Source organism: Episyrphus balteatus, chromosome 1, assembly GCF_945859705.1.
Source record: "Episyrphus balteatus chromosome 1, idEpiBalt1.1, whole genome shotgun sequence".
In the NCBI taxonomy this organism is placed as follows: domain Eukaryota; kingdom Metazoa; phylum Arthropoda; class Insecta; order Diptera; family Syrphidae; genus Episyrphus; species Episyrphus balteatus.
In genome coordinates, this window is record NC_079134.1 from 109,606,904 (window position 1) to 109,678,992 (window position 72,089).

Below are 72,089 nucleotides of genomic sequence, written 5' to 3' on the forward strand. Positions count from 1 at the left end.
AGTTTATTTGGTTCCTTGCAGCTGTGGTTCATCATACGTCGGAGAAACAAAAAGAGCGATCAAAACAAGATTAAATGAACACGTAAAAGCTATTCAAAACAATGCAGTCACAAAATCTGCAATATGTGAACACATTGCTTATAACGATGAACATTTTATTAGGTTTGATAAAGCCAAATCGATTGCCGCAGAAAGGTTTTATGTACCCAGGATAGTAAGAGAAGCTATAGAAATAAAAAAGCACAAGAATTTCAACCGCGATTCTAGCTTCAAACTATCGACAACATGGGACCCACTGATAAGCAAGCTTAAACCAACAAAAATGAACATAGAAGCAGCTGACGTCGTGAGCGTTGTGTGTACACAAGACCACACAAGTTCTATTCAAGAAGAACCAAACCCGTCATCACCCACTGCAATAGAAAATGCACCAACAACTACGCACAGGTACAACTTGCGTGCGCGATCGAGAACAAACAACAACATTTAACAATATCCATCAAACCCATTGTAATCCCGTGACCACGAAGTTTGAAAGTTCTTCGAAACGTCAGGAGAAGAAATAAAATTTAATATTTCTTATAATTACGCGGTGAGTTTCGTAAAATTTAATTAAACTTAAAAAGTTCGACGAATATTAAAAATGAACTATTTATTGCCTACACCCCCACATTTTGCATTGATTTATTTTTTCTATGGAGAATTTTTTTAATTTGCAATAGGTACAATTTGTTTTAAGGCAAAATATTTTGCCTTAAAGATGGTGCCAATAAATATGGTGCTTAAGGGGTTATATCTAGTTGTAAGTGCAAAAAAAAACTTCTTTTTTGTGGATTTTTTGTGAAGAGGCATTTAATTATATAAACCTAAAGAATACATATCCATATAGCAAATTTAACGTATTAAAAGAATTCGCAATGTATTTAAAAAAATATTGGGTTCCGTTATTTTTGTAGTAGATCTCCTAGACGACCTCCAAAAAAAAGGTGTCTGGCGGTGAGCAAGATGTCTCCGAAACGGCTGGAGTAATCGGCTTGAAATTTTTACACAATTTTCTTAGATACTTTTGTCAGGTAATGAACGAAGGAATAGTCAAAATTTTGATTTTTGACAAAATGGCGGCTTCCCAAAGAATAAAATCGTTTTTGTCACGAAAATTTACACTTTAAAGTGGCTTAAAAAATCGAAATATTGTCAAAAACCTTTTTCCTTCGTTCATTACCTGACAAAAGTATCTAAAAAAATTGTGTAAAAATTTCAAGCCGATTACTCCAGCCGTTTCGGAGATATCTTGCTCACCGCCAGACACCTTTTTTTTGGAGGTCGTCTAGGAGATCTACTACAAAAATAACGGACCCCAATATTTTTTTAAATACACAGCGAATTCTTTTAATACGTTAAATTTGCTATATGGATATGTATTCTTTAGGTTTATATAATTAAATGCCTCTTCACAAAAAATCCACAAAAAAGAAGGTTTTTTTGCACTTACAACTAGATATAACCCCTTAAAAAAGATTTTTTACAACCCTGCTTTTTTTTTCTTGCTTCCATCAAAAAAATAAAGTTCATCTAATAACTTGCTTACCTACCTATCCATCTACCAAAATTTTCACAAATTTAAGCGACGCATACACACCAGACACCACACTTGTGTGCACACCGGAGCTAACACACAAGTATCTTGTCTATGGGCCGGCCGCCTTATCCACGCAGACGTCATGTCGCCCAACGACATCGGCTTAATGTATAAGCAGATACGCACACTATGCTCATGTTCATATTTCACCAACACTCTGCACCTCAAATGTATGTCTATATATCTACACACAATTGAACAATCTGATCGGTGCCCAGTGCCCATGAAATCTCAAAATCAGCCGACACTCTCTTATAAAATATTTTCAATTACATACAGTTTATGTACATATCGTCGGCGTAAAGCAAAATTGTTCTTAGTCCTTAAGAAATCCTATGTACTTAGAACAATTTTGCTTTACGCCGACGATATATACCTATTTGAAATATTTCACAGCAGCTGATTGCTTAGAAAGTCAAAGACGAATTGAAATCACGTCTATCTACCCACTTGCACTCCTTTTTTATTTTCGCGGGAGAGTGAGTAAGGTCATGGTCATAAACAAAAAATACCAAGACTGGAAACTCGGCGGTCAACTGACGTTTGCCTACAATCTGCTTGGTGTGGCGAATGTCGTGAACCTATCGTTGTGTTCGTGTCCGATGTGTGGTGAATGTCGTGAATCTATAAATGTGTGCGTGTTAACGTCATTTACGAACGTGGTCGCTTTCACATATATTCACAGACAGCAATGTACACTAAAGGGTTTTGGGGGGAAAGACGTACGAAAGTTTCCAGTCTTGGTATTTTTTGTTTATGGTCATTAGAGTGACCGCAACTCCCATAGAAAAATTTTTTTGTCGAATTTTTTTTCGGGGGAACCCCATAAAATGTTCCGCCTTTGCAGATTTTTAGATAGCCAAAATTTCAGCTCGATTGCATAAGTCTAAATGGTGCCGACACTCGCTCAAAGTATCAAAAATCTCTGTTTTTTCACTGTTTTTCGCAGAAAATTAGCTCTAGCTTCCAAACAGAGGGGGTTATTTTCACTTTTTATATATTAAATTAAAGGTAGTGTTGTTACACATAACTCAGATGCTAAATTTGTTTAGTTTTACTAATAAAAAAAAATATTGTCATCAATTTAAATTTTCAGTACTCACCTCAAAAAGAGCTGAATGCAAACTCGATTTAAAATGAAACTTTATATGTTTATAGAAAGGTATCTAATCGAAATGCTTCTCGTATAATATATAATAATACATAATAATTTTATCAACAATAATATTATATAATAATAGGGTCAATGTGGGTAAATGTAAACAGGGGTAAATGAAAACGTGGCTCATAACAAGCTTCAGTTAAATCTCTTTGACGCATACATAAGTACAAATCGCGGACGCATGTTTCTTTTAACTTATACGTAAAGCTCATTGCTGTCAAGAGAGAATTCATTCGACGAGCGTATTTTCCGTAAAAGATAATTTTTTACAGTGCCCAACAAGTCGTTGGTCTTTCAGAAAAATTATATATTTTTGCAGATTCAATTAAGTCAGTATAATTTGCAAATACTTTTTGGTTTTTAATTTTGATGTAGATTCTATGCGAAACAAACAAATTTTAAAATACGGGACATTTATGTCGATTTGCATGTGTTTACATCTACCCCAGAATATTTTTCATAATGGGTAAATGTAAACAACGTATTCTGGGGGTAAATGTAAATATATATTTTTGCTGAAATTATTGGTTTTAATAAAAATAAAGTATTTTTAGTCAATTACTATTACTAAAGTGCCGCGGAGTCATATTTTAAAGTAGCCAACACCATCAGTTTCAGTGGATGATGCAAAATCGGTCTTTGACGTAAAAAAACAAAAAAATATGATGTTCAGTGCTGCTCAGGATGCATATTGGGTGCCTATATAAAGAATCAAAGGAAGAAAACAAAAACTTTTATTGGAATTTGAAAAAAGTTTTTGTCAAATACCTTCTTGAACGTTTTTCAAGTCGTTATCCATTTGATAAAGAGGAAATTCTAAATTTTAAACCACCGTTTACATTTACCCCGAATTTGTAAAAAAACACAAACATGGTGGGGTATTTGTAAACATGCCATATTTGACAGTAATTTAAACAATTTGGGAAATATTTGTTTATATTTATAAAGAAGAATTGCCATCATTTCATATTTGCACTTGAAGATACCTGTCAAGTTGTTCCGTGAAAATATATTAAAATCTAAAGTCAAGAGAAAAAAAAGACATGAAATTGTTTACATTTACCCACATTGACCCTATATAATAATTTTATCAACAATAGAGGCACAGAATAAAATTGACTGAAAAAAAAACAAAAAGGGCACCCATTGGGGATTGAACCTGCTATATTTTTTTTTTATAGAAAAAAAAAATAAAATGCAGTTGTAAAATACATATTTGTTGTTTTTTTTATGAAGTTTAAGCTTCACGAGTCGTTTCGTTGGTAGTTCAATAATTTTATTAAAATAAACTCGCGCTTTTTGCTAATTTTACTTTGTATGTAAAATAAATTAAATTAAAATAAAATGTGAGTATTAATTCTGTTGCGTTTTTGTTTTAATATTAAAAGAAGTTTTAACAATTTTAAGTGTTTTCAGCCGATTGAAAATAGACACAAGTTTTCTCAAAGCACCTCCAAATCTTTTGCCCGGAAACCCGCATTTTAAAGAAGGCTTTAAAAAAGTGCAATCACTTAAAGTCGTAAATGACATGGCAGAAAAAGGAGTCAAATTAATAACCAATTTTAATAACCTTTTAACTACAGATGAGGAACAAAAACAATATGTACTTCAAGTAGTCAGTGAGTGCGGAAAATTGTATCCTGATGCTTCCAAAACAACTTTAAGTAAATCTCTTGACGCATTTTTTTTTAGTTATTACTTCATTAGTTATGTATTAGAAATGTAATGGGGACTTTTCACGAGTCGATTTTTGCCGTTCGGCGAAGCTTTTCGACTCGTGTGAACGTAATTCGCAGGCGACTAAAGTGACAATCCCTATAGAAAAATCCTAGTCGAACGACATATCGTGCGGCTAAAATCGACTGGTGAAAAGTAGGCATTAGACGATATTAAGTATTTTGTTTTTTTTTTTAGAAATCTGTTAAATGTTTCGTTTTTTTGTTAAAACAGTTTAAAAAAAAGTTTCATTTTAAATCGAGTTTGCACTTCAGCTCTTTTTGAGGTGAGTACTGAATATTTAAATTGATGACAATATTTTGTTTTTTTAGTAAAACTAAACAAATTTAGCATCTGAGTTATGTGTAACAACACTACCTTTAATTTAATAAATAAATTAAACAAAAAAGCTTTTTTGTCGGCTGAAAAATTCTCTTCTCCTTTTTGATTCCAATTTAAAAAGCTCTTGTCGGCTGAAACGTGTCGGCTGGAAAAAATTTTGATGACAATTTTTTTCTATGGGATGCGATATCTGTATATAATTGTCTGTGATGATAACTTTGTCGATGAAATATGTAGGGGAAAGGTGTTTTTTCTTTCGTTTTTTTTGGGCTTTTTCTTACAGTTTTTGAAAAAAATGGGTTAAAGTAACATAAATTAATTAATTATATACTTGTCAATTACCTAATTATTTGACGTTTTCGTTAATTTTTTTTCACCTAAGAATGTCTCACTGATCGCACCCTTTGCAAACAGTGAGACGTTTTGACTTTTTTTTACATTTTAGTCCAATGTGATGCTCTAATTCATTCTTTAACTACAAGTTTTTTTGCAACATTAAGATAAAATATGTCTTAAACTGACTTCAAAGTTTCGTTAAATTATCTTGAAAATATTCTAAGATATACAAATTTAAAAAAAGGTGTGTCACTGTCCGCACCTCTCCCCTACCTATTTGTTTTTTTCTTTCTTTAAAACAATGTAAAATATTAGTAATGAGGCTTGAGGCCTCATTAAATAAGCTCATGTAAATCTTTTACCAAGTAGTTTGGCCTAACTGGAAATGGTGATAGTAGGTTCCATAAATTAATTCTTTCTTTACTAACATTTGTTGGAAGGCATGCCCTTTTCCGAAAACACGATGGAAACCTTAGTTGTTACCTAGACTCGTAAAAACGCGTTCCCTATTGACAGTGAATTCAATTTTTGAGAATGTTACTTGTTGTAGTTTCAAATGAAAATGCTATTTGGCTTTATTATTTATTTTTCTTTTTCCAAAGGTTATCGATTTAGAATGGTTTACAGTTGTAAGAACCCTGAGTCTGAAGCCTATAGCTATAGACAAAAAGTATAAATAAAAGAAGACAAGTGTTTGCTATCAAATGAGACCGAGTGTACATTAGGGTGTGTCACTTTTGTATGGCCGATAAAAAGTACTCTAATTTTGCAATGTAATAGTGGTCAAAAGTTTTATTAGGGTCTAAGGTTTAATATTATGTAAAAAAAAATTATAATATCGTTCGTCTTTGGCTCGCTCAAATCGGTTGAACTTGTTAGGAAAAACACGATTTTATATGAAAAATTGATTTTTTTTCTTCGCATAATATTTCGCAGCTTCTTTACTAAGTGTTCATTTGGAACAAATATAAGCTTAAAAGTTTTTTCTTACTTATATATATACACTTAGGAGCAAAAAAACGGAATCAAATAAATCATTTTTATTAAAAACAAAAATTGCAATGGATAAAATAATGTTTCTTCAGGTCTTATGGTCACATCTAAAAGCTTAAATTTTTTACTTTGAATTGTTGGTAAAAACATAAAAATGCGTACGATAAAATCATCGCTATCGGTCGATAAATTGCACTTAATTTTTTTTTTAATGTTAAATTTTCTTGACACTCTCTGCTTCAATTTCAGTCTTTTTTTCCTTATGTTACTATTGACGTTATCTGTCAATAAATTGCATTTCATTTTTTTAAAATGGTAAATTTTTCAAATACTCTCTGTTTCAATTTCAGTTTTTTTTTTCCTTACATACTTCATTTATGTTGATTAGATCTTTATAAAGTGAACGGGTTTTTAAGTTCCTAGCATTGATTTAAGGCTTTTGTTTTAAGCTGTTTAATGGTGCAATTAACATCCACGTGTGTCATTTGCATCCTCACCAATTTTTCGTTTTTACAGAACGCAAAGTTTGATTCCATTTTTTTGCTCCTAAGTGTATTTAATATACCTATTTGTTTTTGTATTCAAATGGCGCAGTTAAAAAAAAAACATAATATTTCAAAAATATCTAAAAATCCAAATTTCTTCGATTTCTTCCTATATTTTGAGCGAGCCAAAGATACTAATTAAAATGAAAATTGTAAACGCAGGATTTATTTTTGATAAGTAATGCAACTTTTAAAAGCTATTACATTTGAAAATTCCATACTTTAGCATTTTGACACACCCTAATGATCTTTTCAAAATTATTCAAATGTGTGAGAATATATATGCACAATGCACAGTCTCATAAGCCAAAAAGAACTTTTTATCCGTTAGCCAAAAAAACTATTTCAATTTTTTTTTATGTCACCTGTATTTCCGTTTGACACTCCAATGTAATTTTCATAACTTTCGAACCCAATAAAGTGTCTATATTCTAGGCATTCCTTAAAGTATGTGCACCACGTACGAAAAGTCCTCAGACAGTTAGTACATGGGTGGTGATACCAATTTCCCGCCGGTTTCTTGTATCCGCAGAAATCCATTAGGAAACATAGTACTAGTCTTGGGAAGAGGTTCCACCTTGAACGGCAAAATCATCAAAGATCCACTGAATATTGAAAAAAAATCAGTAAAATAGAGGAAAGTACGACGGAAAATACGATTTGACAGTGTAAGAAATAGCATTCATGTTTTAAGAAGTGAAACTTTAATGCATATTCAATTGACACCTCAAAGAACTCAAAGCCTTTCACATCATACAGCAATATGTACTGTCTGCAGTGGGGGAATGCGTGCGGCACAGAGAAGTTGTGTTGAACGTATTTTTTGTTTGGCATTACAATGTACATTTCAATTTCATTTCAATACAAATATATTTTCGATATAGCCACCTTTGTTGTTATAATAAAGTTGGTGACTATAAAATAAGCTAACCTGTTACCATCAAGAGCTGAAGGAATTGAGTAGATAAAATCTATTCGTTGACATAATAAACATCTACTAAATCAAAAAGATTTATAAAATTGAAATCATCAACAGCTGGAGTATGCCTTCAGTAATCTTGTAAGTAAACTGTCTATTTTAAAAAATCGAAAGAAACTCATAACGATGGTGGGTAAGGTATCTTTAGTTAGGTACATATATGAAGGGTCCAGAGCAGGGCTGCCGCACAGTGTGTCTAGCCCATACAAAAGTTTATCATAAATACTTGCAGCTAAGTTTTTGGAGTTTTAATATCTTTTTTTGTGTTTTTATGGCAGGAATAGAAAAAAAAATTACAAGTTAACAAATTAAACAACCTATTACTTTTTTTTTAGTATAATTTATGAAATTAACATTTATTGAAGAAGCCACTTGTGAGCAAAATTAATTTTTTTTTTATATATAAACAAAAATATACTTTTCGTAAGGTTTTTGGTGTGCTGATCTCGAATCCGAACTCAGAAAAATTCTATCATATCACGTTTTTGAAATATTCCCGTTAGAAAATCTGAAATGTCGTTTTTTAACAGTTTTTGAGGTTATGTTCTTGAACGTGGTGATTTATTTTAAATAAATTTGTGACAGTTTCTAAAAGAACTAAATGTTTTCTTTTAAAGCCCGTTTAAATCTTTTCAATATCTTTTTTCTACCTTGAGAAATCTTAAGTTGAAGTCAACTTGTTTTGTTTATATTCTCTATACAAAAAAATCGTATGTTTATTTGCGTTTCATAGCAAATCTCGAATAGTTTTTTGTCAATCGCTTTCAAATTTTGAAATAACGTTTTATTTGCATTTTCGTAAATTCTTATATCGGCGAGGTTGGTAAATACGCTATAATACACAGTAGAGCGTGGCCGGGTCAAGTAATTATATTAAAAATCTAGTATGCAGAAAAATATAATTTTTTTCTTGTTGAAAACAATATTTAAAATATTTTTAATTACATAAACAGCTTTTTGTTACTTGTGTATAGCTAAAAATTATTAAAAACATCGATTTTTTCATTTTTGTGATCCCCTTGAAGATGTTTCTCAAAAAATGAATTATTTTGAGTACTTGACTCGTAGCACATAAATGTGAATATCTCTGGTAATCGCAAACAGAAGCAGACCAAACTTTGCCAATATTAAGTATAAGCCTATGGCAAAATAATATAAAAAAATTATCGATATGATTTAATAAATATTTTTTTAAATTAAGTTTAAAAATTAAATTTTTTTTTTTGGCCATTTATCAAAGAAATTTTAATAACTCATATATAATTTTATAAATTTAATTTTTTTTTGTTATACGTTTTACAACAACACTCAAATAAACAAAATAACATTAACAAAATTTTTCAAACAATTACCAAATGTGAAATATATACTCTCAAAGATTCCCATAAATTCCTCAAAATATTTTCGATTTCCGAGGTACTCATGTTTCGGAGCTTATTTTGAATACATAACCTGGGTTATTTTGTAAGATAAATATGTTTTCATATGAGTTGACACTTCTAAATTATATTTTAATAGCAAAAATATTAATTTTTAACAAAAAAAAAAGTGATTTATCATAAGGGGACGACACACTGTGTGCCGTTTCGAATTTGCGTTGAGGAGTACTTTAAATGTTTTGAGGGGAGTATTTCACGCTCAAGAGGAGTATGCAAAGTAAAAGAATTGATTTTTTATTATTTACATAAAAATATTTGCAAATTGTGCTAAATTCACAATTAATTTTAATAAAAGATTTATTCTTAAAAAACTCGAATTAACAAAAATGATTTCTTAATCATTCTATGTGAATGTGCTTATATGAGTCTCATTTTTATAAATTAGGTACTCAAAACAAACAAGTTAACAAGAGGTTCTCATAAAACCAACAATTCCGATCCTTAATGATCAGCTTAATTTTTATACAATTATTAATCCAGTCAAATAAGGGTTTAACCTCGGAATGAATGTTAGTAGAAATTTTTTTTGCTCAATATCTTCCTTTTGCCATTCTATAACATATCTCAAAAGTCTAGAAAAATCTTATGTCCGCTTGTCGCGATTGCAAGGTCAAATCGCGAAATGGAGATTTTCAAAATTAGCAAAAATAGGCTATGGTATTATATACACATATGATACATGATTTCAAGGTATTTTTTAATGCTGATTCCAAAAAATCTAAAATCAAGACAATCTGACAATCTGTCTCTGGAAAAAGTTATACCTGTTTTTCATCTGTCAACTCATATTATTATAACAGTTGCAAACTTACAGCCGAAAAACCCTTTAAAGTTATGGTAGATGAACCAAATTTTGCATGAAGATTTTAGAATCCATCATTATTAAAAATCAAAACAATCCATTACAAAAAATATATGTACCTACGAAATAATGGTATTTTTTTATGGAGGGGCAAATTTTAGGATATGCACTAAAGAAGATTCTTGTTCATCTTAGGAATTTTAATCTTTGTTTGGATATTCTTTAACTACCCTCAAAAATCTAAAAAAATCTCATGTCCGCAAGTCCTAATTTTCTTGGTTTGAAGATAAGGTGCAGATTTTAAAAAATTAATAAGAAAAGTTTAAATTTTTATATGTATACCAACATAAGCGACATGATTTAAAGGTACACTTATTCCAACAAAACTCACAAACAAGTCAACCTGACCATGACCATCCCTGAAAAGTAAAGCACCTTATTCATGTTGATCTGACACAAATATCTGAAGTGAAGTTTTTCAATTTTTTAAAATCTGCACCTTATTTTCAAACCAAGAAAATTAGGACTTGCGGAAATGAGATTTTTTTAGATTTTTGAGGGTAGTTAAAGAATATCCAAACAAAGATTAAAATTCCTAAGATGAACAAGAATCTTCTTTAGTGCATATCCTAAAATTTGCCCCTCCATAAAAAAATGCCATTATTTCGTAGGTACATATATTTTTTGTAATGGATTGTTTTGATTTTTAATAATGATGGATTCTAAAATCTTCATGCAAAATTTGGTTCATCTACCATAACTTTTAAGGGTTTTTCGGCAGTAAGTTTGCAACTGTTATAATAATATGAGTTGACAGATGAAAAACAGGTATAACTTTTTCCAGAGACGTCAGATTGTCTTGATTTTAGATTTTTTGGAATCAGCATTAAAAAATACCTTGGAATCATGTATCATATGTGTATATAATACCATAGCCTATTTTTGCTAATTTTGAAAATCTCCATTTCGCGATTTGACCTTGAAATCGCGACAAGCGAATATGAGATTTTTCTAGACTTTTGAGATATGTTATAGAATGGCAAAAGGAAGATATTGAGCAAAAAAAATTTCTACTAACACTCATTCCGAGATTTACCCCTTTTTTCTCCTTATTTGACTGTATTATATCTCCTATATAATTTTTCCTTCAGCAATCTGAAAAGGAAACGATTTCCAGGTATAGGGTCAATGTGGGTAAATGTTAACAATTTCATGTCTTTTTTTTCTTTTGACTTTAGATTTTAATATGATTTTACGGAACAACTTGACAGGTATCTTCAAATCTAAATATGAAATGATGGCAATTCTTTTTTATAAATATAAACAAATATTAACCAAATTGTTTAAATTGCTGTAAACAGTGGTTTAAAATTTAGAATTTCTTCTTTATCATATGGATAACGACTTGAAAAACGTTCAAGAAGGCATTTGAAAAAAAACTTTTTCAAATTCCAATAAAAGTTTTTGTTTTCTTCCTTTGATTCTTTATATAGGCACCCAATATGCAGCCTGAGCAGCTGTGAACGTCATATTTTTTATTTTTTTACGTCAATGACCGATTTTGCAAAATCATTCACTGAAAACGATGTGTTGGCTACTTTAAAGTGTGACTCCGTGGCACTTTAGCAATAGTAATTTACTAAAACTACTTTATTTTTATTAAAACCAATAATTTCAGCAAAAATATATGTTTACATTTACCCCCAGAATACGTTGTTTACATTTTCCCATCATGAAAAATATTCTGGGGTAAATGTAAACACATGCACATCGACATAAATGTCCTGTATTTTAAAATTTGTTTGTTTCACATAGAATCTACATCAAAATTCGAAAGTAAAAAGTATTTGCAAATAGTACTGACTTAATTGAATCTGCAAAAATTTTTAATATTTCTGAAAGACTAAAGACTTGTTTGACACTTTAAAAAATTATCTTTCACGGAAAATACGCTCGTCGAATGAATTCTCTCTTGACAGCAATGAGTTTGACGTATAAGTTAAAAGATACATGCGTCCGCGATTTGTACTTATGTATGCGTCAAAGAGATTTAACTGAAGCTTGTTATGAGCCATATTCTCATTTACCCCTGTTTACATTTACCCACATTGACCCTATGTTCCTAGACGAGTAATTTTTAAGTTTTAATTCAAAAGTTGAAATAATAAATTCATTAATGTGAAAAAAAAATACTTTAAAAAAGATAAAGGTTATGATATTCTTTAAAAAAAAAATTTCAAAAGCAGACGGAAGGGGTTAGTCAAACGTTTATTTAAATATGCGTTTTAAGCCGAGCATTGCAAATATGTTAAAAACATATTTGCATAGGATAACCTACCCTCATCGTTACACCAGTTGATTGTTTTTTTTCCGAAAGGTAATGTCTAAGCAACAAGTTTGCACATGGGTGCCTAGCGATATCCTGTCAAGGCATAGGGTTGCAAAGCTTTAAAGTTCATTTCTTGATTTTTTTTACTACGCCACCCTGCTTATATGGAAAGTCTTAGAGGTGTAAACAAAATATTATGTCAGCGAAAATTAAATTTAAAAATTTGAATATTCAGGAATTTTAGAAATTTGATGTATTACCTAGTACCTATAGCCTAGGAAAAATAGATTTTTTCAAGGAAAAAAATCGTAACAGTCTGATTTTCGGTATACATGTTGGTATGTATTGAGGTGGTTTACAATAGTGTAAAATAGTGGATCAAAGGTCACAAGAATGGGTTTTTCGTTTATATCTGGAAAAGAAAAAAATTGTTCTACAAACTTGTAGCTGAGCTGATTTCACATAAAATTGTCCTTAGAAGTTTGTTGTTATCACCAGGGTTGCAAAAAGCTCACATTTCAGCTCAGCTCAAATTTGAGCAAGCTCACTTTTGAGCTAGGTACCAAAGCTCAGCTCATTTGAGCTCAACTTTTTTTTTGTACGAATACATAACTTGATATTGTATAGTAAGTAAGTACAACTATATCGCGAGTAAACATTCTCTTATGTTGTTTCAAAAATCACCGATTCAGTTTTTATTCAAATAGGTATAGGTTTGTATATACATAAATTGTATACACAAAAATGGTAAACCAGTTTATAAAAAGAAATGTGCTAATTACAGATCCATAAAAACAACATTTGAAAGCTACCCTTTTTAACACCTTTTCCCCATTTACTCAATGACAAATAAAACAACTACCGCTCACCTTTACATTTAATACTTTTATACCCATAGTACCGAAAGCTAAGCGACCTATATGCTATGTCGTATAGGTACATTAGATATTCGGCCTAATGTGTCTTACTTAATAATAATCAAATTTATATGCATCGTTATGTCCTGCCATATCTGAACTTGGGTTCTTAAAATATTCTCTTACTTAAAGCTAATGTACGTACCTAATACGAGCACACACTGAAAAGCAACAACATGTACCTAAGTATATAATGTGGACATATTAAAAAGCCAGAAAGGTCAATCTCAAGGGAACAAACCTCCTCTGTACGTTGTAACGAAACAATCCTTCTTTTTACCCTAAATTAATTATAAATAGTGTCTGGCAGTAAGAGTACGGTGGAAGTTGAAACTGAGATGGTAATCGTTGTTAAAGATTCAGTTGAAGTTGTTTACATTAGGGGTTCGTCATTTTTTAAGTGTTGATGATTCTCATCCTTATCCAAATCTATATTTTTTACATATAAGTATGGCAAGAATTAATAGGTATAGGTTATATTGCATAGTAGCCGTAGTACTCCAGTCAAAGCGTCATTTGACCTTGCGCTGAGAGGCACTGTCTGTTTTTATTTCATGGATCGATAGGGGTATATTTAAAAGGCTTTAACCCAATTTCTCACCACCTGATCATTCTTTTTAGCGGAGTTATTCACAAAAATCCATTTTTTGGGATATTTCACTTCTAAGCTAATATCTTTGCTCCAGATTGTCGTAGACCAAAAAATAAACATACATTCTCTTCCTTATAATATTTTCTATCGTTGTATGTATTTTCATTGTATTTGAATGAGTAAATATAAAATGGCAGCCATTTAAAATCAAATTCTTGTTGTTAAAAAACACATTTTTGTCATTATTTCGAAAAAAGCTTCTATCATGATTGACATTTTTCTAACCTATTTTGTAGCCCTGTTCATGTACTGCATTTTAAAGAAAAAATGAGCTCTTTATCACCAAAGATGGCCGAGCTATTGATAAATGAACGCATGCAAAACCGGTGCGAAAACACCCAAAAATATCGTTTTTTTGGGAATAACTCGACTTCAGAATGTCCTACGGCAAAAAATAAAGCAATGAATTGTTCGTTACAACATTTTCTATCAATTTAGTGCACATTTTTTTTTTGTTGAAACAAATAAAAAATAAGTAATATTAAGTCAGAGTCGTTTTTTTGTTTAGCAAACTCTTGCCTTATTATTTTGCAAACGGTGCAAATATTGGCTATTAAAATAAAATTTTATTGTAGTCCTTTAAATTATCTACAATTCGAAAAAAAAATTAGCTTTCTACGACCCACGGGAGCCGAGTTATTATAATTTTAAGAAAGCATTAATAAGTACGAAAATTCAAAAAAATTTCCCTTGTTTATGATTCGAATACTAGTTCTCAGTGAGAGGGGTTGTTTTCATTGTTTCTTGTTATAAGAGAATTTGTCAGGTCCGTCAAGCTGGGTACGCCACAACCGAAAATCCAAAATCTGAGTATGCAGGAATTTGTTGCTAATTTGTTACCCCAATCTCGAATTTGTTGCTCCCCCCTTTACCCCTTAAATCTGTGGCGTACCCAGCTTGACGTCAAGCTGGGTACGCCACAAATTTAAATTCAAAATTTCAAAAATGTAAGTATGCAGGAATTTGTTGCTATTTTGTTGCTAATTTGTTACCCTAATCTCGAATTTGTTGCTCCACGTTTTCCTCTACAAATGCACATTAACAGATTATGCAAAAAAGCTAAATCGCCTAAAAATTATCGCACAGTCAAAAAAGTGGTATCAGTAGAAAGAGGTCCTTGAAACCTTTTCAAAAAGGTCCATATCAAGTTTTTATTCCAATCCCTTCATGTCCAAAATGCCTTGTGGAGCTTGAATGCATTTGTGGAACATATGTGGATGAAACGAAAAAACGCAAAAACACGTAATACTCAAAATTTCAAAAAAATAAGTATGCAGTAATTTGTTGCTAATTTGTTGCTAATTTGTTACCCCAATCCCGAATTTGTTGCTACCCCCCTTACCCCTTCAATCTGTGGCGTACTTAGCTTGACGGACCTGAATTTGTCTTATGTTTTTTCGTTGGTCATTTGGACCATTTTTAAAAAATTAATTTCTCGGCTCGTGTGGGTCGTAGAGAGCAAATTTTTTTAAATTGTAGATAATTTAAAGGACTACAATAATATTTTATTTTAATAGCCAATACTTGCACCGTTTGCAAAATAATAATGCAAGAGTTTGCTAAACAAAAAAACGACTTTGACTTAATATTACTTATTTTTTTTATTTGTTTTTTATGTTGAACTTTATAATTATTTTATTTATTACCTTCTTTGTTTTGCTTCTTTTAGTTCAGATTAATTTAAAAACGCATCTTTTTATTTTAGAAAACTATTTATTTTTGGCCTATATATTTCGAGGTCTTACTTGCCTCATCTTCAGGGTCTAAAAATTACAATATGCGTTTTAATAAATTATATTAACAAATAATTTGAAACAAAAATAAATTACCATTGAAATATTTTTGAAAAAATATGAACAATTTTCTAAAAAGATTTTTCTACATTTAAAACAATTGAAAAATCAAACATTAATTTTAATAAAAATTAAAAATTTTTTTTAAAGTATAATAATAGATACATTTATTCTTCTAAACAATATATTCCTAAATTAAGTGAGTCAATATCTAAAGTTTGCCAATATTTTGTACCGGAAGTTAAATTAGCAATGAAACCAACAAACCAAAACTCAAAATTTTTCGTTAATACTAAAAAGAAAATTAAAAAAATTGATAATAGTGGATTAGTTTACTCTATCAAATGCAATGATTGCACTAAATTATATGTTGGAGAGACTATCCAGAAATTAGGCTCGAGAATTGACCAACACAAAAATGAATGCAAAAAAGTTATAGAGGGCTCAAATACAAAAAATTGGCTGAACATGTGAAACAATATGGACATTCGTTTGATTTTGATGGGGCAAAAATTCTAAAGTTTGAAAGAAATAAATTAAAATTACAAATTCAAGAAGTAAACCAAATTATTAAAAATGAACAAATCGTATGTAACTACAAAACCGATAAAAAGGATTATACAAACACTTATTATAACCTTATAGTTAATAGAAATGTTCAAAGTAACTAAATTTTAAACTTTCTAAAATATTTTTGAACAATACTTTAAAAAAAATTTTTAATTTTTATTAAAATTAATGTTTGATTTTTCAATTGTTTTAAATGTCGAAAAATCTTTTTAGAAAATTGTTCATATTTTTTCAAAAATATTTCAATGGTAATTTATTTTTATTTCAAATTATTTGTTAATATAATTTATTAAAACGCATATTGTAATTTTTAGACCCTGAAGATGAGGCAAGTAAGACCTCGAAATATATAGGCCAAAAATAAATAGTTTTCTAAAATAAAAAGATGAGTTTTTAAATTAATCTGAACTAAAAGAAGCAAAACAAAGAAGGTAATAAATAAAATACTTATTTTTTATTTGTTTCAACAAAAATAATGTCCACTAAGTTGATAGAAAATGTTGAAACGAACAATTCATTGCTTTATTTTTTGCCGTAGGACATTCTGAAGTCGAGTTATTCCCAAAAAACGATATTTTTGGGTGTTTTCGCACCGGTTTTGCATGCGTTCATTTATCAATATCTTGGCCATCTTTGGTGATAAAGAGCTCATTTTTGCTTTACAATGCAGTACATGAACAGGGCTACAAAATAGGTTAGAAAAATGTCAATCATGATAGAAGCTTTTTTCGAAATAATGACAAAAATGTGTTTTTTAACAACAAGAATTTGACTTTAAATGGCTGCCATTTTATATTTACTCATTCAAATACAATGAAATTACATATAACGATAGAAAATATTATAAGGAAGAGAATGTTTGTTTATTTTTTGGTCTACGACAATCTGGAGCAAAGATATTAGCTTAGAAGTAAAATATCCCAAAAAATGCATTTTTGTGAATAATTCCGCTAAAAAGAATGATCAGGTGGTGAGAAATTGGGTTTAAGCCTTTTAAATATACCTCTATCGATCCATGAAATAAAAACTGACAGTGCCTCTCTGCGCAAGGTGAGGCCCTTTTTTCCGACACTTTGACTGGAGTATAGAGGCGACCGTCGCACATAGAGGTATTTCAACAATCTAAGCAGCCAAAATTATTTTTTATTTATTTTATAACAAATAACTAAAATCAGTTGTTTTGTTACAAAAAAAAAATGTTTACAAAATAAAAATAATAAAAATAAAAATGTTTTGGAAACATTTTTTTTTTTTAAATAGTAGGCGGAGAGGAGAGAAAAATTTTTAAAATTTTTAAAATTTTTAAATGCGCAATATACTTAAGAACTTGTTAGGTAAAGCCATAAACAAAAATACCAAGACTGGAAACTCGTGAACCTATCGTTGTGTTCGTGTCCGATGTGTGGTGAATGTCGTGAATCTATAAATATGTGCGTGTTAACGTCATTAACCAACGTGGTGGCTTTCACATATATTCACAGACAACACTGTTCACAAAAGGGTTTTGGGGGGAAAGACGTACGAAAGTTTCCAGTCGTGGTATTTTTTGTTTATGGGTAAAGCGTTCAAGTTTTCATACAAATAACAATAATTGTTGGATCTAGCAGGATCAGGATACACAAATAAATTTCTTTTCATACATAAAATTTTTTAAAAAAATATCATTATTTTGGCCCCTTTTTGCCCACCACTAAAAAAATATTATACTATATTACGCTAAATCTGAGATTTAGCTAAGTAGATTTAGAATAAATCTCGAGATTTATTTTAAATCTACTTCGCTAAATCTCAGATTTGGGTTCGGCTACCCTAAATCTAAGATTTTCAACTACTTTCCATCCGAGATTTAGAATAAAACTCGAGATTTATGCTAAATCTACTTAGCTAAATCTCCGATTTAGGGTAGGTGGAAGCATAGTATTGAGGTAAAACAAATCTCATAAAATAAATTGTATTTGAAATACCTGTTGTATCCGTATCCATGCAATGCACTGCTATTTTAATAAATAGCTAACACTGTCCGAAGACCACGCAAATCAGTACCTACTGTATGACAAATTTTCAATGATTAAGTTCCAACTAATTTTTTTTCGTTTCTCGCAATTGGAGAAGAGTGGGGTTTTAAGGGCCCAACCCTTAGAATCCGTTGCGTCCGTTGCGTCGAAGTTTTAAAATAAAATACACACGTTCTTATGGGAAGCGACCCATAAGCGACGGATCGGACGGAGACGGACTTCCCATAAGAACGTGTGTATTTTATCGAGCTGTCAGTCAAAAACTTCGACGCAACGGACGCAACGGATTCTATGGGTTGGGCCCTTTAGCCTGTTGTTTGTTGGAGTGTCCCCTACTTGTGGAGTGCAATAGTAAATGGGTATTTGTTAACTTTGATATTTTGACTTTTGGCCGCTTAGATCATGCAAATACCTCTATGTGCGTCGCGTCGGTCGTCGGCGTTCGGATCACTTAGCTCAGTGGTTTTCAAACTTTTTGAGTTCGCGACCCCCTTGAAAGGAGAAATATTTTTATGATCCTCGCATTATAATGTGCCAGTAGCTTTTTTTCAAGTCTTTATAACAAACTGTACCCGTTCAAAACTCGATCTAATTACATACGATTTTACTTGTTCGCGAAGAAATTTTTTCCCGTGCTGCACCCTGCACATTTTATTTTGTTAAGCTCTTCCTGTTAACAGTAATGCTCAGTGTTTGTCCCACATATTTCAAGAAAGCTCTCGCAAGTCACGACTACGAAATGGATTGGACAAAATGTTTTGCTTTTTGTAGCGATGGTGATAAAGCTTTGACGAGCAATAAAAGTGAAACTCATAATCAGGGCCGCCACTGGGTGTTTTGGCGCCTACCAGAGCCCAAAATTCCGTCCTCCGTTTTGTGAGGAAGGGAAAAAACCATCGGTTAACACCTCCCGTAAAGAGCAACGCCTTATTTTCTGTCGATCTTTCTTATAACATGAAAAAAAGCATCTTTTCTCCGATGAGAAAAAAATTAGTTTTTAGGGTCCCGTTGGCTTTAACTTTTATTTTCGTGCTATGCGAAAGAAGAGCCATGCATTGTATCATAAAAACAATAGTTTTAAACTAACGGGACCATCCAAACAAATATTTTTCTCATCGGAGAAAAGATGCTTTTTTTTCATGTCATAAAATCGACAAAAACTAAGGCGTTGTTCTTTACGGGAGGTGTTAACCGATGGTTTTTCTTAAGCTTTAATGCCTTCAAGGGTTAAGTCGTCGAAATCAGCCACTTCATACCATGGAAACTCTTAGATACTTTTACATCACTTTTTCCCTTAATGTTGGCGGGAGAGTCATGGGAATTTGACGCGAGTCGTACAATCGCTCTTCTGTCAGCTGCAGTAACAGCACTAACTATTCACCCTTTCATATTTTTTTCACGGTTGGACTTATTGCGATAAAAAAAATTGGAAACATTTTCCGGATTTGTTGCATTTTTTACCTTTTGGGCGAATACAAAAGTTATGAGGTAAAACATAAAAAAAAATTCAGACGAATTGAATACCTCCTCCTTTTTGGAAGTCGGTAAAAAGAAGCGGGTGTGCTATTCAAGTGAGCCAGAATAGGAGCACTTTTTCGGAGTTGTTCCGCAAAAATTGCAAAATTTAACTAACGGGTCATTGAAAATGAATGATCTCGCTCACAGAGAGAGTGCATAAAGGGACATACCAAATAGTAAAATATTGAACAGTTTCGTAATATGAGACAGGAATTATATGCTCTTATATCTACAAAAAAACAAGGTGTGCTATTCATGTGAGCGGCACTGTATTATTTTTTTTTTTTGATTTATAAGGCAATGTATTTCTTATAAAAAAAAACTAAAGCTATGATTACACAGTCAACGAAATCGGTCAACGCGTTGACTTGCTGACGTAAAAATGACGTCACAATCTGTCCCAAGAGTGTCACGTCGTGTGATCGTCAAAGAAAAGTGCTATCATTGCGTTGACGGGTACGATGACACTCGCGTTGACACACATTTTTGGGTCAACGCATTGACTATTTTCGATGACCGTGTAATCTCTCTGTCAATGCCATTGGGACTCGTTGACGGAGTTTTAGGACTGAGTGTCATTGCAATGACCCTGTCCCAGCGTTGACGGGGCAGAATTTAATACCGTATCATCGTATCAGTTTGACAGGGTTTTTTTTTTGAAATTTTAAAGCCAACTGTAGGAAACCTGTTAGCTAAATCATCAACTCTTATGATAATAAACACTGAATCTGTAAGTTGGTTCTATTTAAGATTATGTTTATGTAAAATTATGTATGTGGGTATGTTATACAGCGTTTTAAGGACTTTCCAAAAAAAAAAAATTTTTTTTGAAAAAAAAAAACTTATCTATAAGAAAAAAAACAGAAATAATACAGTAAAATAGGGAGAAAAAAGGGGTAAATCTCGGAATGAATGTTAGTAGAAATTTTTTTTGCTCAATATCTTCCTTTTGCCATACTATAACATATCTCAAAAGTCTAGAAAAATCTCATGTTCGCTTGTCGCGATTTCAAGGTCAAATCGCGAAATGGAGATTTTCAAAATTAGCGAAAATAGGCTATGGTATTATATTCACATATGATACATGATTTCCAGGTATTTTTTAATGCTGATTCCAAAAAATCTAAAATCAAGACAATCTGACGTCTCTGGAAAAAGTTACACCGGTTTTTCATCTGTCAACTCATATTATTATAACAGTTGCAAACTTACTGCCGAAAAACCCTTAAAAGTTATGGTAGATGAACCAAATTTTGCATGAAGATTTTAGAATTCATCATTATTAAAAATCAAAACAATCCATTACAAAAAATATATATACCTACGAAATAATGGTATTTTTTGATGGAGGGGCAAATTTTAGGATATGCACTAAAGAAGATTCTTGTTCATCTTTGGAATAAGTGCTAACAGGCTAATTTTTTCATTTTAATCTTTGTTTGGATATTCTTTAACTACCCTCAAAAATCTAAAAAAATCTCATGTCCGCAAGTCTTAATTTTCTTGGTTTAAAAATAAGGTGCAGATTTTAAAAAATTAATAAGAAAAGTTTAAATTTTTATATGTATACCAACATAAGCGACATGATTTAAAGGTATTTTTTAACACTTATTCCAACAAAACTCACAAACAAGTCAACCTGACCATCCCTGAAAAGTAATGCACCTTATTCATGTTGATCTGACACAAATATCTGAAGTGTAGTTTTTCAATTTTTTAAAATCTGCACCTTATCTTCAAACCAAGAAAATTAGGACTTGCGGACATGAGATTTTTTTAGATTTTTGAGGGTAGTTAAAGAATATCCAAACAAAGATTAAAATGAAAAAATTAGCCTATTACCACTTATTCCTAAGATGAACAAGAATCTTCTTTAGTGCATATCCTAAAATTTGCCCCTCCATCAAAAAATACCATTATTTCGTAGGTATATATATTTTTTGTAATGGATTGTTTTGATTTTTAATAATGATGGATTCTAAAATCTTCATGCAAAATTTGGTTCATCTACCATAACTTTTAAGGGTTTTTCGGCAGTAAGTTTGCAACTGTTATAATAATATGAGTTGACAGATGAAAAACAGGTATAACTTTTTCCAGAGACGTCAGATTGTCTTGATTTTAGATTTTTTGGAATCAGCATTAAAAAATACCTGGAAATCATGTATCATATGTGTATATAATACCATAGCCTATTTCTGCTAATTTTGAAAATCTCCATTTCGCGATTTGACCTTGAAATCGCGACAAGCGGACATGAGATTTTTCTAGACTTTTGAGATATGTTATAGAATGGCAAAAGGAAGATATTGTCCAAAAAAAAATTCTACTAACATTCATTCCGAGGTTAAACCCTTATTTGACTGGATTAAAATAAAATAAAATAAAATAAAATAAAAGAAAAAGAAAAATAAAGTTAAAAAAAAAAGAAATAATATCAAAAATAAAAAAAAATGTAATTAAAATAAAAAAAACAAACATCGGTGCTCGAACCTGGGCTCGAACCAGGTACGTCGAGTGCACGAACGATGTCTCTACCCATCGCACTACGAGAGGCTGGAGATTTTCGTTGCGAAATTACAGTGGATTGGTTTGCACAGTAGGCAAAGCCAAGACAAAAATTTAAATATGAAAAACAATTTCAAGGACATACTCTTATTTAAGAGAAAATTTGGAATTCGAATTTTTGCGGCGAAAATTTACATATTCATGCAAAATAAAAAAAAAATAATTTTTCAAAAATTATGTATTTAAACCAAAATATTTTAAAAATATTACACTTATTTTTCAAAAATTTAGAAATAAATTTTGATGTGTAATTTATATTTTTTTGGTTAAAATTCATTAAAAAAATTATAAATCGGAAACCGCAAATGTTCGTCCATGATGGTTTCGAAGATGTATTTATGTGTGTTTTAGTGAAGGAATCATCGTAAAGTATCAAGAACCAAAAGTATCGAAAGAACCAAAAATCTTTCTCTTTGGTGTTTTTTTTTGAGTGTTAAAGTTAATAATTATTGCGAGTGCAAGAAAAAAAAAATTAAAATTAAAATCAAAATCTTAAGTTTTTTTTACAAGTTTTTTTTAAATAAAAGTTTTTTTTAGTTTTTTTTTATTAAAATCTACAAGAAAAAAAAATAAAAACTAAATTATTTGTGTTTATGACATAAAATTAAAAAGGTGAGATTTTTAATATTTATTAATTTGGCCTTTTCCCTTTAACTTTCCTGTCATATTTCACCAGGTGTTCCACGTAGTAAAAATTAAACAGAAAATCCGGCAGAATAAACTTATATAAATTCAACAAAAATTCAATTTTGCATTTTATGTGCCCCAAGGTATTTTATTTTTATTAAATTCTCGCTCCTTACGTGCGCATATTTATGAAATACATATTTGTTTAAGGTGCTCCAAGGTGAAGAATCTCCAAAAAGAATCGCCAAATCAAAAGGCAATTTAATTGATCATTTAAACAATCAGACTTTTTAAAGTCTCAACAAAAATCTATAAAAATCTATACCTATAGTAAGTGTATGTGAAGGTGCTTCTTTGGTCTCGACGCCAACGACCCAGCGACACCATGACATTCCATACGCTTAAAGGTCAAGCACACTTTAACGCGCTACAAAAAAAAAACTTGCTCGCAAAACACCAGACAAAAAGCCTCGCAACATATCTTCATCTTGGCATCTTTCTTCACTTCATCTTCATTTTAATTTATTTTTTTTTTCTTCAACGTCAAAAGAAGAAAATATCAATTTTCACCTTAACCTAAATTACACCTATCAAAAATCCACTAAATATCCATTCAAACATACAAAAACATCACCAAAAGATCATCAATACATCATAAAACATCAATCAAATCCATACAAAATCCACGCATCCAGAAAACATACAAACGAATCAGCAAAATCACACGCCCAGCAAATTCACCTGCTGCAACACCAACAAACAGGAGGAATGGACCAGCGAATTATATAAAACAAGGTGTAAAAATACACGTAATTACAAATCTATTTTGCATTGTATTCGGTAAGTGATCTTTACATTAATTTCTTAATTCTTAATTGGAACGAAATATATATTTAGTGATTTTAAAAATTCAAACTAAATTCAAACATAAAAAGTAAATAATACATAAATATTACATTTACAAAACACACACAAAATTAAAGGTGTAATTAAACAAAAAAAGGAAAGTGAAAGAAAGAAAAGGCTACATACCTACATTATAAAGAAAAACGATAATAGAAAAAAAAAACATCAAGAACGTAGTTAAACTCATTGCTAGTGTTTATTTCATTGTTGATTGACGATATAGAAATTCATTATTTTTATTTGAGTTTTGATATCTATTTTGTTAGATACTTTATAATATTATTTTTTTTTAAATCTGTTAATAAACCAATACATACATAATTTTGCAACAAATATTTTTAAAGTTCGAACCTACTTCGTAGATTATTGTTTTAATTCATAGTTTTTTTTTTGTTGAGTTCAATTTTACAAATAAGGGTTTCGAAAAAGAAGCTACACGATTATATTTATTTTTTTTTTATAACTTCATATTTCAATTTATATTACTTTTTAATTATTATATTATTTTTAAAAGTGAAACAAAGAATTTATCTTTTTATTGATTTTGGGAAATTTTCCATGGGAATCAAATTTTCCTATTTCTACTTTTGGTCTTTTTCTTGGGATTTAAAATCAACCTGATGATTTTTTTTGTTTTCGAATTTTATTTTTGAACTTTCGTTTTAGAAACCATGGTTATGGTTTAAGGAATTAATTTTTAGGTGGATGTGGCTCGACACAAGGGCATTGGCGATGATGGGGACGGAGCGATAAAACTATAATTATTTGTTTTTATTTGCGTTTGGGGTTGGCATGTAATTTTGAGGTCTTGATTACCAGGTTGGTCGCATGGTCTTGCTCATAGTGAGATTGTGTGACAATAGGGTGGGATATCCTCTGAGGGCATTACAGCTAGCTCTCCTTACAAACACAAGGACACAAAATTATCTTCAACAACAGAGACAAGTCAGCTTCGCGAATTTTTTGTACATTTTTGAAACGGCATGAGAAACGTAACGGCCGTCCAAGTTTCCTAACCAAAAGAACCCCGACAAACCGAAGAGCTATCCTTTGGCCATGCAAGCATGCCGCGCGTTAGTGAAACTGGACACCCATCCACTTTGCTTCAGGACAGTTTTAGAGTCCCTGTAAGCTCTAAAACCTACTGTTAGCGAACGGAGTGGGTGGTTTTAGGGGTAGATATCTTTGATTGTCCGCCCTTACTCGATGTCATCTCGAGGTACACGTTACAGGTGGCGCCCAACGTTCGGCCGATGATTTTGTCTTGTTTTGAAAAACTTAAAAAATTTTTTTTATAATTTTTTTTTTTTGATTTAGATTAGGTATCGATTATTTCCTGGTTGATTTCATTAATATTTTTTTTGTTTTCTTAAAAAAAATTTGAAAATATAATTTTTTTTCGGTTACAGAGTTTGAGTAAGGATAAGATATCCAGTAGATGGGTGTGATCCTCGTCTAGTCTGTTGCTTCGGACCTTTTCTCTCTCTGTTCCTTAAATACTTATATTTTTTTTTAAACTTTCAAATTAGATGCATTTTTGTTTTTTTCCTTTTTTTTTGTTTTATCTTTTGACCGATAGTGTGGCTGGGAGCCTACTAGTTCGTTGCAAAAGATTAACTCATTTATTTATTTTTTTTTCTCTTTAAAATTTCATTTTTTCCAATTTTAACTTAAAAGCACTACAATTTTCAAACTGTCCACGTCTTCTCAGATTTTGTCTTTTTGAAAAATAAAAGAAAAAAAAAAAAACATTTTTACTTTTGAGATGCATGTCTTTGCGATTAAAAATTTTGGTGCTTTATTTTATCTTTTTTTTTCAAATTAATAATTAATTGTTATATTGTATAACGAGATTTATGAGAACTGGACCAGTAATTGGGTGATATCCTCAATTAGTCTGAAGCTGGTATACATTAAATCCTTGTTAATTAAAAGAAAATTTTTTTGCAGAAATATAACTTTTGTTTTTTTTTTTTCTCTCTCAAATTGAGATTGGAAAAGATGTCCGGTAAATGGGTGACACATCCTCATTTAGTCCGCTGCTTCGGACCTTTCTTTTTTTGCAAGCTTAAAGCATTTTCATCTTTTTAATAGTTTCAGTTTAATTTCAAAAATTCTAAATTTTGGTTTGGAAAATTTTTGGTACCATCTTTTGGTCGATAGTAGGGCTAAGAGCCTGTCTAGTTCTCTGCAGAAGTGGAACAAACTTTTTTCTAATTTTTTTTATTTCAATTTTTTCTACTTTTTTTCTTTTCAATACAACTACTAGTTTCAACAAAAATAATTTTTAATTTCAATACTACAACTTATAAGCACTAAAGATTTTTAATTCGTCCATGAATAGTCAATGAAGATACAGTATCTTTGTGTGCGTAAGTACATTATTCGTCTTCGTCGTTCAGTTTTGGGTGTATTTTAAGTGAAGAGTCACATCCACCTACATCATGAATATTGAGTACAAAATACATTATTTATTTTGTTTTGTTTCAACTAAGATTTTTAGTTGAAAGTACCATTTTGAAAATATTTCAAAATTTATTTTTTTTTCTTTACATTTTTCTTTGGTATTTACAAATAATTTTTTTTTTAATTATTTTGATAATTTTTTTTTGACATTTTTTTTTCTGCTTTGATTTATTTTTTTTTTTAAATTTTTCTATTGATTTCTTTTTTTTGGATTTTAGATTTTTTCATTAAAATTTTTTTTTTCGGTAAAAATCGTTTTCCTTTTTGATTGATTTTTTTTATTTTCGAATCGTTTTGAAAATCGTAAAAAAAAGAACAATATTTTGAAACTATTTTTGATTTATTTTTTTATTCTTCTTTTTCATTTATTTTGTTTTCTGAATTTATTTTTTTTTAAATTTTTTTTTTAAACTCTTACAACTAAAAAACTGAAATTATGCAAAACCACTATAAAAATCACCTTCCACCTATAAATCTAAAAGTCAGCCGAGATAACGATGGAAAGTCAATGACATTTATGGATATCTAGTTGACGGGAACAAATATCGAAATACTTCTAAAAAAGATTGATAGACTAAAATTTTATATGCAGTGTTCAAATGTGCTTCGTGTTCAAAACTGCCCCACTCTATCCTACTACACTCTCTGAAATAAAAGGATAAGATGTCGATTCGAGTTCAGCAACCCTTTAAAAAAGTATAGTTTAGTCTCGACACCAAAAACCTTGTAGAAATACTTGTGTTATTTAAAGGGTTCTTAAAAGATCATTTTAAGGTGTTTACATAGTGCTTTAGGAAATGATCAAAAGGTAAAAACTAGTTTTTTGAAAAATCTCTTACCAAACGTTTTAATGGACCACAAAATTGTTTTTTTTTCCTTATAAAATCTTCATCGTCAGCTTAGGGAGATTTTCAGATAGGTAATTAAATTACTAAAATACACAAACAAACCATTTAGTATTGCACATACTAGACTTGTATTTGTTTATACTATACCTTTTAATTTCTGAAAAAAAATTTCGAGGGGGGCACAGTGGTGCCATTGGTCGTTTTTGGCGTCAAAATTCATTTGCACGACCATTTCTGGACGAAAAGTTATGATAAGAAAAAGCTGCCAATTTTTTTTTATTCAAAATGTCGGCTCCAAAATGGCGGAAAGAATGGGCGTTAAAAAAGAATTTTAATTTTCAAAACAGTATATAAGCAAGAAATTGGGCTATATTCATAACAAAAATGTGTCAGATCTTAGATTTAGGATTCATAGATTCATATTCTTTGAAAAAAAATCAAAAATTTAAAAAACAAAGTCCAAAAAATGCCAAATTAGTAAAACACACTTTAAGACCACTTATTACTCTATTTCATGTTGTTTTTTTTTAAATTAGCACAATTTTGAGATCTCTTCTATTTATGTTTCATAAGAAAATTGAAAATATTGCGGTTATATGGTTGCCAACTATGTTTTAAAGTAAATATTAGAAAACATGATATAATGAAAAGTTTTAATGTTCAATTAAACTGAGAATTTATTTTTTCTGTGAATGACGTCATAGATTTTTTTAGACTACAGATTTGAATTTAGAACATTTAAATCTATTAGAAAAGTATATTTTTGTTCACAGAAAAAATAAATTCTCAGTTTTATTGAACATTAAATCTCTTCATTATATCATGTTTTCTAATATTTATTTAAAAACATAGTTGGCAACCATATAACCGCAATATTTTCAATTTTCTTATAAAAAATAAATAGAAGAGATCTCAAAATTGTGCTAATTTAAAAAAAAAATAAATGAAATAGCGTAATAAGTGGTCTTAAAGTGTGTTTTACTAATTTGGCATTTTTTGGACTTTGTTTTTAAAATTTTTGATTTTTTTTTCAAAGAATATGAATCTATGAATCCTAAATCTAAGATCTGGCACCTTTTTGTTATGAACTTAGCCCAATTTCTAGCTTATATACTGTTTTGAAAATGAAAATTCTATTTTAACGCCCATTCTTTCCGCCATTTTGGAGCCGCCATTTTGAATAAAAAAAAAGTTGGCAGCTTTTTCTTATTCTCCATACTATTACACTGGTTAACAAAATTAAACTTTTTTTTTTGTTGCCAAAACAAAAATATACTTTTCTGAAGGTTTCCGGTGTGCTGAACTCGAATCCGAAGTCAAAAAAAATTAATCAGCTCCCGTTTTTGAAACATTACTGTAAAAAATGCAGTACTTCGGACCTTATTCTTTTAATTTTTGTACTTATGTAGAAGGGCTTGGAAAAAAAAAACAATGATGGAGTCTTTTGACGTCCAGTATTTTGAAACGAAATAATTACCCATAAGATATAACTTTCCGACCCCCATTGAAATTTCAAACCACACAAAAGTGCTACTACACCTGAACACATTTTTGCTGTCTAAACGTTTTGTTTCCTTAGTAGAAGTTCCTGCATAGTTGCGCATTGAGATTATTCAAAACCATACCAACATTGTTTTAGAGAAGCAACTATATTTTTAAAAGACCGCAGTTTTCAGTTCTATCAACTCGTTATCTCATACCCACATTGTTAGGGCCGATGATAAGGACTGACTATGGCCTCCATGGAGTTTTGTAGTTATTGCGTCGCGTCAACCAGTAAAGCCGCATAATGACTGCCCGCTGAATGCTGATGTCTTTGGTGCGCTATTTGGACGGTGAGGTTGAAACTATGTATAAAGTAGAAAGAGATTAGCCTAAGTGTTAATCTATTTGTACTATATCTACACATCTCCTAACCGAAATGCGTGGAGCAAATTGAGAAATTCAAATTATCACATACCGACCTCAAACCCGATCCAAGGCACACCAGATTTCATTCTATTTTTAAGAATCAACCACTGTTACAAGCCTTTTATGACTACGACATCCTATTCAATTTTTGTGTTTATATTCGCCCTCATGATGTTATTGAAGTCACGGATAAACACATTCTGTTTACTAGAGTGTAGAAGCTGAGGTTTATGGTGCCCGAGGGAGATTGTATTTTCAAACTCCTAGGACATGGAAATTTTTAGTATTCTGGAGCGAAGATGAGTTTGAATCGGAATTTAAAATGATAATTTCATGGCTTGTAACTTAATCAATAAGAATAAGTATGAGTATGATGTGTAATTCTTCGTTTCTATGAATGCATATAATATGCAAACCACTTTATAAGAGTGTAGCATCAGAAATTCCTTAAACATTATTGTGTTTGTATTTAGGCGCGGAAGAATTCATATGTATATAAGTATTTTATATTATTGGTATTATAATAGTGTAGGGTAGAGTGGCGAAAGAATCCTGTTTTTCAACACTTGGTATCCATAAATAAGCGAAAGAAGGAGAATCTAGTTTATGTTTTACATCCGGTAGTTTTTTTAGTGTTGTACAGGATTGATGCTTATAAATAATTTAATCCGTTGATTTTAAGGTTAACCTACTTTAAGGTTGAATTGCATCTATTGTATATGATTCGTTTTATTTGAAAGTGAAATAATTTTACATTCTTTTCAAACATAAAGATAAATTAAATGAAAAACAGCTATTTCAAATATTGTGTCGAATAATAAGCCCAGGCTCAGTCAAAAAATCGCATTTTTGCAGGACAACATTTTTTTCCTGGAATGTTTCTGAGTGAATGTCCTTACCATCTTCGAAAGAGGTTGGTACCGTTTTTATTTTATAGCTCCATTTAAGGTCATGAATTAAATAACGTTAGTTTTCTAATTAATATAAATCATATTAATTGACACTATTTTAAATTTAAAGTACAGTGCTGTGCAAAACATATGCAACTGTTGCAACTTACTATTTCGTTTTCATTTTCTGCATGTTTCTGCTCATAAAAGAAATATCCAATTTATGAGGGGAACGCCTTAGGGGTATACTTTGTATCTCTCAACATTTTATAAAATAAAATATAATTCTTCAATGGGTTTTAAAAATAAAATAAAAAAAAATCATTTAATTTTTCTACATATGCAACTTTGTATGTCAAAATACATGTTGGACCAACGGACAAAAACGCACCTTTATAGGAAAACAACGGTTATTTAGTTCAAACGAAAGTGTAAAGTTATTAAAACTCAATAAGGATACAACCACAGTTTGAAGTCATGCATTTGACAATCATCTAAAAAAATTACAGGCCATAGAACACCTTCCATACAAAAACAGTTGAAATATGTTTTGAAACAGTACTGTATATGAACTGATGCTCTATCATCTAACCTTAATCTGAACACCTCAATCTCGGGGATGCGATTAGTGGAAATCAAGATATAAACTGTTTAAGTCCTTATATTTTTGAGACTTGTGTTTTGTTAATTTGAATTATTAAAATCCCCGATATGCTTAGTAATACAGTCAAATAAGGAGAAAAAAGGGGTAAATCTCGGAATGAATGTTAGTAGAAATTTTTTTTGCTCAATATCTTCCTTTTGCCATTCTATAACATATCTCAAAAGTCTAGAAAAATCTCATGTCCGCTTGTCGCGATTTCAAGGTCAAATCGCGAAATGGAGATTTTCAAAATTAGCAAAAATAGACTATGGTATTATATACACATATGATACATGATTTCAAGGTATACTTTAATGCTGATTCCAAAAAATCTAAAATTAAGACAATCCGACGTCTCTGGAAAAAGTTATACCTGTTTTTCATCTGTCAACTCATATTATTATAACAGTTGCAAACTTACTGCCTAAAAACCCTTAAAAAATATGGTAGACGAACCAAATTTTGCATGAAGATTTTAGAATCCATCATTATTAAAAATCAAAACAATCCCTTACAAAAAATATATACACCTACGAAATAATGGTATTTTTTGATGGAGGGGCAAATTTTAGAATATGCACTAAAGAAGATTCTTGTTCATCTTAGGAATAAGTGCAAATAGGCTAATTTTTTCATTTTAATCTTTGTTTGGATATTCTTTAATTACCCTCAAAAATCTAAAAAAATCTCATGTCCGCAAGACCTAATTTTCTTGGTTTGAAAAGAAGGTGCAGATTTTAAAAAATTAATAAGAAAAGTTTAAATTTTTATATGTATACCAACATAAGCGACATGATTTAAAGGTATTTTTTAACACTAATTCCAACAAAACTCACAAACAAGTCAACCTGACCATCCCTGAAAAGTAATGCACCTTATTCATGTTGATCTGACACAAATATATGAAGTGTATAGTTTTCCAATTTTTTAAAATCTGCACCTTATTTTCAAACCAAGAAAATTAGGTCTTGCGGACATGAGATTTTTTTAGATTTTTGAGGGTAATTAAAGAATATCCAAACAAAGATTAAAATGAAAAAATTAGCCTATTTGCACTTATTCCTAAGATGAACAAGAATCTTCTTTAGTGCATATTCTAAAATTTGCCCCTCCATCAAAAAATACCATTATTTCGTAGGTATATATATTTTTGTAATGGATTGTTTTGATTTTTAATAATGATGGATTCAAAAATCTTTATGCAAAATTTAGTTCATCTACCATAACTTTTAAGGGTTTTTAGGCAGTAAGTTTGCAACTGTTATAATAATATGAGTTGACAGATGAAAAACAGGTATAACTTTTTCCAGAGACGTCGGATTGTCTTAATTTTAGATTTTTTGGAATCAGCATTAAAATATACCTTGAAATCATGTATCATATGTGTATATAATACCATAGCCTATTTTTGCTAATTTTGAAAATCTCCATTTCGCGATTTGACCTTGAAATCGCGACAAGCGGACATGAGATTTTTCTAGACTTTTGAGATATGTTATAGAATGGCAAAAGGAAGATATTGAGCAAAAAAAATTTCTACTAACATTCATTCCGAGGTTAAACCCTTATTTGACTGGATTATAGTCAAAATATCGATTGTGTGATTAACCCCCCAGTTTTTGCAATTGTTATTTTTGAAAGTTCTTCCAGATTTGTTCCGGAATGTTCCAAATATTTTTTGATAAATTTTCAAAATGGGGTTTTCCGAGCCAAAAACCGTTAGTTCCCTAACAATGTTCGTAGTTTTTGGATCTCTATGTTCAATATTTCCAACGTTAGTGGCCAAAAAAAAATTCTAGCTACCTTTTTTTAACATTTTAATGTTCCAAAAAATTGTATGCCGTCAAATTTGTATTTTTAAAGATACCGCTTTCGAAACTTTTTTTCAAAAAACTCAAAAAACTACTTTCCCAATTTGTATTTTCTAAATTTATATTTCGAAATCGAATATGCAACCAAATATCCATATTCTAAGAGTTTAAGTATTTTACTCCAGTCAAAGTGTCGGAAAAAAGTGCGCGCAGATGCACTGCCACTTTTTATTTCATGCATCGATAGAGGTATATTTAAAAGGCTTAAGTCCAATTTCTCAACGCTTGATCATTCTTTTTGGCGGAGTTATTCGCAAAAATGCATTTTTAGGAATATTTTGCTTCTAAGCAAATATCTTAGCTCCAGTATGTCGTAGACCAAAAAATTAAGATACTAGGTATATCTTCCTTACAAAATTTTCTATCGTTTAAATGTAGTTTCATTGTATTAAAAGGAGTAAATACAAAATGGCAGCCAGTTAAAGTCAAATTCAAGTTGTTAAAAACACATTTTCGTTATTATGTTATGATTAACATTTTTCTAGTATATCTTGTAGCCCTCTTCATTCCCCGCATTCTACAGAAAAAATGAACTTTTTATCACCAAAAATGGGCTAGGAATTGATAAATTAACACAAGTAAAACTGGTGCGATTTTCGTTTTTTGAGAATATCTGGGCTTCAGGATGTCCTACGGCAAAAAATAAAGAAATTAATTGTTTGTTACAACATTTTCTATCGATCTGGCGCACATTATTCTTGTTTAAAAAATAAATAAATGATATTCAGTCGAAATCGTTTTTATGTTTAGCAAATTCTTGCTTTATGCTTTTGCAAACGGTACCTACATGTAATGGTTATCAAAATAAAATATTATTGTAGTCCTCTAAATTATCAACAAAATAAACAAAAAAATTGCTCTCTACGACCAACATGAGCCGAAAAACTAATTAAAAAAAAAAGTTTAATATCTAACCGAAAGTAAGTTGTATGACATTTTTTTGTATCACATTTCTCGAACAATATTCCTAAAAGTGTCAGCACAAAAGTCAGAACATATTTCTTTGAAAAACACCCTGACATACAACTTTAAATGTCGAAATTTCGAAATTTTCGACAAAAAATCCAGTTTTTGTTTCTTGTTTAAGAAAACCAGTCATGTAAAAAATGTTGGAACGCATACCAGTAGAAAAGGTCTTGATGTGTAGCATAAGAATAAATTTGTGTGGCAGCCTTTTGGTGTGACCAACATGGGTTAAATTAGACTCAGAAAATTCATCTCAGACTTGTGCTTGAGAAAAAATTTTACTTCAGTGACGACTCTGAATTCCGCTCTTTACTCCTTCCTACCCGAGTCGAAAATCTGCACTATCACTATTTAACTCCTGAATATCAGCTATATTTTCTCCTTTTAGATTCAATATTCCTTAAATATCACTTAATTTGTAAAGGAAATAACCTGTACTAAACACCTAAAATAGTCGGTTATCGGAAAAAATCACATTTTAAGTCCTATGTACCTATTCTACTTATTTCCAAAAATTGTATAGCCCTTTTTGTTCTTCCTAGGGTCTAGATATTTTAACTAGGTTCTACAAATTCGTATAAAGCTATGCATAATATATGAAGGTATAATTAATGTTCAGGTCAAATAAAATAGATATTTTAGATGCATCAATATATAATTATGAAAATCTGAAAAAAATAATTTTTTAAAGAGTCCATTTTTTAATATCAAATGCTGACTTAATAATTTTTCAATTATTTATTTTTTGTCATTAAAAAAATCCAGCGGCGACTGGCGCCACACACATACTAAGAAAAATTCACATGTCAGCTTTCAGACGTTGCCCAAGAAAAATTCACAGGTCAGCTTTCAGACGTTGCCTTGCCAATGAATAAAAGGATTAATTCAGGTTAATCCAACACTGAGCCAAAAAACAACGTAAAATCAATCTAAACCACTTTGAATCAATGGAAAATCACTACATTTTTAGCCTAAAGTGGAAAATGATTGAATCAAAGTAGCACACTTTAAATCAAAGTTGTTCACACATTAAATCAAAGTTGTTCACACATTAAAAAAATAAAAAAAGTAAAACTGGCATCCGCTGGGGATCGAACCTGCTATACCTGGGTTGACAAGCTTGTGCTTTACCACTGTGCCATCTCACTTATAAAAATTGATGTGACAAACTGTAAGTTAAGCATAGGACGACTTTTTAGAAAATTAATGAATATATTTTTCACCATTGATTCAATGTAGAACGGATTAAAACTTACTATACGTTTTTTCTCTGGGTGAATACTGTGTCACTGTATTGTATCCTCATCCTCAAACTCTCTCTGAATGTTTGCAAAGTAATATTGTAGAAATATTGACTTTTTTAGATAAATTTACCAACAAATCCATCAGTCATGTAACCTAACCTATATTTTGTATAATTGTATAATTACAAGGACAATTTTATTTAATTCGTCTTAAGATATGTAATAGATATTATTTTTTATTTCTTTTAACAAGAAGTAAATGGGGGATTGTTTCCCTACATTTGTTTTTATTTAATTCATTAGAATACAATAATACAGTTAATTTTTCCGGATCTGGAGCGAAATAATTATAAGGACACATCTGATTTTCGCACTAAAAGTGAGATTTAGCGTGATAATATGTAACTAACCTTCCGATAACAACACACTTTTTGGTTGTCCTAGGATTAAATTAAAAAAAAATACTTTTAGGTCTAATAAAAACTATTTATTTAAACATAAATCAGTTTTCACGAGAATTTGACAGAAAGAGAAGTTTTTGAGAAAATGGACTTGGAAGTGGGGCATCGCAGCCCCATATAGTGTGATGATATAAAGGTTATTTTTTAAACTAAAGCTATGGGAAAAAAAGATCAGGAGTTCTTAACTTAACAGTAAAATTGATAAGATGTTTAAAGTTTATTCGTTAAATACTAACGTTATACATAGGTACATTTTCTTAAAATTAAAATTACATATATAGGTATTATATTATTACAAAACTAAAAGAAAAACTTACATCTAATGTACATTATGGGTTATTTTGAATAAAGAAAATCTTTTTAAAGTTAAGTGATTTTATATTGTCAATGCTGGAGTTATTTATATTTGAATTTTTATTGTAAATATTAATTAAAAGATTTAAAGGGCTATTAGCACCGTAGTTTGATCTACTGTAAATGTTAGAAATTGGCAACTGCCTTCTCAAACTATACTGACTAGCAATGAAATTTAATCGCGGAGGATCGATGGAGCTGAAATCGATCCATTGATTATCCCGACAATAAAACAAAATTGTAGATACGCTCTGTGACTAGTTAGAAATGGAAGATTTATAAGTTTTATACGTTGAGCATAAGGTGGCAAGTTAATTCGATTTGACCATGGTAGAAATCTTAAGCAAAATCTCATAAATCTTCTTTGAACGGACTCCAATCTATTTATATGAACCGCATAATATGGCGCCCATATAACGCAACCATATTCTAAAATGGATCTTACGAATGAGACATAAAGAGTTTTTAAAACGTAAGATCACGAAATTCCCGAGCAAATCTTTTAATAAAACCAAGAGTCATGTTAGCTTTTTTAATAATGTAGTCAAAATAGTCAGAAAAGTTAATTTTGAGTCCAATACTATCCCAAGGTCAGTGAAACTAGACAAATTAGTTAGTGGTGATAGATTAATCGCATAATTATAGACAATCAATTTTTTTTTGCGTGTAAAACACATTGTTTTACACTTGTCAATATTTAAAACTAAACCATTAATATTGCACCATTCCCAGAAACGTTGAAGATCTCTTTGTAAAAGATCAAAGTCATTTGCAGAGTTGATTGTACGAAAAATTTTTACATCATCAGCAAGATGAGCATATTTGTTTTGTTCAAAGTCTTTAATTTATGTTTATTCATGCGGTTGAAGTTGAAAGTTTTAGAGAAAAAAAATCAGTTTTTCATAAGTAATAAAAAAGGTGTTCTTTTGTTTTTTTGTTAAAATTCAAAATTACTTGAGAAAAAAAAAAATACAAATTTCTCGCATAGATAAAAATATGTCAATTACTATTCTTCTGAAAAAATTTTTTTAAATTTCTTACATTTAAAAATTGAATGAGAAAATAATGAATTTTTTGAAACGCATCTTAAAGTTTTTTCTCAAAATCTTCTGTTTAGGCAAATATTTAGCAAGTCTAAAAATGGAGAAAGCATGATAAGTAATTACTCTATAAGCCCATACAAACACTTTTGCTAAATATTTGCCTAAAATATTTTTAATGAAATTTTGAACTTCAAAAAACCGTTTTTTTAAAGAAAGTGCTTTTTTGTTTTTATTAAAATATATTACAAAATCATTCTTTTTTGACAATCATGCACTGATTACTTATAAACAATATTTTTTTTTTCTTTTTAAAAGTTTTTTTTTTCTTTTATTAGAAGAAGTATCGTGAAACAAGGTGATGTGTTATATAAAGTTAGTGCTTTTGTTTTTTAATTTTTTTTATTAAATTTTTTGTTAATTTAATTTATTATTAGTATTTTTCCAATTAAAATTGATGCGGCTATAAAGTTTTTTAAAAAAAAGTCCCACCTTACGAAGCAAATTTGAAAAGAAAAATAACTTGAACATCAAATTTGACAATTTTTTTCAAAGTTTTGACTTTGAATTTTATTTCACAAAAAGTTTAGACGAAAGCTACTTTAATCGAAGAACATTTGAAAGAATGCAAAATAAGCTTTCAAAAAAGCTATTACACAGTATTCTAGGTCTTTTTGTTGAATTTATGTATTTTTTTTTTTAATTTAAGGTTCAATTTTCAGAAAATTACCCCTCCCACCGGAACGAGGGGTAATACAGCCCCCTTCCCATACAATTTTTTTCTTAGATCAAACTAAAGAACTATTTCTTAAAATAAAGTTCACTTTTTATACAAAAAAACATACCTAATTCAAAAATATAAGTTTATTAATATTTTGTCCCCTTACTTAATTTCCTGGAGAAAAATAAATATTTTAATGGAAAAAAGTTCATAAATTTCAAGGAGACTGCTAACTTTAGTTACAAAACCAAATAAAAGTGACAAAAAATGTCTTAGTATTAGTAGAAGTAGTTAATATCACAAATCGACCTATTCTGCCCCACTGTGCGACGGTTGCACTAAGTAATGCAGGTGAATTTAGGTCATTCCTACCAAGGCAAATGTTGAAAATCAGCGCTCTTGCCAAGACATAAACTTGCTCGCCTTCGCTTTAGTAAAAAGCATAGATTTGGCGATTATTATTACTTGTCGGTAGTAAGTTAGCAACTTTTATAATAATATGGGTTGACAGATGAAAAACAGGTATAACTTTTTTCAGAGACGTCAGATTGCCTTGATTATAGATTTTTTGGCATCAGCATGAAAAAATACCTCGAATTCATGTATCATATGTGTATATAGTACCATTGTCTATTACTGCTAAGTTTGAAAATCTCCATTTCGCGCTTTGACCTTGAAAATCGCGTCTTGCGGACATGAGATTTTTCTAGACTTTTGAGGTATGTTATAGAATGCCAAAACGAAGATGTTGAGCAAAAAAATTCCTATCAGCATTCATTCCGAGGTGAAACCCTTATTTGACTGGATTATTTGTGCTTCTTTTTACCGGTCAAAGCTTTGGCTTTGGCACCATCGCTACAAAAAGTAAAACATTTTATCCAATCCATTTCGTAGTCTTGACTCGCGACAGCTTTCTAAAAACATGTGGTACAAACACTGGCCATTAGTGTAAGAGCTTTACGAAATAAAATGTGCAACAATTGTGATGTATATGTATAGTATATTTAGTTTCAATGTTAATATATGTATATTTTATTGTGATTAATTGACAACTATTACTAATATATTGAGTTTAAGTTTAATAATTTCATTGTTAGTATGTAAGTTTATCTCTAATGTTAGAATTTAACATATTAAATAAATAAATAAACACGCGGGAAAAAATTTCTTCGCTAATAAGTAAAATCTTATGTAATTGAATTGAGTTTTTGAACCTACAGTTTTTTAAAAATACTGACGCATTATAGTGTGAAGGGGTCGACAAAACATTTTTCCTCTCAAGGGGGTCGCGAGAAACACTGATCTAAACAACAGGCTCTAGCATGCATCATACATTTCACTGCGTTTTTGGCTCTAGTATGCGTACAAAACCGAGGAAGGCACTTTGAAAACTTGGTATAACTGCACTTAAAATAAAAAAATATCTTTAACAAAAAAATATTTTAATTCATAGCATTTTAAGAACAAAGCATAGATAAAAAAGACTTGTGGCACTCGAGGACTACCGCGGTAAAGCTATTGCATTGCATTTTTTATCAACTTAAGCCAGAACTATAATTGTCGGATGCGTCGTCGGATGAAACGGAGGGGAACAGCGCTCGCAACCGCACTCGACGGATGAAAACTTATCGAAAATACAAAGAAAATAAGGGCATTCACGAACCTAGTGACTACGTAGTCGACTCGTTCTGATTGGCTGAAAACATCTAAAAACATCTACGACGTAGTGTAAAAATTTTCGACTTCAAAGTTAGTTGACATTTCTCAGTCCGCTGTTTGATGAAAACAACTCTATTCGAATTTTAATTTTTTGGTGCCATTGATGAAAAAATCATATAAAATAAAATTAGTAGGTAGTGCAGTATGCAAATATAAATTATGAAATTGAGGAATTACAAGGAAAAAAGCTATTAAAACCACTCAAAACAATTTTTTTTTTATTTCATCTGTCAACTAGCTTTGTAGTTCAAATTCGCATTCCAAAAGCTAGTTGAAATTCGACTACCTAGCCACTACATCTGTGAATGCGCCCAATAACAACAATTGACTGTAGCTTCCGAATCCATCCGCCAATTATGGTTCTGGCTTTATGCAATTATAATTTGTTTACCTACACTACACAAAACCAATGACTATATTATGTATCTACCTATCAATTCATATACAACAACAAAGTCACATTTGAAAACATGCATACACACAATCTCATGTCATAAACTTCTCCAGATCAAAAAATAAGAAAACACAAGAATACTTTTTCTCTTCTGATTTAATATCGCAATCGCAATGCAACGCTTTACTCATTCCCAAATCACAAAAAGTTGAAAGAAACAGAAGAATGGGAAGAGAAAGCAAAAGAAAAGAAGATACAAAAAAATTTGTTTGCTCCTAAATTATTCTGCAGACACAGCAATTATCAGAGATACCCAAAGGAGATGGGAAACTTTCGTACGTTTTACCCCCCAAAACCCATTTGTTTATTTCGTGTTGTTGTAATCTCTTTTGTATTCGTGAATAAATGTGAAAAACACACATAGTGTAGCCACGGTGTTTTTCCGCACACCTAAGCAAAAATGTCAATTTTTCACGCATACTTCGCCAAAAATGTATATTTTTTCACGCATACTTATCCAAAAATGTCTAAAGCAGCTTGTAGGCAAACCGCGTATGACGTCAGAAGTTTCTCATCTCTTTTGGGTATCTCTGGCAATTATGGTCTTCTTCCTTACTCCTCTCTTTGTTGTGTAACACAATTAATATAACCCTCTCTTTCTGAACCAAAACCATTCACAAAAACAGCTGCTTGCTTGCTCCCATGCAAGATTCGTACAATCGTACCATATACATTAGACTGGGCCAAAAAAATAAAATATTTTTTTTTTTTTGAAAGTTACTTCGAAAATCTTGTTCAGGATGATGAAAAAAAAATTTGGTGAAAATTTGAGCCGTTAAAAAAAATTTTAAGAGGTCTATCATCGGTGTTTTTTATTTTTATACATGATATGATGTTTTACAACAGAACTGCTAGACGATCAAAGTAAAAAAAATTTCTGTTCATTTTTTCTTATATAAAATTAAATTTCCTAAAAAAAAGATCTGATTGAAAATTTTCGTCAGACGAGCCGTATTCGAGTAATTAGGCTTTTTAAATCGAAGTGTTTTTTCAATTTGACTGTTTCACTTTGGAATTTTGTGATGAGCAAATAAGTGAATAGAAAAATAAAACCTCGACAGATTCTTATATGAAATTTAATTCTCTACAAAAAAGGTCTCGTAGTAATTTTCCCTAAATTGAGTTTTGAAGAAGTTATTCACGATTTAAATCGAGAAAAAAATTAAAAAATCAATTTTCAATTTCAAAATTTTCTAATTCACTGAAAATTCAATATTTTCAAATTAGCAAGATGTTTTCTTGTAGGGATTAAACGTTCTATAAAAAGTTCCTTGGCAGCAAATTAATTGCTTTAACCGTTTAGAAGATAATCGTATTCAAATCGCAAATGCATACTTGTCATAAGAAAACTATTGAAATCAGTGGGCATTGGTTTTGATACGAATATCTTCTTAACGGTTAAAGCAATTAATTTGCTGCCAAGGAACTTTTTATAGAACGTTTAATTCCCTACAAGAAAACATCTTGCTAATTTGAAAATATTGAATTTTCAGTGAATTAGAAAATTTTGAAATTGAAAATTGATTTTTTAATTTTTTTCTCAATCTAAATCGTGAATAACTTCTTCAAAACTCAATTTAGGGAAAATTACTACGAGACCTTTTTTGTAGAGAATTAAATTTCCTATAAGAATCTGTCGAGGTTTTATTTTTCTATTCACTTATTTGCTCATCACAAAATTCCAAAGTGAAACAGGCAAATTGAAAAAACACTTCGATTTAAAAAGCTTTATTACTCGAATACGGCTCGTCTGACGAAAATTTTCACTCAGATCTTTTTTGTAGGAAATTTAATTTTATATAAGAAAAAATGAACAGAAATTTTTTTTACTTTGATCGTCTAGCAGTTCTGTTGTAAAACATCATATCATGTATAAAAATAAAAAACACCGATAATAGACCTCTTAAAATTTTTTTTAACGGCTCAAATTTTCACCAAATTTTTTTTTCATCATCCTGAACAAGATTTTCGAAGTAACTTTCAAAAAAAAAAATATTTTATTTTTTTGGCCCAGTCTAATATACATATACACAAATACAGTACACGTTTAGCGAATTACCTAAGTGTGTGGTGTAATAATTCTTCGTTACAAAATTTCTTGGTTCGCTCCCCATGCCAGGCCAGCGTTAAAATCAATGCAAGAGCTTAAAAATACTTTTTTTTTTATTTTACAGCAGGTTTTTGAAGTATAAAAAATGTGTGGGTTTTTTGGCAACCTTCTTAGTGATATTTTCGTTTATTATTCTTATCTTCATATCACTGAAGTGATGGGGTGGCAAAATCGCATCGTCACCTCCTCGCGGTGCCGCGCTGGATATCCAACTAACGACGAGCGTTGGATCCATTCGATCCACGAGCTGAGTCACCTGAGTTATCTTTTCAGGAACTAGGAGCAAAAGAACAGAAATATCGCTCTGAATGCACCAGCTCACAATTAAATCCAACAGCGTCTGACACATATTGTGCGGCACACTGGTCAGCGTCTGTACCCTGTGGGGCGGCTGAATATAAACTATGGATAGAAATAACTGACCTATTTATGGTACGAAAAAAAAAAAAAAAAATTTGGCAATGAACGAAACGACTAGATTAAATACCCCAGGTGGCAATCCAGTTAAACTGGTAAATCCACTCTCTCCTGAGAGGTCGGTCCTATGGATTCTGGGGAGGACCAATTATTGCTTATAAATATTTAGAGACGGAGTTCAAAGATGCAAAGAACTCCCCCAAACAAATTCACTTCAGGGGTTACGTCACCGACAACCCCAAACAATACTATTGATGTTAAACACATCAGCGAAAAAGGAACCAAGAAAAATGAAGAGATCGACATTACAGATCAACAGAGTTCCATCGAAGACAAAGAGATAGACCAATCAAAATCAAAGAACTACTTTGAAGAATGGAAAATTGAAATAGCGGCAAGAAAACAACTTGAAGTTCTAGTTCAAAGTCTTCAGCTGCAAGTGAAAAAACTCGAAGAGAAAGTTTCCTTACTTGACAAGAAAGATTCAGAGTCCACGCTTCAGTTAAGTCCAAAACATATTGAGCGTGAATATCAAACTGATGAAGAAGAGCTCTTGTTTGAAACTGAGAAAAAGAAAAATAAGCGTATCACAAAGAAACGTAAACCAAACGCGAGTCCTGAGATTTGTTCAAGAAATCAGAAAAGCTCTTAAACCGAAAATAATATAGAGTTGTTTACAGAAACTAATGAAGCGAATAATGTGGTAGCTGTTGTTAAATCAAATTCTCACGCTAAAGGCAGCAAAAAAATTACACCACCACCAATTATGATCTCAGGATTTCCAATTTTTGGAGATCTTAAGAAAATAATAGAAAAATGTACTAAGAAAGCTTGCAAATACACATCGTACAACAAAGACAACTGGAAAGTCACAGTCGAAGAAGCCGATGAGTATAGATCTGTCACTGAAGAACTGAGCAAACACCAAATTCAATGGCACTCATATGAGAACAAAGCTACAAGGCCAATAAAAGTAGTAGCCAGAGGTCTTCATTCCTCGTGCTCTCCCGAGGAAGTAGTGGAAGATCTTGTACAAAAAGGCTACCAAGCCCTTGATGCAGTCAATCTATTTAAGAATGAGACAATTAAAAACTCCTCTGGAGAATCGACGACAAGTAAGAGGTTACTACCTTTATTCATGCTAACTTTTGACAGTAAACAAAGTGTCGAGGAGATTTATAAAGTAAGATCAATCTTGGGCATAGCTGTTAAAATTGAACCACTCCGAAAATCTAAAGTTGTTCCGCAGTGCAAACGTTGCCAAGCTTTTGGTCATACCCAAAAATACTGCAACCGCGAGTTTGCTTGTGCAAAGTGCGAAGGAAAACATGCAACTAAAAATTGTCCGATGAGCAAAGATCAGAAAGCAAAATGTGTGAACTGCCTTGGTAATCACCCGGCAAGCTATAGAGGCTGCCCAGTTGCCAAAAAATTCCAAGAGTTCAGAAGCAAAAATACATCTGCTAGAGACAAACTCAGAAAAACAGTAAATACCGACTTAAATGCTGAAAACAATACTAAGAATGAACCGCCTAAAAAAGCTGTTCAAAGTAAAAGCGATGAAAATAAAGCCTATTCTCAGATTCTAAAAAATGTGCGAAAGAATGAAGAGACATCCATAAAAGAAATGCTACACCTCATTCTTCAAAGAATTGATAAACAGGATTTGAATATCAAACAGTTAAGCGAAAAAGTCGCTTTTAAAAACCAATGATGGACAGAACACTTAAAATCGCTACATGAAATGCAAACGGTCTTTTACAACACTTATCCGATTTAAAAATCTTTTTAGATCTAGAACATATAGATATTTGCCTGGTGTCCGAAACTCACTTCTCCAATGGGCAAAGTCTAGATAATGTAATAGAAAACTATTCATGTTACCACGCTCCACATTCAGCTGACAAGGCAAGAGGTGGATCGGCGATTCTTATTAAAGAAAGCTTAAAACATTATGAAAAACCAAGCTTACTAATGAAAATATGCAAGTAACAACTATTAGTATTGGTATGAAAAAGAAAGAGTTTAAGATAGCAGCTATATACCTACTGCCCACCAAGGCGCTCCCCGACAGAAGATGACTATACAGATCTATTAAATCTTCTTGGGCATAACTTTCTTGTTGGTGGAGACTTCAATGCGAAACACACCCATTGGGGTTCAAGACTTATATCAACAAAAGGCAAAAGACTTTTCCAAGCAGGCCGTAAATACAATTGCGAATTCTGTTCCTCCAGGTCGCCTACTTACTGGCCTTCCGATACTAACAAAATACCAGACCTTATTGACTTTTTCGTAGCTAAAGGAATCAAACGAAATCACATTAGTGTCGAAGGTAATTATGACTTGTCATCAGATCATACTCCAGTGATTCTATCACTAAGTGAATCGGAAGTAATAGAAAAAAGTAATCCAAAGCTTGTAAATAAGAAAACAAACTGGAGTGATTTTAGAGAAAGGCTTTACTTTTATAAATTTAAGATCTCCCATGGATACAATCGAGCAAATTGACCATGAAGTGGAACAATTTATTGCTGATTTGCAACAGGCCGCTGAAGAAAGTACTCCAACATTTTCTAATAGAAGACGAAATGAAATAAAATATCCTTTAGAGATAAGAGAGTTGATAATAGAGAAAAGAAGAGCTCGAAGAAAATGGCAAAATACTAGATTTCCAGATGATAAAACAACGTTTAACCGTATAAGCAACAATCTTAAAAAACAAATTTATAAATTCAAAAATGATTCACTCAGTACATTCCTAAAGAATTTAACGACTGATGCTTCAACCGATTTTTCGCTATGGAAAGCAGCCAAGCGCCTGAAAAGACCGCAGTTACTAAACTCGCCCTTGAAATCTCAAGATGGGAAATGGATCGGTAACCCAAAAGAAAAAGCTAACCTTTTCGCGGAGCATCTTGCGAATGTTTTAAAGCCATACCCAACAAACGCGGCTGAAAATAGCTTACAGTTTGTTGATAAGATAGATGAAAGTGAAATACCAATTGTGAGATTAAAAGAAATAAAAAGTATGTGTTAACATCAACTATCAAATAAAAAATCACCAGGTTACGATCTAATTACTGCCCAGGTTATGAAAGAAATGCCTTTGAAAGCCTTCATAAAACTCTAATAAATGCATGCCTTAAGCAACGGTATGTCCCACACCATTGGAAAATTGCTGAAGTTATTGTCATACCCAAGCAAGGTAAGCCACCTACAGAAGTGACGTCTTACAGACCAATATCGCTTATACCAATTATGGCAAAAGTTTTTGAAAAACTGCTTCTGAAGAGACTTAGCAAAATTATAGAAGAAAGAAGGTTAATCCCAAATTATCAGTTTGGCTTTAGAAATAAACATTCCACGATAGACCAAGTTCATAGAATAACGGATGTAATAGAAAAAGCGTTAGAAGAAAAACAAGTATGTTCGGCTATTTTCTTAGATGTTGCTCAAGCCTTTGACAAGGTTAGGCATGAGGGACTTGAGTACAAACTGCAAAGGGATCTTCCCAGACAGTACTATGAAATATTAAAATCGTATATCTCAGACCGATTGTTTAAAATAAGGTACGATCAAGAATATTCGGAACTGAAGAAAATAGAAGCCGGTGTACCACAAGGAAGTGTCCTAGGTCCTACCCTGTATTTACTATACACAAGGGATATCCCAGTTGGGAATCACACCATAATGGCTACTTTTGCAGATGATACCGCAATTTTGGTACCCTACAAATGTGTCTCTAAGGCAGCAGTAAAACTGCAAAATGCCGTCGACACAGTCAGAGATTGGACCGAAAAATGGCGTATCAAACTCAATGAAACAAAATCTTCACATATAAACTTTACAAATAAAAAGATAAACAATATTCCAATATTCATTAATAATCAAGCTGTACCTTACGCCAATACGGCCAAATACCTTGGAATGACTTTGGATGCAAAGCTAAAGTGGAAAGATCACATCAAAAAGAAAAGAGAAGAACTAAACTTGAAATATAGAAAAATGTACTGGTTACTTGGTAACAACTCTGATTTATCAACCCAAAACAAAATAATGCTGTATAATCAAGTGCTAAAGCCTGTTTGGACCTATGGTATCCAATTATGGGGCTGTACAAAGAAAACAAATACCGAAATCATCCAAAAATTCCAAAACAAAGTCCTTCGTGGAATAGTTAATGCACCTTGGTACATAAGAAATAGCGATCTACATCGTGAGTTACAAATAGAATCGGTTACAGAAGTTGTTAAAAAATACGCTGTATCGCATAATCAGAGACTGCAAAGTCATACCAATTCTGAAATGGTGTCCGTCTTGAATACCAGAAACCATGTTCGGAGATTAAGAAGAACCAAGCCTCATGAGCTTATGGTCTAAAAAAACATTGGAAAGTATTACAAGTTTAAACTTCCCCCAAAGTGATTTTACAAAGTTAAGAAAGAAAAATCTGATGTCGATCTCTCAAGATTGGTCCTGATAAAGAGGTGGTTTTAGTGGTTGAGAGTCCCACACTACTTGGTGTCGAATACTGCCAAGTGTCTTTTGAAGATTTCCTCCCGTCAAAAAAAAAAAAAAAAAAAAAAAAAATATCACTGAAGTAATAAAACTTTATACTTAATATTCATTTTTTGAAGAAAACTGACTTCAAAGTCAAAAATCAGCATGGCAAGAAATGTGGAACAGTCTTGAAAAAATAATATCTGACCAATAAAAAAATGTATTAACATTATTTAAACCCAGTGACAAAGGATAATATATTTTCTAAAAAAAAAGACCTAAACAATGTTTCTAACATTAGTATTTAACAGAGAAATTAGCGTTAGCGTGGGTCAAGGTATACCAAAGTAAGCGTTTTCTTAAATCATCGAAAAATGATACCAACTTTGGAGAGAGAGACCTTCCGTCTAGCATTTTTTTCTTAAAATATACTCAAAAACTACCCCTTAAATGTTCTTTGCCTTATTGCGGGTTACCTTGCATAATAAGTAGCGTAGAGGAAGAAATACCTAGAGAACCGACTCGTACCCCCCTTGCCTAAAACACCCGCAAATTTCATTTGAGGTGAATAGAAGAGAACTCTCTTATTTTACTTTTTTTTTCTTATCCGTGAATACGTGTGAGTGGTGGATTCAGAAAAAAGATAGCGGTTGTAGCTCAGAAAAAAAATCTAAAGTGACAGCTGACAGCTGTCAATTTCTGATAATTATTTTGTTTTGGTTGCGAAATAAAAGTTTTTTTCAAGTTATTTTATAAAAAAGGTGCAAAAGATAGATGAGAATAATGATAATTAATAAATAAACGGTCCGATTCTGAATTAAAACTCTCGGAGAAATGTGTTACCCCATCCAGCTAATGCCACAACCCAAAATATTGGTCGCTTGTCCCAATAAGAAAATAATAATACCAAAATATTGTCATGGTTTTCTGTCAATAATTTCCTTTTTTTAATTTTGCAGCCCTCAAAATTCTTACAAATTCCAAAACCTACAAACCATTACAACATACAACAACAAAAAAAATAATATTCAGGAATAACCACCATATAGCAGGACTGGGATGATAATAGTCTTGTATGTGGACACATTACTTGTTCCAGAGACAATTTTTTGCTGGTCAGTTGCATTCTAAAACCAAAGCAAGAATAATCCTTCGTTTAATTTCAGTGCTGAGGTTGTTGTTAGAATTAATAAACTAAATAAATTATATATTTTCTTTTTAGGTGACAAAAAACACCCTCGAAGTAAATAGAAGCTGAATTAGAAGAAGTAGTCGGTTGCCAAATGCCTTGGCGCGTCTTGATGGGATGTCCTTTAAAGTATCCGGTTTTAGTGAACCATTTAAAGTTCGTACAAAAGAATCAAAAGATGATTTTCCCAATCGACACGATTGGGATATATTCTTTCGTGATGCTCATTACATGGATGATATGAAAGCTGGCGAAAGACCCGACACAATTCATTTTGCAAAACCACCAATTCGTTGGTTTTGTCCACGTCACAGTGAAAATGATGCAAATGTCAAGCCCAGCGAAAGTATATTCAAAAGAATAATTGAAAAGTTTGGTGTTGTTCGGGCAGTAGATATTCCAATATGTGATGTTTTTCGACAAAAGATAAGCTCGGATGTCAATGGAATTCAGGTGCATAATTTTGAACAGGATCTTCTTTTCGAAGGGTAAGTTGTAAAAATATATAATTGTTGGCAAAAATCTAATAAAATTTGCATTTATATTTTGCAGATATGTTCAATTTGAAGAGTACCTACATTGGATTTGTACGTGCAATTGACGAATTTAGAGGAATGAAGCTTGTGCGCAAGTTTGTTTACCTGCAAGTAAACACACTAACCACCACATGTTTTAGCTCTAAGCGCTAGTTTTTGAGTGATGGATGTACTCGGAATTAGAAAACCACAGTTAACTCAGAGAAAAAAGTTTTTTTTTAATAATGCGGAAGGGCCTAACAAATGGAGAAAAAAATATCAACTCGGCCGATAAACTTGAGTTTAACTATTCGCACTTAAAAAACTGAGCCTTATTTTCGGATTTTGTTTCTATATATGTAATTGAATGATCTTAAATTACGAAAGTGTTAGTATCATTATGTCTAATTTAATTTTTGCTGTTTAAATAAAAAGACATTTACATCCATCAGCTATAAAATAATGTTATTTTAACTAAAATAGTTTTAACAGGATTTCCATTAAACTGGAAAATTTTGTGCACTAAAATTGCTAAAACTGAAAACTATTAAACCAAAGTTTGGTTTTCTGAACCCTGAAATTTTCTATGTATTATGTTGAAAAAAAAAATGTTTTCTAATGTTTTTTAAATCGACAGTTTGAACAAGAATGGATTAGTGAGCCAAGATTCAAATAAGTCACACATTAAATTTTCTGTCTTTGGATAAAAAAATCATACCAGTTCCGTAGATAGTTTGGTACATGTACCTATGTATGTATATTTTAACTCGAATTCCAGTATTCTAAAATGGTCAATACTTGTTTGGGAATCCTTGCTGCATCAATACTGCCCACCATGGGCGTAGCTAGAGATTTTATCTAGGGTGGGCCAGATGTTATCATCGACCTGAAGCCATAACCATGAGTGTGCAATTTTTTTGAAAGTTGTTTTTTTTGTTCTTTTTCTACCTTAATTAGAAAGTGTACCCCCATACAAATTCTTCAAGTTATACCAAATAACTGGAAAACGGCTCTAATGATTTTGATTAAACTTTGCAGGCGTAAAACTGCATTTTTAGTTTTTCTCAAAAAAGTCTAATAACAAAAAAAATTATTTAACAAAACTTTGCCCTGAATGTCGGCTCTTCCCCAACATCGACAAAATTTCTTTGAAATTTATATAAAGGAAGCCCTTACAATCTGTAAACTAACATAAGTGTTAGCAACTACGTGACACAGTCGTGCATTTTATTTACTTTGCTCCTTTAATTGGCAAATAATTCGTCACACTGTTGTTTTTAATAACTTAAAATTAGCAAAAAGTTTATTTTTAATAATATATTCGATCGGTATTTTTAATAATATATTCGATCGGTAATGTAATCGAAACTCATTTTTTTTTTGGAAAATGTGTGTTTTTTGTTCAATGGTATCGTATTTTGTTAATATCTTTCAATAGGTATAAAAAGGAATCAACTCCAAATACGCAATATATTTTTGATAGTTACTAGTTTTTCTCTTTATATTGTTTAGTGTAATATGGTACTCCGTTTTTTAAAAGTTTGTTATATTGAAATGCAATTGGATGGAGTTACATCACTTTTATTTTGAGCGACACAAAAGTTGAATTCAGTCGCAATTTATGACAGCGATTGTCTTTAAAAACTGACCTTACCAAGTGTTCAATTTTACCAAGTTTAGAATTTTGTCTGCCTTTTTCTGCCATGATACTCCTTTTTAATAAGAAAAAAAAATAAAACAAAATAAAAGCATCTGCAAAAAAAATTTAACTCAAATTTAACCAGGTGCCAGAGCCCAATAAATTTTTAACAGCTGAAAATTTTTTATTAACCTCAATAGTGTCAAAAATTTTACATGCTGTTAACTATTTAACACAATTCACATATTGAAAAAGCTAATTATTGAATCCGACCTTTTAGACTGCTCATATAAACGGGGTATTTATACATATCGCTGACTAAGAAAAATATACATAAACACAAGGCTGGTTCAAAAAAATCGATTTTTTTTTTGATTTTATACACCGATAGATTGCCAGACATCTCTAGAATATACTCACCAAATATGAAGTCTTTGTATTAACGGAAAGGTCCTTCGCTTCGCAATTTTCCATTTTTTATATTATCCTTCTACTAAAAAAAATCATGTTTTTATAAATCGGCTTTTTAGCAGGTTTCTTTACATATTCTTATAGGAAATTTACAAAAAAGGCCTTTGACACCATTTTCGTTTATCTAACCGTTTAAAAGATATTTGACGTCCAAAGATCTTGATTTTGTAAAAAATTAAATTTAATTAAAAAATTAATTTTAATTCAAAAATTAATTAAATTATTAAACCCTATAAACCCTATAAAGCCCTATAATTCTCAGCAAGCGATATTAAAAAAAAAATGTTAGTGGGAGATAAAACCAGACTAAAAGTTCTGTAGAACTGTCGACTTTTCTAGGGTGGGCCATTGATTTTCTAGGGTGGGCCTGGCCCACCCAGGACCCCCCCTTCCTACGCGCATGCTGCCCACATAGGTTTTGCATAGACTCGATCAAGACTTGGTATTTCTTCACAGGAATCAAACATCAAATGTTGATCAATTTCTTGCTGAAATTTAAAGTATTATTAATTAATATTCTTAATTTAAAATAGTTATTTTTATTTCCTTAAAACATCCGTTCTGATAAGAACAGTGCCAAAAAATTATAAATTGTATTTTTTTTTATTTTGTTTATCTGTCAAAATACTCACCTTTGAGCTATTTTTGTGTGGTGGAAAATTAGGCGCTGTTTATACTTTTCATGGTTTAATTAGGTTGCGCTTATACTTTTTTTTTTAATTTTTGTAGGTTTTAGCAATAAAGTTCATAAATATTGTTTGATTTTTATGCTAAAAGCAATAAAATGTAATATTTAATATATTTTTTATTGATTAAATGACAAAAAAAGATTTTTTTCTGCAAAGGAGACTGGGCACTTTTGTATGGGACGTGGCCCATCGGTGTAACACATTGTCACATACATCAAATGAAAGGTCTCGATGAGTGTATTGTTTTTTAGTATGGGCACAAGTCTGTATCTCGTGCAGGGAAAGTGCAGTGATGCATTTTATGTTCAAAAATATGTGTAATAAAATTCAGAAAAGTATACATTTTGCCTAGATGCTCGATTAAATTGTTTCAAAAACATTACATAACTGTGTTGGAAGTTCAATTGGGCTATTCCATCACCAGTGTTCACCCATGACTTAATGCATTTTTCGGTTTTTTTTAACACTTTTGTATGGGACGTGGCTCATTGGTGTAACACATTGAGACACACATTAGATGAAAGATCTCAATGAGCGTGTTATTTTTTTGTATGGACATAAGACTATCTCGTGCAGGGAAAGTGCAGTGGTGCATTTTATGCTCAAAAATAAATGTAACACATTGAGACTTACATCAAATGAAAGGTACTGATGAGCGCATTATTCCTTTGAATGGACACAAAACTCTTTCTCGTGGAAGGTAAAGTGTTGCATTTTATGTTCAAAAATGTATTAGGTACAGCTTATTTTACATGTTTGTGTTTTTAGAACAAAAAAAGGTATGGTTTGGAGTTCAAATTTACTCCAACATTTTATTAGTAATATAACTTAAAGTTTCATTTGCATTTTTGAAAAATTAGTCACTTTACTTTTCTGAATTTTATTACATACATTTTTAGACATAAAATGCATCACTGCACTTTCCCTGCACGAGATACAGACTTGTGCCCATACAAAAAAATAGTACACTCATCGAGACCTTTCATTTGATGTATGTCTCAATGTGTTACACCAATGGGCCAAAATGCCCACTCTCCTTTAATTTTATTTTGCAATTTTTGAACTAACCGAATTTTTTTGTTCAACTCAAATGCGCACTGGGCGCATTGAGCAAAACTCCACAGTTGAATGTGTTAGTGCCATTTAAAATGCACGGGGAAACAACCACATATAGCCACTGTGGAGTTTTTTCTCTCATTGCAGCTTGTAGGGTCGAAGAGAACAACTCCCCAAAGTCGGTTCTCTAGGTATTCCTTCCTCTATGATAAGGAGCCATTTAAACAAAATTTAAATGGTTTTTTTTGAAAAAAGTAGTTTTTTTTTTATTTCTCGAAACCGATAAGACATTTGCATGACCCCCCCCCCCCCCCCCAAGAACTCAAAACTTAAACAAGAAATTTTAATGTTAGGTATATTAAATTTCTTTAATTAAATTTCGGTTTAAGATGATTTATAAAATGTTGAAGTTTTAGAACATGAACGAAAATAAAAAGTGAAACATTTTTTTGGTTTTCAAACCAACTATTTTACCATATTTTAGAAAAATGTGCTCAAACTTTTAGCAAACGCTATGCTATGAATTATGAAGTTTTTTGCAATGATGCTTATTTTTCTCAAAAAGGAACTTTTAATTAAGAACAACCCAGATTAGAGCACGAACAGTTGGGATTATGGGTGGATTATGCATACAGAACAGTACAGCTTTTACTTGAAAAATTGTATGAATTATGAACTGTTTCTATAAAGCGTTTCGCCCAGTACGACAGTGGGCTCATCAGTTAGATCTGTCGTACCCTTACTAAGACGCCTTATTTTGGTCGATGTTTACCGACACTATATAAAACTCACAGCATGAATATACTGTGAATTATAATATTCTAAGGGAATTTGTTTATATTCATGCTGTGAGTTTTATATAGTGTCGGTAAACATCGACCAAAATAAGGCGTCTTAGTAAGGGTACGACAGATCTAACTGATGAGCCCACTGTCGTACCTGGGCGAAACGCTTTATAAATTTTAGGAGTTGAGGTCACTTGAACTTATATTGAATTATATGAACTGTTTCTATACACATTTCGTGCATATCAAAACTAGTGTTTACTTATTAATTTAGACCGAGAGCCCACATCAGATTTTGGGAGTTTATGGATAACCGAAAATGTGTCATATGTATGTGTAGGTAATAGCGTCCTGATGAAGAATTCGAAAGTCTGGCAGGTTTATTTCACGGCAATCTATGGTTTATAGGGAATTGAAAAATGCATTTTTTCCGATTTTTTTTTAAATTTAATTCATATAGAACCGATAGAAGGCGAAACCTTGATTTCAAGAAGTTCGGTCCCAGACGTTTTATTCGCGGCTTTACCGTTGCCAGACGTCCTTGAAGATTCGCGAAATAGCGATTTTCATACAAAAGTCAGAATATTATTTTTTGTAAGATGCATATGCGCCTGGTGGTCACTCTTAAAAAATCACCACTACCTACAGATAAAAAATAAATTAGTGCCAGACGTTTGAACCACGACATTACCTCCCCCAGACGTCCTTGAAGAGTCCCGAAAGAGCGATTTTCATACAAAAGTCAGAATATTATTTTTTGCAAGATATATAACCGTCTGGTGGAAACTCTCAAAAACTCACCACTACCTGTTGATAGAAAATAAATTAGTACCAGACGTTTTAACCACGGCATTACCCCCACCAGACGTCCTTGAAGAGTCCCAAAAGAGCGATTTTCATACAAAAGTCAGAATATTATTTTTTGCAAAATGTATAACCGTCTGCTGGTAACTCTCAAAAAATCACCACTACCTCCAGAAAGTAATATTCTGACTTTTGTATGAAAATCGCTATTTCGCGAATCTTCAAAGACGTCTGGCAAAGGTAATGCCGCGAATAAAACGTCTGGGACTGAACTTTTTGAAATCAAGGTATCGCCCTCTTTCGGCTCTATATGAATTAAAGTGGTTATATGCTCGACACAAAAATCGGAAAAAATGCATTTTTTCAACTACCTATAAACCATAGAATGCCGTGAAATAAACTTTCGAATTCTTCATCAGGACGGTATTACCTACACATACATATGACCCATTTTCGGTTATCCATAAACTCCCAAAATCTGCTCTCGGCTCTTACACAATTCTATTGTACGATTATTTACACTATATTTTGTATGTATTGTGGGCATATATTCGATGGAGTGAATAAAATATTAAATAAGCTTCCTGTGGCCTTGCTGTGTAGTACATTTTGTTGATAAATCTGCGAACCTACTGGGTGACTGGGTCAATTTTGTTGATGTTTTGTGTGGAATTTTGCGTCATTAAAAATAGCCTGGACAAATTTTTCAAGAAGAATCTCATTTCTAAAATTTTTTATGTTTTTGCAATGTTTCTGTTCAATATTTTAGTCCGATCATATTTGTGAATTTTGTTTGCTTAAAATATAAAATAGTACCTACTTTGTACTAGATTATTTAAATCTCTTACATTTTTGCGAAACAACTAGCAATTTATTTTTACTATAGTTAAGAATGTAAGCAACCTTGTCTAAAGGCTAAATAAATATTTAAGCAAGCTTGGCAACTAAACAATCTTTGAGAGCCAATTTACGTAAATCTAAAATACAACAGAATGTGTTTAATTTTGTAAGCCGCTGATAAAACCGAAGTCTGAAGGGGGAAAACACTCTGGACGACACGGGTTTTTCAAGAATTTTTTTTGGAAAGCTGAAAGCATTAGTTAAAGTTTGGAAAAATACATGATTGACATCATGAACTATTAACACAATTTTTTTGAAGTAATAAAAAAACAAAATGGCGGTTTTACAGCCGTTTAAAGTAGATGCCTCGCATTTGTGCCGTGCAATGCAAAAGAGAATTTTTTTCCATTAAAATATATTTATACGCGTTGCATGAACCTAAATTTAGCAAAAAAAAGTGTAAAATAAAAATTAGAGAACAAAAAACAAAAAATACAATGTTTTTTTATAAACAAATTGTTAAAAAAAAATATATATTGTGAAAATTATATTAAACTTTTAGGTTTATGCAATGATTAATGACGATAATTTGCACTTTATTTCAAGTCCATAGCTTGATTAGTTTTTGAGTTACGTTGCACGGCGCGGAAAAAAGTGTTTCGAGAAAAATTCGCTTAAAGTTTTCATTTTTGTACTGTGGTAGGCTCGGAACGCATGGGTTTCAGGACTATCTGGGGACTTTTGAGGCTTCATTTAAGGCTAAGACCACTAAAATAGTTTCTTTGGTAAATAAATTATTTTTTTAGGCAAACATTAATAATGCAAAAATAAAAAAAATTCCAGAGGGTTTTCCCCCTGAAGGAATCAGAGTCAAATTTTTTTAATGTTCTAAATAACGAGTGAAAACATCTGAAAATTGCTATCTTTTCGTCATTGAAATATTTATATTCTCTTAAATTTTAAAACAACATCTGAAAAAAATTCATTTTCAAATGCAATTTTTTTTTTACGAAACTTTGTTATTCGTATGCCAAAGGTTATAAGTACTTTTAATTTAAGAGTTACGACCGTAATTTTTTACTAATAATTTTGGGCTACTGGAAAACAATGCTGAGATTTAACTTTAAAGAAAGATTATTCAATCGACGTACAATGTAATACAATGACGTAAGAACAGGGTGGTCTTAATTGGCTAAACTCAGTTTTTCCCTCCCATTTTTATGTCCAGAGCTTTAAAACTAATGTGCATCGGTTTCTCCTTATAAACCCCTCCCTCTTTTCCTAACGCTCGCACTGTGTTGATACATATTAAGGGTACCCAAAACCCCTTTAGTGCGCGCAGATTATAAAACAAAAAAAAAACGCTAAACTAAATCACTTACATACCGTTTTCGTTTGGTATAATTCTTAGAACAATCAGAAAAGGCCCGATTCGAAATTCGAAACGAACAACTTTGTTATTAAATAACGATCTTATTCCATTAATCAAACAAAATTATTTAATGATAAAACTTACACTTTGAAATGAAAATTATTTAAATTTATGCGTGTCTTTTAAAAATCAGAACAGTGATTTAGTGCTAGAAAAACTAATAATCACAGAATTAATCGGAACTACTCGAGACAGTTTGAGATGACCAAAAGAACACTCCAATAACTTCATATAAATTTTCGGTAAAATGATTCAAAAATAAATTCACATAACATATACATTAGACTGGGCCAAAAAAATAAAATATTTTTTTTTTTGAAAGTTACTTCGAAAATCCTGTTCAGGATGATGAAAAAAAAATTTGGTGAAAATTTGAGCCGTTAAAAAAAATTTTAAGAGGTCTATCATCGGTGTTTTTTATTTTTATACATGATATGATGTTTTACAACAGAACTGCTAGACGATCAAAGTAAAAAAAATTTCTGTTCATTTTTTCTTATATAAAATTAAATTTCCTAAAAAAAAGATCTGATTGAAAATTTTCGTCAGACGAGCCGTATTCGAGTAATTAAGCTTTTTAAATCGAAGTGTTTTTTCAATTTGCCTGTTTCACTTTGGAATTTGGTGATGAGCAAATAAGTGAATAGAAAAATAAAACCTCTACAGATTCTTATAGGAAATTTAATTCTCTACAAAAAAGGTCTCGTAGTAATTTTCCCTAAATTGAGTTTTGAAGAAGTTATTCACGATTTAAATCGAGAAAAAAATTAAAAAATCAATTTTCAATTTCAAAATTTTTTAATTCACTGAAAATTCAATATATTCAAATTAGCAATATGCTTTCTTGTAAGGAATTAAACGTTCTATAAAAAGTTCCTTGGCAGCAAATTAATTGCTTTAACCGTTAAGAAGATATTCGTATCAAAACCAATGCCCACTGATTTCAATAGTTTTCTTATGACAAGTATGCATTTGCGATTTGAATACGATTATCTTCTAAACGGTTAAAGCAATTAATTTGCTGCCAAGGAACTTTTTATAGAACGTTTAATTCCCTACAAGAAAACATCTTGCTAATTTGAAAATATTGAATTTTCAGTGAATTAAAAAATTTTGAAATTGAAAATTGATTTTTTAATTTTTTTCTCGATTTAAATCGTGAATAACTTCTTCAAAACTCAATTTAGGGAAAATTACTACGAGACCTTTTTTGTAGAGAATTAAATTTCCTATAAGAATCTGTCGAGGTTTTATTTTTCTATTCACTTATTTGCTCATCACAAAATTCCAAAGTGAAACAGGCAAATTGAAAAAACACTTCGATTTAAAAAGCTTTATTACTCGAATACGGCTCGTCTGACGAAAATTTTCACTCAGATCTTTTTTGTAGGAAATTCAATTTTATATAAGAAAAAATGAACAGAAATTTTTTTTACTTTGATCGTCTAGCAGTTCTGTTGTAAAACATCATATCATGTATAAAAATAAAAAACACCGATGATAGACCTCTTAAAATTTTTTTTTTAACGGCTCAAATTTTCACCAAATTTTTTTTTCATCATCCTGAACAGGATTTTCGAAGTAACTTTCAAAAAAAAAATATTTTATTTTTTTGGCCCAGTCTAATATACATACCTACTATTAATACCAAGAAGTAAGCCTGTATAGGCCCCTGACCCATTCTTAGGTTTTCTTAACGTAACCAGTAGCTTATGTGGGCCAAACCCAAGAGCAAATATTCACTTGAGTAAAACTTTTACTTGAGTGGAGACTCTGAATTAATCTCTAAATTTACAAAACTATTCATAGTACAGGTAAAATAGTACATAAAATCAAGAAATAAAAAAATAAATTGCACGACTGGGGTCGCACGTACTTGCTCTTATGCTTAAAGTAACTATAATGTTAAAGCTTTTTATTCAAGAAATTTAAAATTCGATATTTTGAAGAAATTTCATAGGTAGTATAAAAAAATTAAATCTGTTTTTATAATTAATAAAACTCCGTTTTAAAATATCTTAAAAAAAAAAACAAACATGCCATTTTATTTCTCGTATAAAAAGGTATTTTTAGAAAAAAAATTTTGAAAATTGTAGGAGCCGTTTTTTAAAAAAATAATTTTTTATATATAAAATTTTTTTAACATTTTTCAAAAAAAAAGTTGGTATGCCATCTTGAAGAAATAATTAATTTACACATAAAAACTAAATTTCAAAATTTTTCATTGATCCGTTTTCAAAAAATTGATTTTTCAAAAAAAAATTTTGAAATATTTTTTTAAAAAACCAAAAATGCGTTTTTTGAAAATTTTCTAAAATTTTAATATTATCTTTACTTACACACTTTTGTATAAAAATTTTCATTTAAATCGGGTTAATTTTGTACGAGATATTCAGAAACGAAAAAAACTGTTCTATGACAGGTACCGTTAATAACGGTACAAAAAATATTTTTTTTATTTAAAAAGTTGGCCCTTATGTGTAGTATTACACACAAAAATTTTAATCAAAATCGTTAGAGCCGTTTTTGAAAAAAATTAACTTTTCTATTTCCGTTATATGGCAGGTACCGTTAGTTTTGGTCATAAAAAAAAAATTTCAATTTCCCCTCTAGGGAATCACCAAAAACTGCTAACTACCAAGTTTGAAGAAAATCACTTCACTCGTTTAGGCTGCAGCTCCAGATAGAGACAGACGGACAGACAGACAGACAGACAGACAGACAGACAGACAGACAGACAGACAGACAGACAGAATTGCCGGACCCACTTTTTTGGCATTCTCCATCATCGTAATGTCATGTAAAATTGTTATCTCGAGTTCGATTTTTTTTACGAATCCTAAACTTGCCCTATAGTACCTATATCGCAAGTAAAAATTGTTACACTCATGAAACTTCGCAAAAAGTTTGCTTTTGGGATAAGAACCAAGTACAAAAAAAGTTGGGTGGAAGGGTGTTTTTTCGCGGACAAGAGGGAGGGGGTGAAGGTCAAAAATATACTGAAAAAAATTGTTTGTCGAATATCATCATATGACACAATATTTCAAGGTATTTTTTGATGCTGATTCTAATGACATAAAAATAAAGTCAATACTAAAGTCTAAGAGAAGTTATAGCCGATTGAAAACAAGGGTGCTTTTTTTGACTTCAACACGTAAAATATAACCTAAACCTATGTGAAAAACATGCTACACTGATAAAATTCGGGAAGAAGGTTTTAGATAAAGCAGGGAAAAAGGATTCATAAAGTTCTTAAAATTTTTTTTGGTGAAAGGGTGTTTTTTTGATGGGTTAAGTTGTGTGTGAGGAAGGTATCATAACAGCTGACTTAAATTTTATTAATTTTTAAAACTTGGTGTAAATGTTTTGGTTGGTATAAGAATTAAGAATCTAAAAAGTGTACAAAATTATCTTGAGTGAAAAGGTGTTTTTTTTTTTAAGAAATGATGAAATTCGGAATTAGTACCACAAAAACTAGGAGAAAATTGTTACACCAATGAAATTTGGTAAAAATGTTTCATTTATAACAGAAACCAAGAACCCAAAGAGTATACAAATATTTTAGGCTAAAGGGTGTTTTTTTGGGAAATAGGGAAAATCCGCGATAAGTCCGATAATATCAATGGTATAAATGGTACCCTTACGAAATTCATTAAATATGTTCTCTTTCCAATGGAAATTACGAATAATGTAAGTCTATAATTTTTTTTATGTGAAAGGGTGTTTTTTTTTAGAAGTAAAGAAAATATGGGTATATTGGAAAAAATGTGTAATACTAGATTAATATTGGTTGTACCCTTTTGAAATTTAGGAATTATGTTACTTTTAAGATAAGAAACAAGAATCTAAAGTGTCTATAAAAATATCATGGTTGCCAGGGTGTTTTTTTGAGTGAAAACAAAAATGATGGTCGCCCTAATGAAATTTGGTGAAAACATTGAATTTGGGATAGAAAGCAAGAATAAAAAGTTTTCATAAAAAAAATTTTGGTGAAAGGGTGTTTTTTTCAAAGAGACAGTAAAATCTGCAATTTGTCCCAAAAAGCCAAAAGTACTAATTCCGAATTTCATCATTTCTTAAAAAAAAAACACCCTCTCACTCAAGATAATTTTGTACACTTTTTAGATTCTTAATTCTTATACCAACCAAAACATTTACACAAAGTTTTAAAAATTAATAAAATGTAAGTCAGCTGTTATGATACCTTCCTCACCAAAAATAATTTTAAGAACTTTATGAATCCTTTTTCCCAGCTTTATCTAAAACCTTCATCCCGAATTTTTTCAGTGTAGCATGTTTTTCACATGGGTTTATATTTTAACATGGGTTATATTTTACTTGTTGAAGTCAAAAAACAAGGACCCTTGTTTTCAATCGGCTATAACTTCTCTTAGACCAATCGTATTGACTTTATTTTTATGTCATTAGAATCAGCATCAAAAAATACCTTGAAATATTGTGTCATATGATGATATTCGACAAACAATTTTTTTCAGTATATTTTTGACCTTCACCCCCTCCCTCTTGTCCGCGAAAAAACACCCTTCCACCCAACTTTTTTTGTACTGGGTTCTTATCCCAAAAGCAAACTTTTTGCCAAGTTTCATGAGTGTAACAATTTTTTTTCTTTTAAATGCCTATTTTACCTGTACTATCAAACGTGTTGATTGTTTTCTGTTTTTGAAGTTATACTTCTTATGGGACCGTGGGTATGAAAATTTGTTTTTTGACAAGAATGTCAAAGGGATTATGACGCGATCGCCATCTCCGAGACAATTGGGCAGCAGGGCTGTCGTTTCACTTTAGAGTTGGTAGTACTTTAGTATTTAAAAATGCAGTACGCCGCAATACGGTAAGAAAAAAACACACAACACGTGGCAAGTTGCAAGTTTCATGTCGCAAGTTGCATGTTTCATGTCGCAAGTTGCATGTGGCGAGTACCAAGTGGCATGAAACATAGGGCAAGTTCATGTGGCATGTGGCAAGTAGCACGAGGCATGTGGCATTCAATATGCAAAATGTGGCAAGTTGTATGTGGCAAGTTGCGTGTGGCATTCAATATGCAAAATGTGGCAAGTTGTATGTTGCAAGTTGCGTGTGGCAAGTAGCATGTAGCAAGTTGCGTGTGGCAAGTTGCCACAAAAAACAAACAAAAATGTAAATGTACTCATAAATAAAAGGCAAAGAAAACAACATAGACTAAAACTAAACCTGTATTGATATAAAGGCCATCAATCGTATATAAAATTTAATTTTCAATTATAAATTATTCCTTATTTCCAATTATAAAGATTTTTTCATGCATAACTATATTCAGGAAAGTCAGATTGTCTTGGGTTAAGGTACGAAGTTGGCATTAAAAAGTTTCCTAAGATCGCATTAAAACACGCTGTTTGATTATTTTAATAATAATATACAACAAAAATAATAAAAATTAAAAATATCAAATGAAATTCTGAGTGGGAAGTATAACTTCAGTCGCGTGTACACATGTGTACACACACTCTTTTTTTTTACACTTAGGGTCTAATTTAACCCATTTTTGTCACATTATTATACAACTTACTTTCGGTTAGAAATTAAACTTTTTTTAAAAATTAATTTTTCGGTTCGTTTCATTTTTTTGTTTATTTTGTTGATAATTTAGAGGACTACAATAATATTTTATTTTGATAACCATTAAATGTAGAATGTAGATACCGTTTGCAAAATAATAAAGCAAGAGTTTTCTAAACATAAAAACAATTTCGACTTAATGTCATTTATTTTTTATTTTTTTAAACAAAAAATAATGTGCACCAGATTCCAGATCGATAAGAAATGTTATTTCTTTATTTTTTGTCGTAGGACATCCTGAAGCCCAGATATTCTTAAAAAACGATAATTTTGGGTATCACTTGTGTTAATTTATCATCATCTTTGGTGATAAAGATTTTTTTTCTGTAGAATGCAGGGAATGAAGAGGGCTACAAGATAGATTAGAAAAATGTTAATCATAACATATTTTTTTTTCGAAATAATAAGGAAAATGTGTTTTTTAACAACTAGAATTTGACTTTAACTGGCTGTCATTTTGTTTTTACTCTTTTTAATACAATAAAATTACATTACAATAGGAAGACAAAGTATGTTCGTTTTTTGGTCCACGCTAAGTTCATTTGAACTTAGCGGAGCACCCTGTAAAATAAAAACTACCGGAGCAACAAAATCAAAATTGCCGTAACTAATTTGCAACAAAATAATAAACTCCTCCCAATTCGATTTGCGATAAACGCTCCGCTAAGTTCATACTCATCCGTCCACCAAAAGCAAAACAAAAATTATTTTTGAGGTTAATAGTCCAGTCAAAGCGTTGACCTTGCGCACAGAGGCACTGTCAGTTTTTATTTCTTGGATCGATAGGGGTATATTTAAAAGGCTTAAACCCAATTTCTCACCACCTGATCATTCTTTTTAGCGGAGTTATTCACAAAAATGCATTTTTTGGGATATTTTACTTCTAACTTAATGTCTTTGCTCCAGTTTGTCGTAGACCAAAAAATAAACATACATTGTCTTCCTTATAATATTTTCTATCGTTGTATGTAATTTCATTGTATTTAAATGAGTTGCTACAAAATGGCAGCCAGTTAAAGTCAAATTCTAGTTGTTAAAAAACACATTTTCGTTTTTGTTTCGAAAAAAGCTTATGTTATTTTTTTTAACACTTTTCGAAAACTATTTTCAATTTTGTTTTATTGAACATACTGTATGCAGGGAATGAAGAGGGCTACAAGATAGATTAGAAAAATGTTAATCATAACATATTTTTTTTTCGAAATAATAAGGAAAATGTGTTTTTTAACAACTAGAATTTGACTTTAACTGGCTGTCATTTTGTTTTTACTCTTTTTAATACAATAAAATTACATTACAATAGGAAGACAAAGTATGTTCGTTTTTTGGTCCACGCTAAGTTCATTTGAACTTAGCGGAGCACCCTGTAAAATAAAAACTACCGGAGCAACAAAATCAAAATTGCCGTAACTAATTTGCAACAAAATAATAAACTCCTCCCAATTCGATTTGCGATAAACGCTCCGCTAAGTTCATACTCATCCGTCCACCAAAAGCAAAACAAAAATTATTTTTGAGGTTAATAGTCCAGTCAAAGCGTTGACCTTGCGCACAGAGGCACTGTCAGTTTTTATTTCTTGGATCGATAGGGGTATATTTAAAAGGCTTAAACCCAATTTCTCACCACCTGATCATTCTTTTTAGCGGAGTTATTCACAAAAATGCATTTTTTGGGATATTTTACTTCTAACTTAATGTCTTTGCTCCAGTTTGTCGTAGACCAAAAAATAAACATACATTGTCTTCCTTATAATATTTTCTATCGTTGTATGTAATTTCATTGTATTTAAATGAGTTGCTACAAAATGGCAGCCAGTTAAAGTCAAATTCTAGTTGTTAAAAAACACATTTTCGTTTTTGTTTCGAAAAAAGCTTATGTTATTTTTTTTAACACTTTTCGAAAACTATTTTCAATTTTGTTTTATTGAACATACTGTATGTATACAATTGACTTAAGCTTATCTTATTTCTAATAAGATACATTGATTGATATAAAATTTGTCAATATATGGGGCCTAACCTTATGTCGTTTTCTATTGACGAATCTCAGAATGAGATTTGTGAATTGGACAGCTGAAAGGGGGGTGAATAGAGGAAATAGTGGACAAATCTCAGATTTCATGATCTATTTGCGTCTTGAGATTCAAAAAAATGACAAAAAAATGAATCTGAGATTCAAGAATCTGATTCTGGATTTTTGTCAAGATTCACGCATACAAACACACGCACTTTCACACACATTCATCTGTTTGACATTTGTCTGAACATTTGTTGTTGTTTTATATTTTTTATACGCACAGATTTCGCACACAATTACAAAACTAGATTTCATATTCTATTTGCAGTGGAAAATCTGAGAATTTTACACAAAAATCTCAAAAGTAAATAGAAAACGACATTATACAATGGATAAAAGATAAAATATAAATAAATATAGTACATGAATAGGCTTAATTTTACATGTCTGCTGACTAGGTTATCCTCGGGGTGTTCCGTCCCGGTTGTCCAGTTGTGGGATTGATTATGGTGGGTTGGGTGGTATGGCATTTAGCCATGGTAGTAGGCCGATTGCGTATGGGGGTAAAAGTAAACTACTTCCTCGTTGTCGGCTGGGATTATGTGCTCATCCAGAATATCCAAAGCACTAAGGTATCTGGGTTCGGGATGTCGTTTTTGGGTTCTCATGCTTCTCATCAGCTGATTGGAGTGGTTGGCGAGTTTCCGACAAGTTTCTTTGCAGATTGCAGCAGATACTTTTCCAACGTCATGATGTTGGCTTCCTCGTAGAGCCGCTCGTTGCTTTAGTATTTTTGTCGCTGTCGATCGATTTAAAGTCCGGTGCAGATCCTCAATATTTTCCTCTCAAAAATTTGAAGTTCCTTCATGGCTAAAAGCTTATATTATAGTTAACATTTTTCTAACACCTTTATTACCTGCATTCTACAGCAAAAATCAACTCTTTATCACCAAAGATGACCGAGCAATTGATAAATGAAAGCAAGTAAAACGGGTGCGAAAACACCCAAACATTTTTTTAAAAACTCGGCTTCAGGATGTCCTATTGCAAAAGATAAAGCAATTAATTGTTCGTTACAACATTTTCTATGGATTGAGTGCACATTATTTTTGTAGAAAAAAATAAAAAATAAGTAACATTAAGTCAAAGAGGTTTTTTTGTTTAGCAAACTCTTGCCTTATTATTTTGTAAACGGTGCAAGTATTGGCTTAAAAAATAAAATACTGTTGTAGTCCTTTAAATTATCTACAATTAAAAAAAAAAAATTAGTTCTCTACGACCCACAAAAGAGTTGATTTTTCTGTAAAATGCAGGTAATAAAGGGGGCTACAAAATATGTTACAAAAATGTTAACCATAATAAGCTTTTTTTCGAAATAAAAACGAGAATGTGTTTTTTAACAACTAGAATTTGACTTTAATTGGCTGCCATCAGAGTTGGGGAGTAATCATTACATTTGTAATTAATTACTAATTAATTACAATGCAATTACTCCACTAGTAATTGCATTGTAATCGAATTACTTTCCCATTACAAAGGAAATGTAATTCGAAGTGCAATTACAAAAGTAATTACATTGTAATTAAATTTGTAATTTTAAAGTAATTATATTTTAAAAACAAAATAAAACCAAAATCTAAACCTTTAACATTTTAAAGAAAAATTATTCCACATGCCACATGTAAAGGGTGGACCGGCAGGGATGGTAGTTGTACCCAAATGTAGGTTAGATTCCCCGCTACCTTTGGGCGTCAAAATTCCATTCAAATTTTTTTTCAAAATTCCGAGATATAACCGTTGGAAGTTGGGGGCGCGAAAAAGCTTCTGGGAGCTGAACGCTTTGACCTAGAGACATGGGGGTGGTGCCATATGAAAGGTTATATTCTCAGCTACCCGATTATGGTATAATCCGGTTTTTGGATTTTTTTCAAAATCCCGAGAAAATTGCGTTTGAAAGTTAGGGTAAAATTTTTTTTCGAAAAATCCCCGAACCTTTGAACGCTCCGCGAAGCTAAACCGCTTGAGAGCAATTTTTAGGAGTGATGCCAAATGATAGCTTGTGTCATGGGCCTACGCTTTGAACATTGTCAGATTTTTAAAAAATCATTTTCCATGTTAAACCGCCACATCATGCCTATTTTTTCAGAGTCGGGCTTTTTTTTTTTGGACTTTTAAGTTCTCCCGGTTTGAGGACGCGTAGACCTACAGGGATGGGAGTTGTACCCAAATGTAGGTTAGAGTCCCCGCTACCTTTGGCCATCAAAAAATTTTTTTTTCATTTTTTTCAAAATTCCGAGATATAGCCTTATGTGGCAAGTTGCATGTGGCAAGTTTCATGTGTTGCATGTGGCAAGATGCATGTGGCAAGTTACATGTGGCAAGTTGCATGTGGCAAGTTGCCACATGTAACAAGTTGCAAAGCCATTGTTCCGGATGTACAACACAATACTTCAATCTGCGTCGCTCCCATTGAAAGGCTTTCTTCATTTGCGGGCATAATAAATTCGCCCCGGTGAAATAAGTTATCGGACACAAACTTTGAAAAGTTTGTTTTTGCTTAAAAATAAATTACCAGTAATTTTATTGTAACTTTTCGTGTAATATGATAATAGCTGTGTTTTATTATTCTCGTGATCCAGATCAAATCATAATGTTTTCATTTCCCTTACAAAAAAAGCATGATCTTTGTTATTGTAAAGCTAACAAATAAAATGATCTGATCTGGATCACGGGAATAATAAAACACAGCTAATATTAATTAATTTATTGAATGATTTTGTTTCGTTTAAATAAAATAAAATGTTTAATTTAATTTAGAAATTAATTTCAGAGTTTCAATTACAATATAATTACTTTAAAATCCCAAAATATTTAATTACAATGCAATTACTTTTGTAATTTCATAATGTAATTACAATAAAATTACACGGTAATTTAATTGTAATTGCATTTCGAATTTCATTTCCATTGTAATGGGAAAGTAATTCGATTACAATGCAATTACCCTGTAATTACATGTAATGTAATTAACGATTCGATTACCCAACTCTGGCTGCCATTTTGTAGTAACTCATTTTAATACAATGAAATTACATACAACGATAGAAAATATTATAAGGAAGAGAATGGATGTTTATTTTTTGGTCTACGACAAACCAGAGGCGGATTTACAAATTTTCAAGGTATAGGCTTTTCAGTTTTTGCCGCCCTTGCCTAGGATTCGTAAAAAAAATCGAACTCGAGATAACAATTTTACATGACATTACGATGATAGAGAATGCCAAAAAAGTGCCGGCAATTCTGTCTGTCTGTCTGTATATACCTCGAGCTACAGCCTAAACGAGTGAAGTGATTTTCTTCAAATTTGGTTGTTAGCAGTTTTTGGTGATTCCCTAGAGAGGAAATTGAAATTTTTTGTATGACCAAAACTAACGGTAAAATAGAAAAGTATTTTTTTTTTCAAAAACGGCTCTAACGATTTTGATTAAATTTTTTTTATCAACTTTTGAAATAATAAAAATATTTTTTGTACCGTTATTAACGGTACCTGTCATAGAACGGTTTTTTTTGTTTCTGAATATCTCGTACAAAATTAACCCGATTTCAACGAAAATTTTTATGCAAAAGCGTTTAGATAAAAATAATATTAAAATTTTAGAAAATTTTCAAAAACGCATTTTTGGATTTTTAAAAAATATTTCAAATTTTTTTTTCTGAAAAATCAAGTTTTTGAAAACCTGTTGGTGAAAAATTTTTAAATTTCGTTTTTTGTGTAAATTAATTGATTCTTGACTAGACGCTCGATTAACTTGGTTCAAAAAAATTACAGAACAATTGGGCTATTCCATTACCAGTTTTCACCCATGACGTAATGCATTTTTCGGTTTTTAAAACACTTTTGTATGGGACGTGGCTCATTTGTGTAACACATTGATGCATACTTCAAATGAAAGGTCTCGATTAGTTTGTTATTTTTTTATATGGCCAAAAGTCTGTGTCTCGTGCAGGGAAAGTGCAGTGATGCATTTTATGTTTAAAAATGTATGTAATAAAACTCAGAAAAGCATTCATTTTGACTAGATGCTCGATTGACTTGATTCAAAAACATTATAATAACTTTGTTTTGTTGGACTAATCCATCAACTGCTCTAATTTTCAAAAAAAAATACATTTATCGGTTTTTATGGATTTATGAAATGCAATACCAAAAAATGTTTGAGTTAGTATATGATTTTCTGTACTTTGAAGTCGTGTGCGAAACTACCTTGTTGGTTTGAAAGTAATTTAAATATACGATGGTTGTGACTAATTTTTCAAAAATGCAAATCAAACTTTTAGTTATATTACTAATAAAATGTTGGAGTGAATTTAAACTCCAAACCATACCTTTTTTTGTTCTAAAAACACAAACATGTAAAATAAGCTGTACCTAATACATTTTTGAACATAAAATGCAACACTCCACCTTTCCACGAGAAAGAGTTTTATGTCCATTCAAAAGAATAATGCGCTCATCAGTACCTTTTATTTGATGTAAGTCTCAATGTGTTACAGTTATTTTTGAGCATAAAATGCACCACTGCACTTTCCCTGCACGAGATAGTCTTTTGTCCATACAAAAAAATAACACGCTCATTGAGATCTTTCATCTAATATGTGTCTCAACGTGTTACACGAATGAGCCACGTCCCATACAAAAGTGTTAAAAAAAAACCGAAAAATGCATTAAGTCATTAGTGAAAACTGGTGATGGAATAGTCCAATTGAACTTCCAACACAGTTATGTAATGTTTTTGAAACAATTTAATCGAGCATCTAGTCAAAATGTATACTTTTCTGAATTTTATTACACATATTTTTGAACATAAAATGCATCACTGCACTTTCCCTGCACGAGATACAGACTTGTGCCCGTACTAAAAAACAATACACTCATCGAGACCTTTCATTTGATGTATGTCACAATGTGTTACACCGATGGGCCACGTCCCATACAAAAGTGCCCAGTCTCCTTTTACCCTAAATGTCGGCTCTTCTTAGACATCAAATTTTTTTTTAAATTTCTATAGACATTGAATAATTACAAATAGAAGTGACACCGCAGATTACTCTGCAACTATAAGTGTACCGGAAGATAGATGAACTACATGTTTGCGCCTCAACTATTTTGTATTTTCGAGTTGAGTCTTAACTAATAATTTTTTTAAACCTTCATAAAAAAATTAATAATTTATTATTATACATTTCAAAGAGCTTATATTGATATAAGTTTTCGTATTTTGAAAAGTCATATTAGTCTAGAGAACAAGGACGATGCCTTTTGCTCCTACTGGCCTAGGTTCGAATACCGGTAAAATTTGAAATTGTTTTTTTTTGTTTTTGCGGAGATTTTTTTTGAGAAATTTAATTACTTTTTATTCTAGTAATGTAAAAAAAAAAAAAAAAACACTCTCAATTTCCCTTCAGATTCGAACCTAGGCAGGTAAACTTAACACACATTCACCTTATCCTCTAGGCTATCTCCACTTTTTGAAATAGCAAAACTTTTATCTATATGTATAAGCTGTTTAGGATTTGATTTTGGGTTGCTGGATTTGCTTTTGGATTGTTGGCTTTGCTTTTGGATTGTTGGATTTGCTTTTTTTTTTTTCAACGCACGATATTAGCGCCGATAATTTTACAGCGGAAGTTTCCCTGGGTGTCCACTTCTATTTGTAATTATTCAATGCTATAGAGCCAGCTCTTAAAATCTACAAGTAAACTAACATATAAAAGTGCTTTATTTCGTGCATTTTATTTCAATGAGTTTGAGTTCCGCAATAAAATGACGGGTTGCCCGAAAACCAGGAGTCACTTCGGTTAAACCACAGGTTTGTTCTTAACATCATGAAAATCTTGGGTAAAATCACAATGTCGCGTCAGTAAATCTCTACACCTAAAGAATAGGTCGCTGCTGTACGATTGTGTTTTTTTTTTGTTTTGCTAAAATCATCTTCAAATCACGTAAATCATGGAACGTGTCGTTTAAAGCACGGGTTGGCCACTTAAATCAATGGTAGGGTTAGTTCGGTTAAATTAATGATTTGGTTGCCCCCTTAAAATCACGTGATTCCACTTCAAAAGTCACGGTTTTCACCCGAATCTTTGCTGTATTTTCTCCTGTAAAACACTGATACCTTTGGTAAATCGCTGGTTTTTTATGTTTTTCCCAAGTAAAATCACCTCAACTTTTTAAATATTTACATATATGATAGCTTCATTAGTCCTTCTCGTTCTCACGTGAAAACTTCTAAGGAACGTGATTATAATCGCACGAAGGTTAAAATAAGATTTGTTACGTGTAATTGTTCAGTTTTTTTAGCGTATTTTTTTTTAGATTTTCATAAAAAAAAAAAACAAAAACAATTGAATTCACGGTTTAAAATTACAAAAAAAAATCACAAAATTATACATATGTACAAACTAGCCAGTTCGTAGCCCCCAACCAGTAGTTGGACTGGCATGTATGGGTTGTTAGTGAGAAAAGGGGAATACATTCACACCTATTCTCACTAAAACGACACAAAAAACGACTCGCTCTTTGAGCCTCAATTTTGGCGTCCAGAGCGAGTCGTTTTTTGTGTCGTTTTAAAACAAACGACTTACGTAATAGGTCTGAATGTATAAAGCAATTATCGTGTCGTAGGAAAGAGGGGCGAAGAGCGAAGGGGACTGCCAAGATAAATTTCTTATTTAAGGCATTGGGGGATTTTCTCATGCAACCTATGGACAAAAGGCGCAGATGCCGATTACTAGTTGAGGGGCGGTGAACTTGCTGTTTTAGTCTAAAATATGGAATGTGCAATGACTAATGGGAGAAAAAAGTCATTGGCAAATTTTTTTACAGAATTCTATCTGCAAGACATCAGAAAGTCGTCATGGAAAAATTTTTTTGACTTCTATGAGGTGAACATATCGGTCCCCAAATTTGCCGCCCCTAAAATCTGCCGCCCTAGGCTCCAGCTTACTCAGCCTTCTGTTAAATCCGCCTCTGCGACAAACTGGAGCAAAGATATTAGCTTAGAAGTAAAATATTCCAAAAAATGCATTTTTGTGAATAACTCCGCTAAAAAGAATGATTAGGTGGTGAGAAATTGGGTTTAAGCCTTTTAAATATACCTCTTTCGATCCACGAAATAAAAACTGACAGTGCCTCTGTGGCAGTGGCGTATTGAGGGGGGTCAGGGGGCTCAAGCCCCCCCCCCAAGCCTTCAAGATCATGTTTTTATTTAGCTGATTTCATCAAAATGTACATGATCAACTGAAACTTTTTCGTAAATCTTAGAGATTTAGAGGCATCACAGATACTCGAGCCCCCTCCAAATTCTGAAACGGCTGTTTGGGTTTGTTTGAGTAAGAGCCTTAGCTGACGATGAGGGTTGTAATAATTTGAGTCCAATTCCGAATTCTTTAGATAATTTTCTTAGTATTTTGACGCCCAATTACATTACCGTTAAATTTTTGCAATACTTCTTATGCATTCTCAAAACGCCGTATTTGATCATATATTTACTTTTTTTTTTAATAATATTTTTCTCAAAGATATTGGAAATAGAAATTTTTGATATCTCAAAATCTAAGTGGTCAACAGGTTTCTTTAAGAAAATTGCAGTTTGCACTTCCGATTTGGATTGAAGAGCAACATATTATGAAAAAGCATATATATTTCGAATTAAACATCAAAAACAATTTCATTCAAAATTAGTTTTTGAGACTTTCACGTTCTACATTTCACTTTTTGCGTATTCACTTGCCGAAAGTGAAATAGGTGTTCTGCACTTTTTCACTCATTTAGATTTTCTAATCGAATTCAATTCACTTTGTTTCTGTTCGTGAATTTGGGGGCCTTTTTCAATGAATCTGCAATTGCAGTAATTTCACTAGAAACAAAATAAAAATGGAAGATCCTTCAGTTTTGACAATAAAAAGCAATTTCGAAGTTTTTAAAACCGATCGAAATGAAAAATATATATTTCATTTCATGAAATTGAAAAGTGATTTGAATTCACTTTCGTTCGAATTGCGGAACATGGCCGCATATAACGAAAATATTGGTGAGTTTAGCCCAAAAACTCTTGACGTGATAGGAATAAATCTGTAAACAGTTTTGGATTCAGCACATGACAAAGTTCGAACGAAATAAAGAGTTTTTTTTTAAGGATGACTCAACTCCTTGCTGTTTAAACTTTGAAAAAACACTAGGTACCTATACCTACTCTAAATGTGAAAGGAGAAAACAGTAGTACGAATCTGTTTAGAGCAGTATAATTTTACCTTACCACTTTCAATACCGCAGCACAGCGTTTAACTCTCGATGAAAGAGTAATAAAAAGAAATGAAATTTTTTTCGCACATTTACTTTCTAAAAAATGTTTGAAACATTTTCCAGCCCCCTCCAACATGTTCCAGCGAACATTTTGTTCGTTGAGGATGTGGATTGTGTGGATGTTCTGGAACGCGCATTGAGTCTCACAGTTTATACCAACTAGAATTCTTTTTGCGGCGAATATATTTGTTTTCTCAAAATATTA

At 31.3% G+C, this 72,089-nt stretch overlaps 2 long non-coding RNA genes and 1 pseudogene across 2 annotated transcripts; all 3 read left to right on the forward strand.

Annotated features, from left to right (window-relative positions):
- Positions 1-16,400: 16,400 nt before the first annotated feature.
- LOC129907030 (uncharacterized) lies at positions 16,401-17,259 on the forward strand. Its single transcript, XR_008770919.1, has 3 exons — positions 16,401-16,462; positions 16,529-16,645; positions 16,753-17,259. It is a non-coding gene; the product is annotated as an uncharacterized LOC129907030 (long non-coding RNA).
- A 5,528-nt stretch (positions 17,260-22,787) lies between these two features.
- On the forward strand, positions 22,788-47,482 carry LOC129905595 (uncharacterized). Its single transcript, XR_008770621.1, has 4 exons — positions 22,788-22,927; positions 22,992-23,085; positions 23,153-23,782; positions 47,426-47,482. It is a non-coding gene; the product is annotated as an uncharacterized LOC129905595 (long non-coding RNA).
- A 43-nt stretch (positions 47,483-47,525) lies between these two features.
- On the forward strand, positions 47,526-48,596 carry LOC129909646 (A-kinase anchor protein 17A-like; annotated as a pseudogene).
- Positions 48,597-72,089: the final 23,493 nt, after the last annotated feature.